Source organism: Meles meles, chromosome 5 (assembly GCF_922984935.1).
Source record: "Meles meles chromosome 5, mMelMel3.1 paternal haplotype, whole genome shotgun sequence".
Lineage (NCBI taxonomy): Eukaryota > Metazoa > Chordata > Mammalia > Carnivora > Mustelidae > Meles > Meles meles.
Window position 1 is genome coordinate 130,945,527 of NC_060070.1, and position 72,089 is coordinate 131,017,615.

Genomic DNA, 72,089 nt, shown 5'->3' on the forward strand with positions numbered 1-72,089 from the left:
ATGAAATATCATAATTATGGCCTACTTCTGATTTCAGTCATTAAACCAGATGAGTAGAAACACTCCATCAGTTGCTATGTAGAGCCATGATTAAGAACATATGGTGGGGATGAAGGGTACAGTATAGGGAATATAGTCAATGGAATTTTAATAGCATTATATAAATATATCTTCATCAATTTATATTGATATATAAATTTATATATAGCATTATATATAATAGCATTATATATATGTATCAAATACTTTATATTGATATATCAGTTTATATATAAATACATATATAAATTTACACGCAGTATAAAGAATAATTTTAATGTATCACTTCCTTGGCCTGTTGAATGGCTTAAAACATGGTCTGTTCTTTTCGGTTTATATAAATATTTAGAGTAATACACTCAAGTTTGCTTAGAAGAAAGAAGTCTCCATCTATCAAAATATTCTACCCCTCCTCACTTCCACCCATTCCCTTCTCTTCCCAAAAACACCTGTGACATTATAAGAATCACATTCCATTGAAGCGGTTCTGATTCTATAACATATTTTAAGTATATTTAAAATAAACTTCTTTGTGTATGTTTAAAAGTTTTAATTTTTAAGTTTGCAAATGGAAAATGAACCCGAAAGTTAAGAAGTGAAAGTTGGTATCTTCTGCTCTGGGCACTAACATATCCTACGATATAATCCTGGAGTTTTGTTTTTTTTTTTCAAGATTCTTATTTATTTATTTGACAGACAGAGATCACAAGCAGGCGGAGAGGCAGGCAGAGAGAAAGGGGGAAGCAGGCTCCCCGCTGAGCAGGGAGCCCAATGCGGAGCTCGATCCCAGGACCCTGGGATCATGACATGAGCCGAAGGCAGAGGCTCAACCCACTGAGCCACCCAGGTGCCCCAATCCTGGAGTTTTTATAGTCTTGGCCAAGGGGTTTTACGTTTGGTAAAAAGCTGGCCAACTCTCCCAGCCCTTGCCCTCTGCATGCCTGGCCCCCATGGCTCTCCCCGTATCTGATCACTTTGCGATTCCCAGCCAGTTCATGGGACAGAGCAATGGCAGTGAGCCCGGACCCCTGGGTGGAGCATGCTGAGATCAAGCCGTAGCTAGAATCACCCTTAGTATTTGCATGTTTGCCCCAAATCTGGGAGGAGCCCGTGGCACCTTCTGTCTTGCTCTGGGCTGTGCCATCGAGTGTGGGAGCTTAAGAGGATTTAGTACTTCTGTCCGGGGTCCACAGTGAAGCATGGCTTCTGCCAGTCAAGCTAGAATTGAGCATTTGGTTTCCTCTCTTCAGTTTGGAGAAGAGAATAAGCAGCAGGTGGGCTCCTTACCTGTGTTAATCTGGACATTTCCTCAGTTTGGGACGATGGAGCCCGTTCCTCAGTTCTGCTAGGGAACTGAGTTGATGTCAGTGCTCTCCCTCAGGGCCCGTCTGTCTGTGGAGTCGTAATTAAGCACACGCAGGCGGCATGGCCCCGGCGGAGCCCCAGCGGGAGAAACGGCACTGGACGCGGGCACCCTGGCCTCCCCTCATCCCTTCGGGAAAGCGCGCTGTTTTCCTCAGGTATTGCTCATGTTCAGACAGGAAACCGGAGTTTCTGCCTGAAATCCCTGTAAGACTTGGCAAGGTGTTTTTGACTGGCCGATTTCCTCTGGTTTGAAGATAGGAGGAGCACTCAGGGTTCCAGGCCAAGGTCCGGGCCATTGTGACTCTCAGAACGCGAAGCGATCAGAGACCAGAAAAGGGATTCCATAGCATCTCCTCAGAGATGGAGAAAAGTGTGGAGAAGGAACAACGACAAGGGGTCCCACCTTTTCAATCCTCTGTTTGTTCTTGTCTCGAACTCAGTGGGTCATCATGGGGACAGCCAAGAACAACCACTTCCCACTGAAACTTCCTCTCCTAGACAAACCCAAGACCCCGAAAAACTACGCGCAGCCCGAGGTTCTGTGTCACACCTTCGAGACTCTGTCCAGCCTTCACAGACTGCTGCCTAACCATCTGATGGAGAAACTTTATTCCTACAAGAGTGAAGAGGACAAACAAAACTGTACGTGGGTAGAGGGCGCTGTGAGCTCTTTTAACAAGCACACACCTTACATTGGCACAAACTCCTGCTTCTTTTAGCCACAAGAACTGTTTTGTTTTTGTTTTGTTTGAGAGAGAGAGAGAGAGAACCCCAAGCATACTCCCCGCAGAGCGCCAAGCCCCACAGGGGACTCGATCTCATGACCTTGAGATCATGACCTGAGCTGAAATCAAAAGTTGGATGCTCAACCGATAGCCACCAAGGTGCCCCAAGAACTGACTCTCTACATGGCAGGTGTGGTCCGTCCTGGAGACCCATGGCCCCATGGAGACCCATGGCCTGCCCAGCGATGGACTCCACCATCACTCCTTCACATTTCCTTTCTTTCACTGGTCTTTTATGAGCAGGGATAGGTCTGTTACTCTTCTCTCAGCAAAGCTTACCTATGGAATCATGGAAAGTGGACTAAGTGGGAAATAACCACTAAATTTTAAGGTATAGATGTGATTTTGAGATGAGTGAGAGAACTTCAAGTTGAAGGTCAGGCCTTTGCTCTCTTTCCTGCTGCTTCTTCCTCCATTTGTACCTCCCCAGAGAGAAGCCGGATATTCCCCCCCAGCCCCCGAGGCCTACAAATGACCTTCCCTTTCTGGAGTTTGGAGTGGCCCACCATTACTGGAATTCCATCAGGACAGTTGATAACTGGACTGATTTGCAGAATTGAGTGGAGTTTGGCTCCCGAATTGTTCATGTTTCAATGAAGGGCAAAGGTAGCTGGTAGCCACTTGCTCCCATGAACTTTAGAAAGCGAAGTAGCAGCTGCCACAGTGATTACAACACAAGTCAGGGGTAGGAAGGTTTGATGGCAAATTTGTCCATTTGTATTCTGGTTAGTCCTTGGTCCCTGAAAACACAGTTTTATGAATTGACCCCAACATCTAGATTACACTAACAATTACATAAAAATAATCAATATAAGGAACCTACTAGAAGTGATACATGTCATAGGCAAGTCACAAGACGAAATGCAAATTATCGATAAGTACGAAAAATGTTCAAACACTCTGGTAATGGAGGAAGTAGAAAAAAAATCAAGGTGGTACTTTTTATGCCATCATACTGCTCAAATCTTGAAAGATCAATTGTGATGAACATGTGGGGAAATTAATACCCTCACAATTAGTATTAGCATACTTATTGATTCAGACTTGTTTTGAAGATAATTTGAAAGTCTTTGTCAAAATTTAAAATGTATGTTGCTGACTTATTAAATGAGTTGAACTTGGCAAAGAGTAAGCAGAAAATCATTTTCATTTTTCTCACAATTTCCCCCTTTGGCCCATTCTCTTGCTCTTTGCTCATCACCTTTGGGTGAAATTACAAGCAGACCTTACAGCTTTCCTGGTCGTGTTCATTCAGATAACAAAAAGTCCACTCTAGTGTCCAAATTCCAAACACCTCAACCAGACTAAAAACCTCCCTGCTCCCCACTCCTGTGATGTGATGGGGTTTTTTTTTGTTGTTTTTTTTTTTTCTATTGCTCCTTCCCTGCTCCCTGGCTGATATTGGGTCAACAAGGGTGAGGGTAGGAAGAACTGAAAAGACTTCCTTGACTGTGAAATATCAAATTGTCACCAGTCATTCATACCTTCTAGGGATGGCTGCTTTCCAAAGCTGGCTTCTTTTTTCCTGGGCATTTGGTGGGTTCTCTTGCTGGAGCTCTCTCATTCACTCCTCCTGCTGACATTTCCCCTCTCCCATCCCCACCCCTGCCCCAGCTTCTGTGGGCTGTGCTCCCAACGTATTTCAGTGGAGATTGCCTCACTGGTTGACAGAAGCCCTCTTGAGAGCCTATTCAAGATAACTCAAAACTAACCCATTTCGAGGGAGTTTGCATATAACATGTAGAAAACTTGACCCCCTGTCCTTCACACCTTCACCCAGCTGGTGAAAATGCAACCGCCTCCCAACACGGATCTTTTGTCTCTGTGGCCACAGGCAGTGGTGCTCCTAGCCAATTATCTTATACTCTGAGGTGTTAGGGTTGAACTGCATCCCCCAAAATGATATGTTGAAGTCTTAACCCCTCAGTATCCCAGGGTGTGAATTTATTTGGAAATAGGGTCTTGAGAGAGGTGCAGATTTAGTTAAGATGAGATCAGACGGGAGTGGGGTAGGTTTCTAGTCCAACACGACTCTCCTTGTAAGAGGACAGAGATACAGAGGGAGGAGATGGCCCTATGGCAACAGAGGCAAAGACTTGACAGATGCTTCTGCAAGTCAGGATAGCACCAGGAACTGCAGCAAATACTAAAACCTAAGAAGAGGCAAGGAAGAATTCTCTTCTAGAGGTTTCAGAGGGAACAGGGCTTGGTTTCGGACTTCCAGCCTCCAGAACTGGGAGAGAATACATTTTTGGTTTTAAGCAACCCAGATAGTGACACTTCATTATGGCAGTCCTAGGAAATGAACACATCAGCCCAGCTCCCCAACTGGTTCTTTTATTTTTTACTTGTTTGCTTATTTATTATTTTTTTTTTTAGTTTAAAGTTAGGTCACATATAGTGTAAGATTGGTTTTGGGAGTAGAATTTAGTGAATCATCATTTACATGTAACACCCAGTGCTCAACACAAGTGTCTTCTTTAATGCCCATCCCCCATCTAGCCCACCCCCCCACCTCCCCTTTAGCAACCCTCTTAATTATGGTCTCTTATGTTTTGCCCCCTTTTTTTTAAAGATTTTATTTATTTGTTTTATTTTATAGAGAGAGATTGAGAATAAGCAAGTGAGTGGAGGGGCAAAGAGGGAGAGACAGGGACGAGCAGACTCAGCGCTGAGTAGGGAGCTTGACACGAGGCTTAATCTGGAGACCCTGAGATCCCGACCTGAGCTAAAATCAAGAGTCCAGTGGTCAACCAACTGAGCCACCCAGGCACCCCTTCCTCTCTGTTTTTATCTTATTTTATTTTTCCTTCCCTTCCCCTATGTGCATCTGTTTTGTTTCTGAAATTCCACATATGCGTGAAATCATATGATTTTCGTCTTTCTCTGAAAGACTTATTTTGTTTAGCCTAATACACTCTAGATCCATCCACATTGTTGCAAATGGCAAGATTTCATTCTTTTTCCATTGTATATGTATGCTACACCTTCTTTATCCAATGTCGGTAGAGCTGCTGTAGACATTGGGGTGCAGGTGCCCTTTCAAATCAGCACTTTCGTATCCCTTGAGTAACTGTCTACTAGTGCAATTGCTGACTTGTAGAGTAGTTCTACTTGTAACTTTCTGAGGAACTGCCATACTGTTTTCCGGAGGGGCTGCACCAGTTTGCATTCCCACCAACCTTTTCTCCACAGCCTCGCCAACATTTGTTGTTCCCTGTCTTGTTAGTTTTAGCATTCTAATTGGTATAACTGGTATAACTGGTATTGATTTGTATTTCTCTGATGCCAAGTGATGTGGAGCTCTTCTTCATGTATCTGTTGGCCATTTGTGTGTCTACTTTGGAGAAATGTCTATTCATGTCTTCTGCCCATTTCTTGACTGGATTTTTGTTTTTTGGGTGCTGATTTTGATGAATTCTTTGTAGATTATGGTTACTAGTCCTATATCCAATGTACCATTTGCAAGTATCTTCTCCCATTCCATAGATTGCATTTTGGTTTTATTGATTGTTTCCTTCACTGTGCAAAAAAAGTCTTTTATCTTGATGAAGTCCCAATAGTTCATTTTTGCTTTTATTTCCCTTGCTTCCAGTGATGTGTCTAGTAAAAGTTGCTATGGCCAACATCAAAGAGGTTGCTGCTTCTTTTTCACCTCTAGGATTTTGATGGGTTCCTGTCTCACAGTTAGGCTTTTTATCCATTTTGAATTTATTTTGTGTGTGGTGTAAGGAAGTGTTCCAGTTTCATTCTTCTGCATGTGGCTGTCCAATTTTCCCAACACCATTAGTTGAAGAGACTGTCTTTTCCTTGGATATTCTTTCCTGCTTTGCCAAAGATTAGTTGACTGTAGAGTTGTGGGTCGCAGGTCGTTCTCTTAAAGTACCTTCATCTGCCAGGTGGAGGAGAGGTGCTACGGTGCACAGCATTACAACTCAGCCTAAAGAAATCCTCACATGCCTTAAAGAATGTTTAGCTTTTTCTTGTTTGTTTGTTTGTTTTTGAAGATTTTATTTATCTGTCAGAGAGACAGCACAAGCAGGGGAAGCAGCAGGCAGAGGGAGAAGCAGGCTCCTAGCTAAGCAAGGAGCCCAATGTGGGGCTCGATCCTAGGACCTTGGGATCATGATCTGAGTCGAAGGCAAACACTTAACAGACTGAGCCACCCCAGCATCCCATGTTTAGCTTTTTTTAAAATAAATATGTATGCTGTATATAGGTAAGAAACTCCCATCTACCAGATTTTCCTCAGACTGTGTAGCCTTAGGACAAAACTGAGACAACAGAAAACTCACATTTTAACCTCCCATTACATACCCATGCCCTTTGACTTAGCAGTTCCCCTTCCAGTTAGTGTCCTAGAGAAATTATTGCACCTGTGCACACAGATGTAGGAAGGAGTGTGTGTGCTGAAGCATTGTTTATCATGGTGACAGATTATAAATAGCTTCATGTCATTCAATGGCAGAACAATTAAAAAATGGATGCATCCTTATTGAGGAATACTATTAAAAAGGAAGCTGATGTTTAAATATTTACAAAACACACTGTAGAATATTAATAAATAAGCTGCAAAATAAGAAACACTGATTCCATTTATATGAAAAGAAGACTATATACCTGCACTACAAACATGTGTGTACACACAGAGGGAAGAGCTCTGGAAGGAGATGTATCACATTCCAGCCCTTGGCTACCTCTGGAGAAAGAGGAATGACATGTTCCCTTTAACTATGTATACTACTTTAAGTGGTCTGACTTTATTCCAATGGAAATTTATCCTGTACTTTTGCAATTAAAATGCAATTTTACCATTGAATATGCATTCAGTGTTTATGTGAGGTTGCAGAATCAGGTTTTGACTCTCTCGTGATATTTCAGTTATATGTTGATTTCAGTTGTGTTCCCTTAGCTCGCCAATGAAGACACTGATAGGTATTGATACACCTGTAGCCACTGAGAGTGTTCCTGCCAGGTAAAACCGCCGCTCATGAGCACTGAGTTCGCTTTGTTTCAGAGGGGTTGGGCTGCTTGGACTCCTCACTGTGGTTGGAAGTCAGTTGAAAGTGAGGTGAGGTGAGGTGCTAGGTGAGCAGAGGTGAACGGCGTTCTCAGGGAGAAATGTTTCCTCAGAGTCCCGTGTCCTTGAAGGACCTGGGCCTGAGGCAGAATCCAGTCATTGAGGGGACATTAGCCTCCGAGACCTTGAATTCTTCACTCAAAGGCTGTTTCATTTCCAGACTGCCATTTCCAGTGATTGCCTTGATCTGCAAGAGATGACCCCATTTCTCACACTTTCATCCGTCAGATCATGAATTCAATAATGGATACCAATGACTCCCTGCTACATGTCTAAAGCCTCTGTCTAGCCGAAATTTCACCTGGCCTTACAATGGGTTTTATTTCTTCTCATGCCAGCCCCATCTGCACCTGCCGGGGAGCTTTGCCTGCATTAGACTGTATTTATTACCCAGAGCCATCAGAAATAAAAAAGAAGAAAAAAGAACTAAAAATTTATAGTTAGAAACACAGGGTCTTTTTTTTCCCCCTGAATTTTAAATAATAGGAAGTTAAATCATATGAAAAACATAAAATGAGGAATGAGGATCCATGATATTATATACATTTAGATCTAACGTGCTCAGATAACTGTCCCCCAAACATCACAAGCCTCTGTGAGCCACCGTCTTCCTCCTCTACTCCACTCCCAGCACAGCAGCATAAGGAGCTATCCTGCGATCATGTTAGTATTGGTTCTATGATGTTTTTTAAAGATGGTCCAAACTAGTGTTTCAATGACTGGCACCAAACCAAAAACTAGAAAGTGGGAAGAAGTTTAAGGCTTTTGTATGTTGTTTTTAATGCTTAAAAAGAGGACTCTCTTGGTTAATTCACTGCTTCCCACACCCCCGACACCAGATACTTCAGGAGGCTGCGTAACTGGATACAGGGAAGGACGAGTAGTTTCCAAAAGAGTGAGCGGGCTGGGGAAGGAGACTAGTGGGGCAGCTCTCGAAGCAGTGTGTGCATGTATGTGTGTGGTGCATGTGTGTGTGTATGTGCTGTTCACGGGCTGGCCGACCACCGATGGCCCCCAAATCCAAGACTTCCGTGTGTAGACTGAAGAAGACAATTATGATGTGTGAAAGCAACAAATCATTTTAAAGCCTGAAGTTCTAAGTTACCTACTTTTACTGCCTCTGGTAAACACACACACACACTGGCTTGTGTACTTGGTTCAGGTACTTGTGTACCTAATCTATGCTGATTTGTCTTGTGATTACTAATTCCTCCACCCATTCTTCTGTCCATCCATTCGCCCATCTCACATGCATTGCCCTCCACACATTAAAATAAGAAATACAAAACCATCCAAGTAGCTCATAGTCCAATATACCTAAAATGTCATCTATAAATTGATATTCAATATTATTATACTTCCAATAATTTCTTTTTAAATTAAGTTTTATTAAAGTGATCTCTACACCCAACACAGGGCTCAAACTTTCGACCCCGAGACCAAGAGTCACATGCTCTTCTGACTGAGCCGCCTCGTCCAATAATTTCTTGAGGCATCAAATACCTGAGCTGGGTTAATTAGTTCAGTTTAATATTAACGTCAGCTTTGAAATTCTGACAACCAAAGCAGACCATGTGCTCTTCCTATGATTCCAATGCCTGGGAGAGCTTCTGGGTGCCCCGCTGAGGGATCCTGAACTAATACACTGCTTGTAAGAGCAGTAGGTAGAAGCTGTCTGGGCCAGGCCTGGGACCACTGGGCAGGAGCCCCAGATTCCAGCCCTGTTTTTGACTCACTTGGAAGGATTTTTAGGCCTCTAAGGATCAATCTATTAATCATGACATCATTTAGTCAGATTGCCCAGCTATGGCCCCTTGGTTCAATTCTTGGTTCATTGGCGTCTGTGCCAATTACCCTGTCGGGTAGAGACCCATCAGTGGTTCAGTCTGAGAGACAAGGGAGGCTGGACGAGTTCTGATCTAATTTCTGATCTAATTTCTATTGTAATTAAAATGCAACTTTACCATTGAAAATGCATTCAGTGTTTCCTGAATCCCCGGCGCTCAACTCCTCTTCCTGCATTAGGTTGATGACAGCGTCTTAATTTCTCATACACCACGGACAAAGCAGCCTGAACACTGACTGTTGATCTTCTGATCATTACCAGTTGGCAAAGAAAAAGCTTACACTACAGTGTAAGTCAGTTATGTCACTAAATCCATAGTGTAGTTCTACTGACTCCTTTCCCTTCCTTTACTTTTGGTAGCAGGGCTGTCTTGATGAAGGATGCAGGGTATTGAATCACATTCTGGCACCAGCTCTTGGTCCCATGAGAGGAGCATTTGGCTAGGGGCCAAATGAGGTCAACGCGAAGCCACGCATGTGATGTAAATGCAGAGTGTGGTTAACATCTCTGAAGATAGAAATAATTATGCAGTCAATTGTCATTAATTTGAGAATCAGGCACAAATTGCTTAAATAGACTTCAGTATTCGTGGTGGTGCCAGCACGTTGGTTTGTATGTTCATTCACTCATTCACTTGCTCTGCAGTCTAGTAGATGTCTGGGACCAGGCTCGGGTCTAAGTGGAGCTCAGGAATGTTTTTGCAGTGAAGGCATGGCAGCTCAATAGCAATTATGAAGTAGCATAAATACTCTTTCTCAAATGAGTGCCATGTTACTCTTGCTATGCAAACATGGAAAGGCACGCTGAATCACAGTAAATGTTTCTTCTATTACTAGGTCAGAATTCTGAATTCTCTGGCTTAGAAAGGATCTTAGCAAGACATCAGTTCCCAAAAGAGATTAATGTGACCCCGAAGCCAAGTAGCATGCCCCTGTGGAAAAGAAAATCCATCAACAACTCAAATGGTGGGTGGAAGAAATGCTACTTATGGAATAAAAACTTGGAGGTACCTCCAATGTCAACCATAGCTGTCAGGTAGGTGTCTAATTTTTGTCTGCTGCCAACATATTTGGAGATATGCAGGATGACCACAGACTCTCTTTATGCCTTAGCTAAAAAAATGACTTAATGTGGTCTTTGAGATACATGGTGGGCTTGAGAACAAGTATGGCCCTTTAAGCACATAAGCCCCATTTTCACCCAGCCAAGTGCCTGGAGCAGTCCTCAATGAGAGAAAACTCAGGGACACAGGAGTGGGTGTGTGTGTCCCCCAAGAGCCATTGCATTGCAGATTGGTGAGCAGAGATCTAGCAGGGCTGGAATGGGATTCTTGGAGAGGGACCCAATACTGAGCTATGGCCCTTTTATGCTGCATGAGTCAGGAAGCAGCAGCTCATCCCCAGCATGACCAAGGGCCCAGGATCCAATAGCTTAAATAGTAGAAACTTGGCTTGATCTGTCCTCTGCCAGATTTTACATGGACAGAAATGGGAGCCATCTCAGGGTCTTCAAAAGAGGGATGATGGGATCCGATCCAAAAACTCCCTGCCTGTTGGGGAGCGAGGGTGGTGGCAGTGGAGGGGTGGTGAGCCTCAGACCAGATGGTAACAGCGGGGACGTGGATTGCCTGGATTCTGACACTCGAAGTTATAAGCTTTGGGGGACCTGGTTGGCTGAACCAACATTCAGCATCTGACTCTTGGGTTTGGCTGGGGTCATAGTCTTGGGGCCCTGGGATCGAGCACCATGTCTGGCTCTGTGTTGGCTGTGGAGCCTGCTTGGGATTCTTGCTCTCCCTTTCCCTATTGCTCTCCCCCTTCCCGCACATGCACTCTCTCTAAGAAGAAAAAAGCAAGTTATAAGCTTTGGTTCCTTGGCAAATTATCTTTGTTGGTCTGCTTCCTTCCCTAATTATGCCAGACAGATGATGTCTCCATATTTGTTTCTTTAGTATTGCTGTATGTGTTGCTGTACAATACCTAATAGAGGATTTCTAGTTAGTACTTAGTGGGCATTCAAAACATGTTGCCAGGCTGACAGGAGAAATATGTAATTTGCTATAAAGAGAGTTCTCGGGGCACTTGGGTAGCTCAGTGAGTTAAAGCCTCTGCCTCGGCTCAGGTCATGATCTCAGGGTCCTGGGATCGAGCCCCGCGTTGGGCTCTCTGCTCAGCAGGGAGTCTGCTTCCTCCTCTCTCTTTTTGCCTCTCTGCCTACTTGTGATCTCTATCTGTCAAATAAATAAACAAAATCTTAAAAAAAAAAAAGACAGAGTTCTCTCTGCTTTGAGGGTAACAGACCCAGGCAGAGACGTCCAGCTCATGAATTTGCCTGTAATAGACACTCTCACTGTGATCATTGTTCTTTGGAAATAATTTCCTTGTCTACTTTTTTACCCCATTATCCTCAGTGGCATAACTTGACAATTTGACTTAAAAATTCATTTTCGAAGAAGGCAAATATATGTTATAAAAGAATTAGAACAGTGGTATTTTCTCCTTGAACAATACAAGGCACTAAATTTGTATCTAGATTAAGAGTATAAGTTATTTTAAGTGATGATTCCTGATGACTTAAGATTATTTAACCATACTTTGGAGGCCTATAAAAAAAGAGAAAAAAAGCAATTTCACAATCATGGAAAGTTTATACACCTCAATTCAGGCCATAATGTCTTGACATGAACTAATATATTTTAATTTACATCCTAGTTTGTTTGGTTTCTGAAAAAATAGCTCGATTGTTAGAACATAAGAAATGACATACTTATTCACCTTTTCTTCTATGAATATTCATTGGCTTTCCTTAAAAGCTAGGACTCATAAAAGCAGGCATCCTTTACTTTACATCCTTTACTCTTCACATTAGGGGAAAATAATTCAGTATTTTGTTGGCTGTTGGTTTTTGCAGGTTACTTTTATCAGTTTGAAGAAGTTCGTGATTGTGGCTGGTTTGCTTAGCTTTTATCATAATGGATACAAATGCTTTCTCTCTATCCATCAAGTTGATAGTATTTATCTTTACTGTTAATGGTGAATTGTATTGTTTTTAAAAATATTTTTATCACAGTAGAATATACACAACCTAAAACTTCCTATTTTCCCCATTTTTAAAATGTGTACAGTTCAGTGGCATTAAGTACATGCACATTGTTGTGTAAACCATCATCATTGTCCATTTCCAGAAATTTTTCATGTTCCCAGACTGAAACTCTGTCCCCACCAAACATTCACTCCCTATTCTCTCATCCCTCCCGTATCTGGCTTTTTGTCTCTATGGATTTGCCTAATCTAGACCCCTCAAGTAAGCAAAACCATACAGCATTTGTCCTTTTGTGTCTGGCTTATTTCACTGGCATGTTTTCAAGGTTCATCCATATTGTAGCCTATGTCAGAAGTTCCTTCCTTTTAAAGGCTGTATATTCCATTGTCTGTATATAACACAGTTTTTTTAAAGAATTTATTTATTTATTTGACAGACAGAAATCACAAGTAGGCAGAGAGGCAGGCAGAGAGAGAGGGGGAAGCAGGCTCCCCGCTGAGCAGAGAGCCCGATGCGGGGCTCGATCCCAGGAACCTGAGATCATGACCTGAGCTGAAGGCAGAGGCTTAAACCACTGAGCCACCCAGGCGCCCCTATAACACATTGTTTTATCCAAACAAAAAACCCCCACCACTTACTGAAAATGTCATCCTTTCCCTGTTGAATGGTCTTGGCACCCTTGTCAAATCATTTGATCATCAAAAACAACAATATTTGAAAAAAAAAAACAACAAAAAATGACATTTGATCACATATGCAAAGGTTTATTCTGATTCTCTATTCTAGTCCATTGTTTATATATAGGTCTGTCCTTACACCATGCCACACATTGTGTGTGTGTGTGTGTGTGTGTATGTGTGTGTGTGTGTGTGTGTATATATATACATATATATATATATGTTATATATTATTATTCCATATTGGAGGTCCAATATTTGACATGTGTTTATGATTGTTATATTTTCTTGCTGTATTGACCGTTTTACTATCATGTCTTTATCTCTTATTTATAAGTTTTTTAGACTCCTTTGTCTGATATTAGTATAACCATCCCTATTCTCCTTTGCTTACTATTTGCAAAGAATATTTTTTTCATCCTTTCATTTCTAAACCATGCATGTCCCTAAATCTAAAGTGAGACTCTTGGGGCACCTGGGTGGCTCAGTGGGTTAAGCCTCTGCTTCAGCTCAGGTCATGGTCTCAGGGTCCTGGGACTGAGCCCTGAGGGCCCCCTCCACGCCCCCCCCCCCCCGCATCGCTCAGCAGGGAGCCTGCTCCCCCCCATCCCTGCCGCCTGCCTCTTTGCCTACTTGTGATCTCTGTGTCAAATAAAATCTTAAAAAAACAAAAAAATAAACAAAGTGAGACTCTTATAGGCAGTATATTAACTGAATCCTGACTGGTTTTATTATCCATTCTATCAGTCTATGGTTTTTGGAGAGTTCAATCCATTTACATTTGAAGTAATTATTCATAGGGAAGCACTTACTTTTGCCATGTTGTTTTCTGTATGTTTTACATAGTTCCCTCATTTCCTGCATTACTGCTTCCCCTTGTGTTTAGTTAATTTCTTATACTCACACATTTTGATTCTCTTTTCATTTCTGTTTATCTTCTATGGGTATTTGTGTGTGTGTCTGTGGTTACCATGGGCATTACATAATAACATCCTAAAGTTGTAACAATCTGTATTATAGATGATTAACTATATCTTCTATGTAGTTGTAACAATCTATAACAATGTATCTTTGTTACCAACTGAACTCAATTGCTGCTCCACCTCTCACTTATGTTATTTATGTTACATATTCCTTTTATATGTTGCATATCCATTGACATATATATATTACATCTTATGCATTTGTCTTCTAAATCCTATAGAAAAAGTAGATTTGCAAACCAAAATTATAAAAATACTATATTTATATTTGTGCATGTATTTACCTTCACTGGAGAACTCATTTATTTATGTGGCTTTGAGTTACTATCCTTTCATTTCAACTTGGACATCATTTAGTATTTCTGGTGGGGGCAGATCTAGTGGTAATGAACATCCCCAGTTTTCATGCAGGAATGTCTTAAATTTCTTCCTTCTCTTTGAAGATGTAGAGTTTGCCAGATGTAGGTTATCTCAGCATTTTAAATATGTCATCCTAACTGCCTTCTGAACTGTAAGGTTTCTGGTGAGAAATCTAATAAACTTATTGGAGATCACTTTATGTGATGAGTTGCTTTTCTTTTGCTGCTTTCAAGATCCACTCTTTGTCTTTGACAGATCTGATTATAACATGCCTCACTGTAGGTCTGTGGATCCTACTTAAAGTTCATTGAACTTCTTGGATTAGTATATTCACATCTTTCTTCAAATTTAGCCATTCTTTTTTTCAAATAACCACCCTGTCCCTTTCTCTCCTCCTCTCCTACCTCACTCCTTCTCTGCCTAGGACTCCCATTGTGTGTACATTGTTTGGCTTGGTGGAGTCTGTCCCATAAACCTTTTAGACTCTATCCACTTTTCTTCATTCTTTCTTCTTTTAGCTCCTTGAACTTGATCATTTCATATGACTTCTCTTTAAGTTTGCTGATTTTTCTTCTACTTGTTTGAGTTTGATGTTGAACCCCCTCTAGTGAATTCTTCCATTCAGTAATTATAATTCCCAGCCCAGGATTTGGTTTAAAAAAATAATAATGTGCACCTCCTTTGTCAATACTTGTATTTTCTTCACGTGCTGCTTTCCCGATGCCCTTTAGTTCTTTGTCCATGTTTGCCTTTAGCTCTTTTGAGGTATTCAACATTTTGAAGTCCTTTTCTAGTAAACCTGATCACTTTTTTTGGCGGGGGGGGGGGGAATATTTCCGGGATTTTTTCCTCCTTCGAGTGGGTTGTTTTTGTTTCTTTGCACACCTTATAATCCTTTGTTGAAAATTGGGCATTTTTGCAAAAACAAGTTCCTCTTTCACTGATGGGTAGACCTTCTCTCATGAGTGGGCCTGTGAGTCTTCAGATTAGCCCAGGACTTCTCAGGTGTTTTCTGGGCATGCTTCCTGTCTAGGCCTGTATGTTTGTTTTTGTTTTGTTTGTTTGTTTTTAATTTTCCCTCAGCTGCTTTCAATGTCTAGAGTCTCCAGCTTCTTGTCAGGGCCTTAAGAGCTCTATATGATTCCTTTTCTATGATCTCCTTCCCTGCATTGGAGGGTCTGCAGTCAGCTTGTATCTTTCATGTGTTTCATTGTGTGCCACTGCTTCTCGTGGTTTCTTGACTCACATCCAGACTACGCCAACCTTTTCCTCCTAAACTGTGAGTCAGGCAAGACAGCAACCAGTCCCTCAGGCAGCCCACACACAGCCCAGAAGGTTGCAAACAAAGTTCACTCTGTTCCTTCCATCTCAAGGCAGGAAGCTAGGAATTAGGTGCATTTCTTCCACCACACCATGCAGGGTAGCGGGTGGGGCAAGGGCAAGTAAGAACATCACCTACAAGTGTCCTACAATTTTCAATGTATATTTTCTTTGTTGGACATTGACTGGTTTGCTGTAGATGTTTGGCTTCTGTAGTTTATTTGATGTTTCTGCAGAGAAATGAGGGTATTTAGGAGAGCAAAACATTTCATGCCAGTTTGGCAGTCACTGGAATTACACCCTCGTCCTCAATAGATATGACACTAATTGAAACAGGAAGTTACAAGGATGGTTAAGGGAGTTTGCAGGTATGCCTTTTATAATATACTACATTGGACAAGAATGAAGACTATGTCATACATAATTATATAATAGCTGATCCAGATCACTGCTTTTATTTCCAGTGAAATAGCCCCATCTTCCCTTCTTGCCTTTTTATTAAATTATGGGGAAAAACATGGAACTAAGATTGTCATTTCTTTTCTTTTTGTGTGTGTTTCTTTTCTAATACTGCTACTGCTCCATTTGCTCCCTTGCTAGATGGTTGAAGAAGAACATGCAACCCACGGAAGACCTTCAGTCAGTGATCCAGAGGCTGCTGGTGTTTGGGCCAATTACGTCCGTCACCCTCTGTGGTCGGCAAAGTGCTATCGTGGTGTTCAAAGACATGACTTCAGCTTGCAATGCTGTGAATGCTTTTCAAAGCAGGACCCCAGGCACCATGTTTCAGTGCTCCTGGCATCACAGATTCATGTCGAAAGACGTAAGACTCCCTATGACCCAAATCTTAACGTAAATTCTTAAAGCTTGTGGTACGGAACTGGTTTGTCATCGGGGCTCTAGTGAACTATGACAATCATAAATGATATGTTAGCGCTGAGAAAAGGCACAGTTTATTAGTTCAAGAATTGAAAATCAGAAATGACAGCACATCCCTTCCTCTGAAATGCGTAACACTGCTGTAACAGGCGTTACAGCTTGGCTTTTCGGGAAAAGAAGTTCATGATGGCATTCATGCATTCGCTGGACAGCCACCTTTCCTGGAGGATGCTGCTTTCTTCAGCGTTAATAGCGTGCAGCTTTTCTTTCTCCTGACTTCTGATGATCTGTTTTGAAATACGAACGGCCTGAAAACACAAAACCAGCAGTAAGGTTAAGGGGCGTTCTAGAGGGAGTGGGGTTTATTCTAGAGTGCTGAATTTTGTTTCTCCATGGTTCACAGAGTCCTGTCCCGCCTTCAGACGTATGTGTAACATAGGACAGTGCTTCTCAAACTGTAATGTGTGTGCGAACTGTCTTGGTAGACGTGGGAGAGGACCTGGGATCACACATTTCTAAAAAGCCTCAGAGAGACACTAAAGATTCTGATTCCAGGACCACATTTTCAGCAGAATGAATATAAGAGCAGTCAGTCATGAGTCATCACATATAAAAACCAAAGTGCTACACAGGAAGAATCTCCTAAAAGTCAACCTGATCTGGCTTCGCAACTGGATTCAAGAATAAAAGTGCTTGGCAAATACCGCCTATCATCCTCCTCAAAGTTATCCCCAGAAAGAACTGTCCCTCTGCCTTCATATATATCATGACACTAAAATGCCTCCTTGAGAAGTTCTTTAAAAAAAATCAGCATTTCTAACATTATTATGGTTATTTTAAATCTCAAATTTAGATGTGCTTAAAGCCAACCAAGGTATATCTTGTTTTTTAAATGCTTATTCTCTTAAGGCAAATAAACTATTTCCTTGGTTTCTACTAGGAGAAAAAATGAAAAACCGAAAGACAACACTAACATTCTGGGGGAGCTTTGAATATGCTTTCAGCCTGGTCCAAACTTCTTTCTGAAAGGTGCTATCAGGAAAAACTTCAGTAACAAGTCCTTGAGCACAGGCTTCTCCAGCAGTTAACTTTTTCCCAAAAATGAGCATCTCTGCTGCCTGAAACGAAAGCAAGATTAAGACATTAACTTAATGAAACACAGGTCAGTTAACCTCAGAACTAACCTCTGAACTAACCACTTTGAGGAGACAGAGGGCAGTTCCTTTATAGTCCTTTGAGGCTGCCAGTATTTCTTGTTAAGGGGGAAACTGAAGACCTCGATAGGCAATGCTTGACAAACTGTGCTGAGAGCATCTCAGGCTCTCTGGAAGGTTTGCAAGTATTTTTGCTTCTGTATGTGTCTGTGCCAAGAAGGCAAGAGCAGGGAGCCCAGGGCAGAAAGGACCTGAAGTAGATGCTGATCCTTTAACCCACACAGCTAGAATTTTCCGTTTTATACACTACAAACAATTATAAAAGAAAAAAGAACTTAAAAAAAAAAAAAAGGAAAATCCAGGTCACAGTGAATGCCAACCAAACTTGAGGCACCCAAATTTTCAAACTTCCCTTCCTTGGAATCGCTATGCAAGTGGTCCAGCTCTGACACTTTTCTTTACCTGCACAGGTACTACTAATTAGTTCACCTGACCAAAGAAAAGGGAAGAAGGACTAATACAGTTTCTAACAAAACAGAGGTCACCAGGCAGATATCCTCTGTATTTCCAGTAGTGCTTCCAGAAAAATATTACTTCATAGTCAAATGCCCTAAGCCTTGGAGTTAGCTCTGCCCAACATTTCAAAGTTAAAATCTGTCATAAAGACTCAGGACATGTGATGGAATAATGAGCTTTAGAAAACTATGTATTTGCCCCGAAAACCTGGCAGTCAATGAAAACAGGCTCCATTCCAACCCCACCCCATTCAGGGCTCCAAGAATTGGTTAAGCCTTCCCTTTCCTTGGCTCTTTGCTGTTGGGTCTCATCATGCAGAGCCTGGCACCTGGGCTTCCACAGACATGGGGACAGACCTGGGCAGCCACGGAACCCTTCTGGGAGCCTGAACACATAGCTAAACCTACTGACATGGAGGCTGCTATGACTGGGAGCAACTCTGGAAGGCGTTAAGCCCCCATGAGGACGGCTTCCAGGGGACGCCGCTCATCTACACAGATATTAAGTGTGATCCTGAGCTGGCACAGCCCTGGTCCTCTAACGACTGATGCCACACAGCAGTGGAGGACGAGGCACTAGGCACCCAGTGGCAAAAGCAGATCCTAGTCCTGGGAGTCAGGGAGAGTTTCTAATTTTCCCTCATATCAGACATTTCCCATAGCCTAGCTCTTCTGTATTTGAAACTTTTAGAGTTGAGGAGCAAATAACTCACTTTTCTTCTGTCTCTATTATCAAGGGAAAGAAAAGAGTATAGAATTACTTTTTGAACAGAGGTTACTTTTTTTTTTAAGATTTATTTATTTGAGAGAGAGAGAGAGAGAGAGTGTAAGTGGGGGTGGGGCAGAGGGAGAGAGAGAATCCTCAAGCAGATGCCCGCTGAGCACGGAGCCTGACACGGTACTTCATCCCAGGACGCCGAGATCATGACCTGAGCCAAAATTAAGAGTCAGATGCTTAACCAACTGAACCACCCAGGCGCCCTTACACTTATTACAACTTATTTTGAAGGTTTCCAAGAGTTACCTTGGCTGGGCCCATTATCTTCGGAAAAGTGTAAGAGGAACAACCTTCTGGAGTTTGGCCAAGGTGACTAAAAGGAGTATGAAATGTTGCCTATTTGGAGAAAAAAGAAAAGAAAGACAATTATTTTTTGTATGTGATTTTTAAAAATCACTATTTGTATATATCCTCACGATACTAAATTGAGGAAGTTTTGTTTTGTTTAAATTAGGATTGCTGTGGTATTATCGAACACAAAGTTCACTCTTAGATATACGCAGCTTGGTGAGTTTTAAGGAAGGTACATGGTGACGTAGCCACCACCACGTCAAGATGTAGAATTATCTCCTTCTCCCCAAAGGGCCTCTGGAGTCAATCCATTCCTGACACCCTCAAACCACCACTGCATCTGTTTTCTGTCCCTTGTTTTGCCTTCTCTAGAATGTAATATAAATGGAATCATGCATTCTGTAGCCATTGGTCCTTAGCATAAGACTTTTTGAGAGTCACCACGCTACTGTACTGGTGGCTTGTTCCTTGTCATTTCTGAGTAGAATTCCATCGTATGGACACCGCAGTTCCTGTATCCACTCACCAGTTGAAGCCACTGGTGTTATTTCTAGTATTTTGGCTATGATGAATAAGACTGTTAATGAAAACTTGTACACAGGTCTCTGCATGAACGTGTTTTCAGTTCTCTTGGGTAAATACGTAGGGGTGGAACTGCTAGGGATGTGTGGTAAACTGTGGTCTAAGACCAACAAAAGAATTCCAGCGTGGTGTTTCATGTTCCGCCGCCCCCGCAGTGAATGATTCCAGTTGCTCCACATCCTTGCTAAACTTTGTTATTGTCAGTTGTCTTAACCTCAACTGTCCTGGTAGGTGTGTTAATAGTGGCTTGTGGTTTTAAATTACATTTCTGTAATGACTAATGATGGTGAGCATCTTTTCATGTGCTTATTAGCTCTTTTTATATCTTCTTTGGTGATGTAACCCTCATAATACTTTGCCCACTATTTTTAAGTTAATAAGTTGTCTTTCTATTAGCGAATTGTGGTTCTTTACGTATTCTGATTGAAATAGGGTCTTAATAGGGTCTTCTTCCTATGTTTGAAGGAGCCATTTGTACTTTATTTTTTGTGAGCTATGTATCCCTCTCCATCGCCCATTTTTACATCAAGTTGTTGATCTATCACTTTATAAAATGTATTTTAAAAAATATATTAGAGAGATTAGCCTTGATAATATCACCTGGAAAATTGTCTTCTCAGTCTGTCATCTGTCTTGATTTTGCCTCAGAGAGGTTTTATTGAATTGCTTTAAACACAAGAATCTATTTCAATACTGGTTATTTAGACCATAGAGTCATCTTAGGTTTTGTTTTTGTTTTAAAGTAGACCGCAAGCCCAGCATGGAGCCCAGTGTAGGGCTTGAACTTGTAACCCTGAGATTAAGACATAAGCTGAGATCAAGAGTTGCATAATTAGCTGACTGAGCTACCCGGCGCCCCTTGTTTTTCTTTTTTTAAAGATTTATTCACCTATTTTGGGGAGAGGAGGGGCAGAGGGAGAGAGATTCTCAAGCAGACTCCCTGTGAGTGCAGAGCCTGATGCAGGGATGGATCTCATGACCCCGAGATCATAACCTAAGCTGAAACCAAGAGTCAGAAGCTCAACCAACTGTACCACCTAGATGCCCCCCCTTTTTAAAAATATTTTATTTATTTGACAGAGAGAAATCACAACTAGGCAGAGAGACAGGCAGAGAGAGAAGAGGAAGCAGGCTCCCTGTGGAACAGAGAGCCCGATGCAGGGCTCGATCCCAGGACCCTGGGATCAATGACCTGAGCTGAAGGCAGAGGCTTTAACCCACTGAGCCACCCAGGCGCCCCTTCGCCCCTTTTTTTTTGATTTAAGGAATATTTTTGTGTATTTCTTGATGAATGAGAAGTCCTTATGAAAGGAAATTAATTTATAATTGACAATATGTATGCAGAACATTTAGACTTCACATCCCATAATCAGATATGGTGCTCTTTCTTAATGAATATTGTTAGAAGACATAAATATATAATATACACAGCATATAAGTAAAAATGAAAATATTAAAACGTTAGTAACGTCACTTATCACTCCCTCCCCCCAAAAACAAGCTTATTCAAGAAGATGTACTGAGAAGTCACAGCCTAAGGAGTATAAGAGGAAAGTGAAAGAAAACGTCAACCGTAGCTAAAGGGTCACAAACAGGTATGTGCAGAACTGAGAGTAAGCAGCATTTAACTTCTTTTCAGAAATAGAGCAGTAAATGTAATTAAGGGTCGGGCTCTGGCATCTGACTGCTTGGTGACTCTAGAAGCTTCTTAGCCTCTTCGTGCCACAGTAGACTTCATTGTAAAATGGAGACGAAGTACCTATCTCATAGGGTGCTGTGAGCGTAAGTGAGTATGTATCATGTGTATCAACAAAGGGCCCAGGACGTGGTGGGCACCCAAATACTATTTTTATGATTTCTACACTTTTATTACCTCATAGGGGAAATGTATGATTCGCTAACAAAGAAGCTAATGGGCACTGTTAACTCTTGCCTCTTGCCCATAATAAAGAATAATCTGGTTGTAAGAGTGTTAAACCCACATTTACTATGGTATTTGTTTAAGAAGCCAATAATGGTAAATCCTATAAAATGCATTCCTCTTCACAGGTTCTTTCTTCTGTGTCTCTGATTTTAAATTGAACCTTCTTTTAATTCAGTTGGTCAGCAGTGATCACTATTTGTCAAATATTTTACTCTGGGCCAAATGTTTTAGCACTGAAAGGATCTACATATGTTTTCTTTCTATTTCAGTTCCATTTTGTATCGTAGGACTGAAGTCCTAGAAATCTTGAAAAGATGATGGATGTGACAGTCATTTTAAATTCTGAGGGAGAATCTGGAGAATATTCAAATAGGATGATGTATCTGCCTTCTAAGTACTGAAGAATGAAATCCTTAAGTTCAGGTTAGGACCTCCTGACCCCACCCTTGGACAAGACCAGGTGATCAATCTTCCTCTAACATATATGATGTGACCACAGGCTATTGATTTCTGCCTTTCAGCAAAAGCTTCTACCTATGAAGGTTAGGCAGCCTGGCACCTAGAATCTCACTTGTTATTTTCAGGGGACAATTATTAAAAACAATTAGGTCTGACAAGATACCCAATCCAATCAAACTGAGACCAATTTAAAAAAAAAAAGATGAACTCAAGAGATAAAGATTTTAAAATATGGTGATGTCTATCAGAGAAAACACCTTCAGACAAAACTAGGCATCTCTTCAGCAGTAAAAACCAAATGTTTCCCATAAGGTTGTAGAGCAGGAAACTGTACCACTGCATAAGCAAAAAGTACTCTAAGAATCGATAACCCTAAAAGCGGTTATTAGTTCTACAGTAAAAGTTCTAAGATACATGGTCATCACATCTTTGTTTATAATGACAGAATTGGAGAGAGCCTAAGGTTCAGCAGCAGGGACTGGTTATGTCTAAGTGGTAAGATAAGAAGTGATTTTTAACTTAGCCCTTCGTGCTTTTCCAGATTTTTTCAAAATTTTATCTTCTACTATGATATACATTAATACTATAGTAAGAACAGAAATTAAAATCAATGCAATTCAATGGTGAACACAACACTAAAGAGTTTAGGTAAGTAACTTGAGCTTTCATTTACTTATCTGCAAGAAGGGAGTGAGGGTAGATGGTCCTTTAAAACCCCTTCTTATTCAAAAATTCTAATATCCGAAAATTCTAAACTCCAGAATTTGTTTACAAGGAAAAAGGTATCAAATTATCCACTTGCAGAACATGCAAAAATACTGTCTCCCTCCACCACCCCACCAATAGCCAGCTTTCAAGAGCTCCTATTTTAAATTAATTGGAAAATCAAAAGTTGAGGAACTGTTGCATAATCTGATTAGAATATAGAACCAAAATAGTTGGAACAATGTTCACAATAATACTGGTGTTTAGGAAAACCAAAGTTAATAATGAAGGACAAATAAAACAATCCAAATTAAACTAATTCTTTGGGAAAAAGCAAAATTTAGTCCACTCTACTGTAAATCATGCAATACATTTACGAACAGCCAACAATAAAAGAGAATTCAGAAGACCTCATTTTTACTCCATGACTTTCTATGTTGCTGGGAGCTCGCTCACCCTGTCGGTTGCGTACACAAGATCAAACAGCCCGAGAATGGTGACAGAGATTCCCACAGCTGGCCCGTTGACCACGGCAATCAGAGGCTTAGGAAAATCTATGAAAGAGCCTACAAAATCCCTAAAGAAATGGAAATACAAAAGCATAGTTAAATGAGCTGGAGGGGATTATGCTAAGTGAAATAAGTCAAGCAATGAAAGACAATTATCATATGGTTTCACTCATATGTGGAACATAAGGAATAGAGCAGAGGACTATATGCTGGCTAGTTGAACACAGTAATAATAATAAACAACGTCCCAATGCAGCATCACTGAAGTACAGCAAGGAAGACAGCATGAGTCTGAAATGAACTCTGGCCAGCCTGGATACCCACCTAGATGGCATTTAATGGAAACTCATAGACTGAGTCCTCTATGCTTGACCTTGGTTCAACCTCAGCCAGGTCAGGGCTGTAGGTCAGCTGCAGACTTGGGGAGATTGGGATGGCTGGCTGAGCATATATTGCAATATTATAGCTCACGGGAATCAGGAACCGGGTAGGGATACATGAGTTAAGAAGAGAGAGGCCTTCATGTCCTCTGTGCTGAGAGTACTTCACATGTCCCATCACCAGCAATCATGGAAATCATGCATTTTTCTAGCTGGATGAGAATTTGCTAAATCTTTCTGCTCCAGTATGAGAGAAATTTTTTTTACAACTGTAGTTGACTTTTCTGCTTTCTAACTGAACCTCACGTAGAGCAGCAGGATGAACGGGAAACAACAGTTAAAGTGATAGAATAAGTGCCCACAAACTGACAGAGGCGGTCTGGAGAAATGCGCTTGTCCAAGTCGCATTAATGACACTGACACAAAGAAGCATTTATCTTACTTCTGCTGGCCTAAATGCCACTTTGATGAATATGAACAAGTCCGCTGGGATCAGACAAATGTCACTCTTACCTCAGTAAAATGGCACTATTTTTAGCTTTCACCTCTACTCCATCAGGAGGAACATTAGTGAAATTCGTCAGGTCATTTCCACTAGAGTAATAATCTCCATTTCCTGTAAATGAAATCCACAGATTCACCATTCATTCATTCTGTAATTACTGAGTATCTGCCATGTGCCAGGCTCTATAGCAAGTACTGCAAATACACTGGTGAACCAGCCATGGCTCTTGCCCTAATTTAAAGACAGGTAAGTAAGCTGGACATTGATCTAGAAACATACAAACAAATGTAGATAATACAACTCTGATATAAAGGAAAAGTACTCAATGAAGGTATGAGAGTCTCTAACAGAGGATCTGTTTTAACCTGAAGGTTTAAGGAGGGATGTTTCTAAGTAAGGAAGGAAAAACTGAACTGAGATCTGAAGGACAGGCAAGGGTAGCTAGAAGAAGGAGGGTAGGAAGAATTCATGCAGAGGGAACACCATGTGCAAAGGTCCTGTGAAAAGGGCTAACTCTGGCCACTGTGCCAGAGCAGAAAAAGCCAGAGGGGAAGCTGGTGTAGGAGGAGGACAGGCAGTATGGACCATTCGGGGCTTTGCTGATCCATTAAGAATTTTTGACTTTTAGGGGCGCCTGGGTGGCTCAGTGGGTTAAAGCCTCTGCCTTCGGCTCAGATCATGATCCCAGGGTCCTGGGATCAAGGCCCACATCGGGCTCTCTGCTCTGCGGGGAGCCCGCTTCCTCCTCTCTCTCTACCTGCCTCTCTGCCTAGTTTGATTTCTCTCTGTCAAATAAATTAAAAAAAAAAAAATTAAAAAAAGAAAAGAATTTTTGACTTTTATTCTAAGAGCCACTGAAGGTGTTTTGTGTTAAAGCATAATTTACAGACAAGAACACCAATTTTAAACATTCAGTTCAATGATTTTTGATGATAGCAAGTACCTGCGCGATCGCCATCTGAGACAAGATATAAGACCTTCCCACCATCCCAGAAAGTTCCCTTAAGCTCCTTTCCAGCCATCCCACCCCACTCTGCCCTGACACAACCACTTTCTGACTTCAATCACCATAGAATACTTTTGCCTATTTTAGAAATTTTATAAGAGGAATTCTGCATGTACTCTTGCATCTGTGTTCTCTTTGCTGAACTGTGTCTTAAAGATTCACCTATGTTCTCGAATCAGTTCTCCATTCCTTTATATTGCTGAGTAGTAGTCCACTGTATGTCCAGTCAACACTTTGTTCATTCATCTGTTGGTGGACATGAGTTGTTTTTGGCTCCTATGAACTAGATTATAAATCATTCAGTGGATACCTGCTCAATTTAGCTGAACTAATTGCTTAGGAGTGGACTGATATGTCACTGAGCTGGTAGAGGTTTTACTCCATAAAAAGCTGCCAGTTTTCTGAAGCAATCTCATCTTAGAAATGTGGAGAGGTCCCAGTTGCTCTAAATCATCACCAACATTTCATGCTTGTTTATCTTTTGGATTTTAGTCATTCTACTGGGTGAAATATCTCACTGATTTTAATTTCCATTTCTCTGAAGGCTAATGATATTGAGCACCTTTTCATGTACTTATTGGAAATCTGTGTTACCTTCTTTTATGAGGTGTCCAAGTCCTTTATCTCATTTTTAAATCTGGTTGTTAATTGTTAATTTCTAACGAGCTCTTTATATATTCTGGGTAATAATCCTTAATCCAGTTTATGTAGAACAAATAGTCCCCTAACCCAGCCTTTAGTACCTGTATATTCATTTTCTTACTTTTGTCTTTGATAAGCAGATATTTTAAATTCTGATGAAGTCCACGTTGTAAATAGTTTCTTTTATGGCTGATGCTTTTTGCATCCTGTCCAAGAAATCTCTGCCTACCTCAAGGTCACAAAGAGATTGTTTTCTTCTAGAAGTTTTGTGTTTCTGGGTTTTATGCTTATAGAACTTTTAAATTAGATTTTGTACAGGGTGTAAGATGGGGTTGAAGTTCATTTCCCCCCATATGGGTATTTATTGCTCTGGCATCATTTGTCAAAAGATTTTTCTCTTTCCACTGAATTGTCTTGGTACCACTGAAGTTTTAACTGGGGGAAGAATAAAATTTTATTTGGAAAAAGATTCTATTGGGTCTGTGAGACAGGACAAGGCAAGGGAGAGAGGAGGACAAAAGGCAATCATAAAGATGAGATAGGGACTGTTTCAGTTCAGACAAGAGTCCATGGTAGCTTGGACTAGTGCACAGGACAGAGAACAATGGGCTTCTGATGAAAGGAAATGGGATTAGAGTGGACGTAGGAGGTGAGAGAAGGACAAGGTCAATCATGAATGTTAAGATTCTGGTCTATGTAACAGGGCAAATGTGGAGCCACCCACCGTGATTTGGAACACTGAGAAAGCTCCAGAGACAAAGATGTGGGGGGCGACACCTATGAAGAAATTCCAGGTAGATATACTAGACGGGAGCCCTGGGGAATGTCTTGACCCAAGAGATACCAAGGGGAGAAGCACCAGCATATGGACTTTTGTTGGAGAAAGGGCATGGATGCAAGGTCCAGGGAGAACAAGAAGTGAGAACAGTGCTTAGAACTAAGCTTTCAGGAACCCTCCCTTCTGATGACCACACAGAGGGATGAACCTGCAAAGGAGATCAGAGACAGCAGATTGGAGGGCAGACCTAGGGAAGCCTAGGGAAGACAGAGGTTTAAGAAGGGGGAGAAGACAGATGAAGGCTGAAAAATGTCCCTGGATTTAATGATACAAAGGCCAGAGTGGGAATCTAAGCAAAAGGCAGAAACCACACTAAAATGGGCTCAAGGGCAAGTTTCAAAAGAAAAATTCAGAACACATATTTGTTTTGTAGTAGGGTTTCAGTTATATCTGGGGAACTGAGAAACAAAGAGCTATATTTGTTATTGGCAGTATTTTTACATAACAGATTTGTTCTTTAGTCTTTTTCTTACATTACTATCAGGAGCAAATTGTGTCACAAACAATATTTTCAATAATTTTATGAGTAATAAAGCTTCTTTTCCAAACACATTGTTATGCTGGTCTCCAATGTATATATAAAAAATTACCAGCTGAACTTTTCTGTGGACTCAAAACTGAAGTGACAGACAAGAGAAAGAAAAGAAAAATGCCTAGGAGAATTCAGGAAGAAAGATAGAAAATCACAACCACTAAAGAATGATGGCATTAGAGGCCGTAAAAAGGACAGGCATTGCTAAAGATGCAATCAGAGTACAGAATTGAGAATAGTGAGCAAAACAACAGAAGACAAGAGTTAAGAATTCAGAGATAATAAAAGAGAAGAGTCCCAGCAGACCAGACATTTCTTCTATAACTAGAATTTCTTTCAAAAAGGACAGATCAACTGAAACAAAAACATTCAGAGATACTATCAAAGAAAACTTAAAAAAAGGCCTTACTAATGAGTTTTAACAGGATACATATGTTCTATGAAAAAGTGATAAAGAATGGGAAAGTAACCCCTGGTCTTCTAGGAGGAATAAAAAGATCTTATAAAAACAAAATTAATGGTAGCCTCAAACTTCTCCAGGGCAACATTCTATGCAAGAAGATAATGGAACACTACTTAACAGACCATATACCCAGAAGAGAGGCCTGGGGAGCACTGGGAAATGCATGCTCCCTTCCTCGCCTCTCATAGGGGCAGCCAAGAGACACCGTCCAAGGGGAGTCAGACGAGCTGGAGATATTGATGGGTACCATGCAATGCTATAACAGCAATTACTAAAAGCAGGAAAAAATCTTTCAATCCATGAGAAGTAAAGCACACACCAAGTCCAAACCAGATCACAAAGTAAAAAATAACAGTCAAAGGAAACATAAGTAATAAGTGTATGTAAGATGCAGAACTAAAAAGTAACAGATCTGTCATATACATAAATCAAAACAGGTAAAGGGGCCTTTACCCCCCCCCCCCAAAAAAAATTAAATTCAGACTGGATCAAAGAGGGAAAAAAAATCTAACAATGTGTTCTATGAGACGCAGACTGTAAAAAGTAATTCAGAAAGACAGAAAGCTAAAAGGATGGGTAAAGGTTTGCCAGGCAAGTGCAAATAATATCAAGGCAGGTGTTAAGGCATTAATATTTGGCAAGATTGATTTCAAGGCAGGAAGCCTTAAGTGAGATAATAGATGACCATTTTATAATAAAGGATAACTATTCACAAGTCTTTTAGTGTCAATAAGATAAAAACTTGCTTTAAAGCAGTTTTTTTTTATATGAAGGAGAAAGTGAAAGAAACATAATAGCAATAAATGCCTTCACTTTTTTCAGTCTAAGATTAATTAGAAGACAAAACCATAAATGGGGGAATCTAACATAAATTAGAAAGGTCAGTCTAACTGATATATTTTTAACTTTGTATCTTCAAAGAATGAACTTATTTTTGAATAGTTCCTGGATAATATAAAAAGTTGGCCATTTTCCAGTTCTTTATCTTCAAGGTAGAGTTTAATATGGAGCTATATACACAAAGCTTAATAGATTTTTTTTTAAAGATTTTATTTATTTATTTGACAGAGAGAGAGATCACAAGTAGGCAGAGAGGCAGGCAGAGAGAGAGGGGGAAGCAGGCTCCCTGCTGAACAGAGAGCCCGATGCATGCGAGGCTCCATCCCAGGACCCTGAGATCATGACCTGAGCAGAAGGCAGAGGCTTTAACCCACTGAGCCACCCAGGTGCCCCAACCTTAATAGATTTTTAAAAAGTAAATCTAGTGGGGCACCTGAGTGGCTCAGTCAGTTAAGCGTCCAACTCTTGATTTCAGCTCAGGTCTCAGGGTCATGAGATTGAGCCCTGTGTCAAGCTCTGTACTGTGTATGGAACCTGTTTAAGATTCAGTCTTTCCCTCCTCCCCTGCCTACCCCTCCATTCCAAAATAAATAAATAAATAGTAAATCTTGTAAAACTGATCATCTGATTATAATTAAGTGAAACCAGGAATCAATAACAGAAATGGAAAACCAAAAACCAACCATCAAAAAAAACAACAACAACAACAAAGCCTTTCTGGAACTCTAAGAAATTAACATTATGTAATGCTTGGATCAAAGAGGAAATAGAAACCAAAAGTGGAGAATATATAGAAAATAACTATAGTAAAAGTGCTATTTATCAAAACTTAAGTTTTCAGTGTTCTCACCTATAAAATAAGTAATCAGAGGGCCTAACTTCATTGGGTGTGTTGCAAGAATGCTTAGAAGAAATTAAAAACTAAAAACAAACAAACAAACAAAAAGCAACTTTAAAAAGAACAGAGTATCTCAGGGTGCCTGGGTGGCTCAGTGGGTTAAGCCTCTGCCTTCGGCTCAGGTCATGATCTCAGGGTCCTGGGATGGAGGCCCGCATCGGGCTCTCTGCTCAGCAGAAAGTCTGCCTCCTCCTCTTCTCTCTGCCTGCCTCTCTGCCTACTTGTGATCTCTTTCTCTGTGTCAAATAAATAAATAAAATCTTAAAAAAAAAAAATCTCAGTACTAGAAAAGACCTCAGAACTATTTGCTCAATTTCCTATCTGGTTGGAAATCCTCCAAAGTAAATTTAATTATTAAGAAAATGTCTTACCTGTTAAAACAGTTATGGTAGAGTCATCCTTGCTTGCGGCTTCAAGTGCAAGTATGATTTCTTGATACATCTATGTGAAAGGGGGAGACAAGAAAAAGAAAGGAACTCTGAAAATGACAACCACCATGTGGGATTCACTAAAAGTCAGTCTGTAAGCCTGTCTTCTGCAAAGCGCCAACTGTGATGCTGGTTGTATTTACATAACTAAAAAGGCGGCCCAATACAGTTGAAAGGATTTTCAATCCTTTTACAATTACTTGGTGTGTGTTACGTACCATGTGCTCTTGTGGACACTGGGGAATATATCCACCTTTTCCCAAAAGTTAACGAATAAGACCTAGTCCTTGAGCTTTTGGAATTAATAGAGAGGGGGAGCTCTAAACTGGGTGGAAAGTACATCATGGCAGACAGCTTGGAGGAAGCACTGATGTCTAGCACGGGTGGGATGGGAGGTTGCCAGGGGAAGCTTTCCCATGAAGCAGTTTGTCAGCTGGGACCTCAAAAAAGAGCATGCATGTCCCAGGCAGTCTGGAAAGTGTTAAAGGCTGGGATTTCAAGACATGTAATGGTAGCCAACGACAACGGGTCCAATATTTTAAATTAGCAATGTCTGTGAAAATCTTAGAGGTGCCGTTGTTACAGTTTTTAATGCACTGGTGTCATTTCTACCTCAGATAAGACATCAGTGTGGGAGAGAATGATGAAGAGGGTTGGTATTTATGGATACACAGACACAGAAAAAAAAGTATGGACTTGACATAATAGACAAGTAAAGGTGAAGTTGTATTCACTGAGGGAGGAAATGAGGAAATAACTCCATTATTTTTATTATGGTTATGATGACACAGCATGACTGGGTAACTGGCCAGAGCTGGGATTATGACATGGATATATTAGGGTTTTAACTTAGGTTTTCCAGCTTATTAGTTATGGGAATTTGAGCACATTCCTACTTATTTTATCGTTAAATAGTATCAGAAGTAGGCTCCTTGTGGGAATTAAAGAAATCTCTGTGTGGAAAGTACTGACACACACTAGGCACTCTGCAAAGAGCAGCTGCTATTATTATCACCACCACCATCACTATCATCACCATCATCACCACCATCACCACCACCAGGATCATGCATCACCATTATCATCACCACTATCATCACCACCATCACCATCATTCACCACCATCATTACCATCATCATCACCATCATCCCCATCATCCCCATCAACATCACCATCATCATCACCATCAACACCATCATCATCATGATCACACAGAAATGAGGCAATGGCAATGAAGTTTTGAGGATCAAATGTTTTACCAAGTCAATGGCACATACCCAACTTCATGAAATTCTTATTTAACACTATTTTAAGTGAGCAGACTCCTTCTGCTACAATATAGATGACAAACCCAATGAAAAGGATTATAGCCACGCAATTTTACTTGCAGTTCAGCACCAGGCATCCGATTAATTCGCTACATATTTTTCAAGGAAAAGGGGTAGAAGTGGTTATTTTTATTATCATTGTAGTTTGATGAAAGACTCAAAGATCAAAGGAGCTCTTGTGAGCAGCTCATCTCAAGCAGAGTTGGGTTATGCTATATTTAAAATGAAGGTCTTCTTTCCTTTCTCCCTCTACTAGTATAAATAAAGGCCCATGCAACTTGAACAGTAGTCACTCTCAAGTCTAAATGAAAGGAGCAGAGTCTGGGGACAGTCTGTGTCAACCTTAGAGAACCTCTACACCTACTCTCTTATATCAATGTATGTTTCATTTCTATTAATTTAATTTATTTGTGCTTTCATCATTAGGAGAGTTGCAGTGCCCTTTTTGGACACATAGAACCTACCCAAAGCCAACAAATTCTAAATAACAAATGCCCAACTTGGTTGTATGAAGAAGTAGCCACCATTACTAATCTTCCTACACAAATCAAACAAGAGATCACAAAAATAGCAACGATGCTGAAACATTCTAGTTGTTGAGTAAAACAGACAGAGGGAGGAAAGAAAAGTAGGACAAACTCTCAGGGCAAGTCACGTTACCTTTTCGGTCAATGCATTCTTTTTGGCAGGCCGGTTCAACATGATCTTTGTGATGCCGTCTTCAGAGGTCATCACCACTGTTTCGTATCCAGCTTGTTTCCTGTCTGTTTCAGGCTTCGCTTGGCTAGAGGAGTCAAACGAAGAACTCAAACCAGACACCAAATCCACATAGTTCTGCCTAGCAGTTTCCTGAGGAGAAGATGACAAATAACCTCACTCCACGGTCAATAAGTAAACACTGTGAGAAACTTACCATGCTAAGAAACAGCACTTTGCAATGAAGAAAGAAGAGAGGTCTGATTCAACAGAAATCAACCAGATCTCGCAGGTTCTACCTATAATGGTTTAAAAATGAGAAGCACCCAACTTCCTTCAGGAATATAGCAAGTAAAATAAAAGCAAAGTAGCAAGTAAATGTACCTTGGGCAGACTGCCAAGAGAATTCCATGACTCCCATTTGGCCTTATTGATCAAGTCAAACACACCTGGTTTAGGTGTATTACAAGGTCCTTCAGTGGCCTGGGAAAAGGAGAGGGGCAATTATCAGTTACGTGTCCATGCAAATTAGAGTGTCAGATATTTAAGATTTAAAATGTACAAATAGCAAGAATGCGCCGTCCCCTCCCAAACACTTTTAGAAGATACAGGAATTCATCTTGATCTTCCCCTTGCACTGTCTTCGATGCTGCTGCTAAAAATATACAACAGAGGGGGCACCTGGGTGGCTCAGTGGGTTAAAGCCTCTGCCTTCAGCTCAGGTCATGATCCCAGGATCCTGGGTTCGAGCCCCACATCGGGCTCTCTGCTTGGCAGGGAGCCTACTTCCTCCTCTCTCTCTGTCTGCCTCTCTGCCTGCTTGTGATCTCTGTCTGTCAAATAAATAAATAAAATCTTAAAAAAAAAATAAATAAAAATATACAACAGAAAAAAGACCGGAGAGACAAAATGTGCCATCAGCTATCGGTCCCTAAAATAAGTTCTAAATGCCTGAATATGAAAACAAAGTCAGACAAGGGTTTTGGCAAAGTACTCTTTAAAAAACTCCTGGGGCGCCTGGGTGGCTCAGTGGGTTAAAGCCTCTGCCTTTCGCTCAGGTCATGATCCCAGGGTCCTGGGATCGAGCCCCGCATCGGGCTCTCTGCTTGGCAGGGAGCCTGCTTCCTCCTCTCTCTCTCTCTGCCTGCCTCTCTCCCTACTTGTGATCTCTATCTGTCAAATAAATAAATAAAATCTTTAAAAAATAAATAAATAAACAAACAAACCTCCTAATAGTTTGTTAGGAGTTTAAAAACTCCTTATAGTTACATAAAAATGTATCGAGGATCCCATTTTTCACACACAGTCAAAATATTCAAGCAAACTATCTTCAAACGTAACCAGCCAACAAACATTTGGAAACCTACCATATATTCTGAAAGCCCACTCAAAGGCACAAAAAAATTCCACGAATTCAGTGGTGAATTTCTGCCAACTGAACAGAGTCGAACCTGGGGTAGCAGGGATGGGAGAGTGCCAGAGCCACTGGCCCTATAGGAACTTAAATGAAGGCTATGCAAAGAGGAACCATAGAAAACTAAATTTTACTAATTGAGAGTAGGTGGACTGAATGTTTTGAGATGAATATCCCATGCCCCTTACGTAGCCACCTGTAAAAACTTTAAATTCCACCATTAGCTTAAAGTGGAAAGAAGAGGCTTTGAGAAACAAAGGCAGCGGAGGAGGCATAGATTTTCCAAAGACAAAGAGGCAAGGGTCACCCTGCAAAAGGGAGATATCTGGAGAGGGAGAGGCAACACCGTATGCAAGCCCCCCTCCCTGCACCCAGCCTGGAGTCAGGAAACAGTACTTCCCCCAGAACAGATGTGTGGTAACACACAGGGAGTACTGCCCACCAGGGAAGCTCACTTAAGCTCTGGTGTTCAGAGTTTTCATTTGAGGCTCCACGGCGTTGGCATGACTGAATACTTAGCCAGGAGCCCTCACTCTAAATCACAGTGTTAGACTCCGGCCGACTGAGACACTCCTTAGCAGGCCTGACCTTTTGACACTTAGTGATTACTTCCCAGAAGTTAAGAGCAAAGTCCTGGCCTCGTTCTGAGCAAAAAGTCAAATTCTTCAGTACATATATCCGTAGGACACTAAGAGAGGCTCATTCGGATCATGGGAAGAAGAACACAGATCACACACAGGAGCCCAAAACCAGCTGACTTCCCAAGGTTGTTCTTAGACATCACAACTTAAAAATTTTAGTTTGAAATTTTTGTTATACAAATTTTCAAACATATAGAAGAGCAGAATATTATAATGAATTCCAAATACTCGACCTAACTCAATAACCATAATTTCTGGCCATACTTGCTTTGTCCATCCTTTTCTTTCTTCTTTCTTTTCTTTCCTTCCTCCTTCCTTCTTTTCTTTTCTTTCTTTCTTTCCTCCCTTCCTTCTTTTTCCTTCTTTCTTTCTCTCATTTTAATGACTCTCAAAGTGCCATTCTTTTTTTTTTAAATTTTTTATTTCTTTTTTTTTTTTACAAACATATAATGTATTTTTATCCCCAGGGGTATAGGTCTGTGAGTCGCCAGGTTTACACACTTCATAGCACTCTCCATAGCACATACCCTCCCCAATGTCCATAACCCTCCTCCCCCTCTCCCAACCCCCCCCTCCCCCCAGCAACCCAGTTTGTTTTGTGAGATTAAGAGTCACTTATGGTTTGTCTCCCTCCCCATCCCATCTTGTTTCATTTCTTCTTGTCTCCCTCCCCATCCCATGTTGTTTCACTTCTTCTTCTCCTACCCCTCTAACCCCCCATGTTGCATTCAAAGTGCCATTCTATTTCACCCCTACATAGTGTGCATTCCTCAAGAACATCAACTGTTTCTTATATAACCATGGTGCCTTTAATAATAACTCCTAGGTATCACCTAATACTCAGTCCACAAATTTCCCCAGTGGTCTCAAAACAGTTTTTCAGTTGATTTTTTTCTAGTCAGAAGCCAAATAAGGTCTACACCTTCAGTGGTTATCTCTTTTAAGTCTGACTCCAGAGTGATCCTAGTGGGTTCCTTTTTGCTTTAACAGTACTGCAAAGACGAGTATACAAAAACTCCCATGTAGACACTCTTCAGAGGAAAGGAAGCAATACAAACCTTCATATAATACGAAAGCTGCATTTCAGATCTATCTGAGTAGCCATTGGCTCAAAATGTCTCTAGGTTACGTCAGACATTAGGCATTTACCTGCTTATAGAGTGCATAGAGTTTGAGCTTCACTTCATTTCCTGGGTCCTCCTTCAACAGTTTCAACTGATTCACTGCATTCTCAAAATCCTTCTGACTGGCTCCCATTGCTGTTTTGCTCACGTGCAGCTGAAGTGCCGGGACCTTCAGGGAGCTGCAGACAGGCAGACTGAGTTCTAATGGCTGCCAATCCGTACATACCAAACACTCTGTTTCTCCTGAAATATGTTCCCTATACCTGATCCTATACAACAAGATGGCTGCAAATGGTTACTGGTGTAAGGGCCACGGTTAGTGGTGTATGGGCCATGGGCAGGCCGTCCCAAGATGGACCCCTTGGGCATGAGCAATATTTTGAGTTAAAAGCAAGCAAAGCCCAGCAGAAGCAGGAAAAGCTCTCTGACTCCCCACCTACTGCCCAAGTTTACATCGGAAAGAAGAGCCTGTACCAGGAAGAGACCCATGAATAGAGATTCCTCTTTATCTAAGAAACTTATCTGTATAATGGGACAATCTTTGTTTTCTCAAGATCTCCTCTCACCTTCCTGCTAATGATCTTCCTGTTTTGTATCCTCAGACTCCTAACCCTTCTCCTTAGCTCTGAATATAAGCTTCAAAATATAAGTCATGTAAGCCTCATGCAGCCTATCTTTGGAATTTCAAGTCTATGTGGATTCCATGTGGGTATGAGACTAAATTTGATTTTCTCCCATTAATCTGTCTCTGTCAATTTGATTCTTAATCCAGCTAGAAGGACCTTAAGGGGCAGAATAAATTTCTTCCTTCCCAACAGTGGTTTTCAAAATGATCCCTAAAAAAAGAAATATAGAAGCTAACTGTAGCAATCTTAAAATAAAGGAAAAGGAAGCTACAATCCAGCACAGCAATTAGAGCATTCTAATTAGATACTGATAAAAGCCAGGAGATTGTGAATGGCCATGTAAATTCTGCCACAGGCAAGAAAGTAAATGAAAGGCACTGTAAGATGGAAGTGAGCAGGAGACTGAGACTGAAGAGGTCAAGTGCACAGAATTTGGTCTTTTGTGTCCTAAGGACCAGAAATCCTGTCTGCCCTTGTCGCTCTGTTGATTACGACACATCACCCTCACTGATTAACAAAGTATAAACAGGTCAATTCTTTCTGTTCAGCAAAATGTGTGTCCCAACCTACAGGTGGAAGTGATATTGGAAAGATGCTGGGGTTCAGAGCTGACCGCCAAGAAAGAATTGAGACGTCCTTGGTGCAAAAAAGGTGATTTTATTAAAGCACAGGGACAGGACCAATGGGCAGAAAGAGCTGCACCAGGGTCATGAGGAGTGGCCCATCACACACTCAAGTTGGAAAAGGGTTAGGGAAAGCCTAAGTCTCTAGCGAATTTTGGAACCAAGTTTTCCAGGACCTCAAAGGGACCAACTATTGTTAGGAAAAGGTCATTTATTACTGCCTAATGTAACCTTAGTCATGAGACCCTTCAGATGTGTATCTGTGGGTCATAAGCTTGGGGGATGATTGTCAAGATGTATCTTGGGGGGTAGAGATAAAGGACATTTCCAAAGGAATATGTTAATGTGGACTTACAGGAGCCTGGGGGCTGGGCTAAGATTGCTTTTTGCCCTCAGCAAAGCATTAACACTAAGGCAACTGAGTTCCCAGAGGAATGTCGCTTTACCTGTTTCTTTACCTGTTTCAAGGACTCGTCAATGGGTTGTTAAGTAGTAAGGAAACTTAATTTTTCTTTTGCTTTTGTTTCCCACATCAGAGGGAGGAGAGACTGGGTTAAGATACAAGAAGAGTTCAAAAAGATGAGCTGTTGTTGGCATTCCAGACAAAGAGCCACTTCTTACTAGGTGGGGGACCTACCTAGGGGAAATCTAACTGCTGTGGAAGCTAGTCTGTGAATCTGCGCTGATAACCCGTAACTACTCACCCTGAGAAGGTTAACCAGCGAGCTAGGAGCAGAGCAGAAACAGTGAGCACAACCAGGCAGAGTGTTTAGTAGGCAGAGGAAGAGAAAATTTCGGTGCACAGTATTGAGGCCGCAAGCAAAAAACTGATGTTGCCAATGAAGACCCTGGCATATAAAGTTAAAGTCAGTGGGATCCAGGATGATTAAAATAATACAGTTTTAATAACGCCCACACCCAATGTATAACTTCCTCTGCAATATGACTTTCAGAGCATAAAGAACCCCTAGGTTCAAACTCTGAAATACTAGTAATTCAGCAAATTAGTAATTTTCCAATTTCTAATTACTAACTGAAATTAGTAATTCAGTAGTCTTCAATAATTTTTACATTAAATAACTGAATTAGTTTCTCTCCAAAAAGGGAAAAACTCTGCATCCTACGTGATGTATGTTAAGCTCCAAACAGAAAACGAAGGAACAAAATGTCTATCACAAAGCCTAAATGTGCAAGCTCTCACAAAATACGCACAAACTCACTTATCTGAAAGTAAACTTTAAAAAATTACAAAGCACTGCCGTTTAATATATAAAATCGAGAAAATCATTTCTAATCCCACCACCTCAATTTTTACATAGTTTGTGTCCCCCGCGGGTTAACACTACAGAAGTGTTCCCCAGGAAGCAGTCTGACCCCACACGGAGGAGAACGGCCTGCGTTTCTACAGCATTCAGCAGAAAGGCCAAGCGTGCTGAGATGTTCTACCCCGTTTTAGCGAATTAGGTTGGCAACCTAGCAGTAGCCGGGGGGGGGGGGGGGGGGGGGGGGGGGGGGCGGAAACGGCGCGCGGGCCGAGGGCTGTGTGGCACGCACACCCGCCGGGCGTGTGGCCCGAGGGGAGGGCTGAGCGCGAACGCCTGGGGAGAAGAGTGGCAGCTCAGGCCTCCCCGCGCGTCCACCGGGACCTTCTGGGGGCCCAGCCAAAGAGGAAGGGCGCGCGTTTAAGGACACCTGCCATCACTCCCTCCCTGGAAAACCATAAAAGCATAGCCCTGCGGCTACCCGGACAACATAAGAGACAGGGCAGCTCCTGCGCGCGGCGACCGCCTCTGCGAGCCGGGATCCCACGGGCGACCCTGGATCCCTGGCCCAGCACTTACCTCCCGACCGCTCTCCGACACCAGCCCCGAATCAGTCGACCGGTGACCCCAGCCATGGCTACGCCGAACGGTGGGGCGTGGGCGGAATTCTGGGGTGGTATCTAGAACCTGGATGGCCCGGAGGCAAAGGGGCGGGGAGTGGAGCAGGACCCGATAGGCCAGGATAGGGGGCGGGGCGAGGCGGGGGCGGTTTCAGGGCCCGGGGTGACGCTGGGACCCGGAGACGGTGGGATAGGGAGGGGCAGGGGAAGAGGAAGGGGAAGGAGGAGCAGGAGACCGAGCGGTTAGCGTCGCGGGGATTAATTAAGATGGGCTGTGTGGACACGCGTCCCCTAGGGGGCGGGAACCGAAAAAACACAGCTTGGAGACGCGGGCCGTCCGAGCTCCTCGGGGTGCGTTCGGAAGAGCGAAGGTGTGTAATGGGGACACAGGAGCTGCCCCCTCTAGGGGCGGTCGCTTCCCTACGCACCTCGACGTGCCCTCAGCCCCCAGCCACCAGGAATGGGCTTTGCGTTAAGGGGGAAACAATAAGGGTGTGTTTAAAACACACACACACACACACACACACACACACACACACACACACTCACACACCCCACCTAATTTACCGCGGCCGAAGATGAAAGGTTTATAGAGCCGGTAGAGCACTTGGGGATCAGAAATGGTCTGCTGAATGAATAGTTTTAAACCCGTCTTTTCGTGTCAGTAACTGTGGATATATTCGAGTTCGGACAAAGCATTCAAGAAAGTATTTTCTTTGGGAAAGAATCCTTAACAGTTGGAAGGGTCTTTGGCTGTCACCTCCCCCAGTTCAAGAACAATACAAATCACTGCTTTAAACTGGGCTGGAAAGAAAACCACAGGTGCAAAATAGAGTCACTTATGGTAAGGCTGCAGGGTTAGCAAACTAAGACTTAATACATAAACAAATTTCGGTTTCATATCCATCCACCCCACCCATATAAACCTTTAACCAGTCAACAGGAAATTTATGGATAAACCCCTTATGTTCTCTTAGAAGGGTGACCTTGCCAAAAACCAATGCGTTCTTTGCTCATAATTTCCTCCCTCTCGCTTCTGCGTTTAAAAACATTTCCTTTTCTGCAACCCAACAGAGCTCTTTTCTATATGTTAGATGGCTTGCTACCTGATTCATGGATCATTTAATAAAGTCAGTTAGTTCTTCAAATTTACTCATTTTAAATTTTTGTGATTTATAGTGCTCAGGGTGCAATATCCAAGTAGGCCCGAGGCCAGTCAGATTTTGAAACCAACACTGGATTACTTATGGGCCAGGCGAACTGTAATTCTTTCCATAATCCTGTAGGAAAAATGGTGTTGTCCCATTTTGCTCTTGTGGAAACAGGGGTCAAGAAAGATTAATTAGGTGGCTTGCACAAAGACCAGAGACTTGGCAGTGGTCAGAACCCTGTTTCAACTCAGAGCTCAGAGCTGAAGTCCCTAGTAATTTTATTTCATGCTGATGGCCCATTACTATTTGTGCCTCATCAGGCAGATCTGGGTAATAGTGCAGGTGGGGGCAAGACGGAAGGCCAGGGTAGAACAATTTGGAATTATTCTAAAACTTAAGGTAGTACAAGGTCGTGACTGGTAGGCTGAGCTGTCTCTCAAAGACCTGGGTCCTGTCCTGGGCTGAGTTAGGTGACCCTGAAAGGTGATGGAAATACACGAGTCAGAAACTGCAGAAATACTGGGCAATTCTCTGGACTCCAGAAGATGAAACACCTCTTAAAGAAATATTGATATTTTTAAGAAGTCCCTTAATGCTGAGCATATTTGGGTTGGGAAATATTTCATAATACAGGCGAACTCTTCTCATGCTTATTCTACTATATTTCACACAGAAAAGTGGAGTTGGGAAATTAGCTATCTTTGCCAAAGTGTAACTTAAGCAAAGTAGAAGGAACATTTTTCCAAGGTTCGCTCAACTCATTAATTAGGGAACCAACAGTTCAAATTTCAAAAAGCCAACAGTTCAAATTTCAAAAAAAATTTGAAAAGCTGGTTTATATAGTCTGTATGAGAAAAAATGCTGGAATAGATTGCAAGGTTATATACAAAATTTGTTAATGTCTACAGAGCAATAAAACCATAAACTCTAGGGTGATTTTTTTTTTCTATTGGACAAATTATTGGCATCTCTGCTGGTTGTATTTACGAAAGACCTTTAAATGCCAGTGAATGAGCAAGGGGAGATGATTGAGGAGGTGGCCATTTCTGACAGAGAGTTCATCTTGGCAGCTTTGGTCTATTAAGTTGTTACCAGAAGTTCAGGCCATGTCATCTAAACATGATGACGATGGCCCTGTGGGTAAAGAGAACAGTTCTCAGCTAAAGGGAACCATTGCTTAGATGCTCCATCTGAGTGTGAAGATCACTGAATACACACCAAGTTGTCTGGGTTTTGTGTTGCGAACAGGGGCAAGCCATTGAAGTTATAACTGGTATGTGTGGTTATCTAGTTCTTAGTACAATCACATATTCCCACTCTAGGCTCAGGGTGTAATGTTTCTAGATAGGAGTAAGAAATGCAGAAGCCCAGTCAAGACCTCATCCACTGTGTTATATGATCAGGTTCTCCTAGTGCTTATGAAGAAGGCCTTGGAAGGGGAATGTCCTATCTGATCAGATCTGATTTTAGAGCATTGATTGCAGGGGAGGGAGTCTGCCTAGAAGGGAATTTGGTGCTGTTCTGTGTACAGAGAACCCCCAGCTCCCCTGGAGGTCACAGGTGCCCAGGAGGACACCTATGTCCTTCTATAAAGAAGTTTAGGAGCCAAGATATCCACTGCCCAGTGTTGTGCTCAGTGGTGGGGCATTTTTATCTTAAACATGTTTGTTTTTTTGAGATCACAGAGTACAATCTACTGTTTGTGAGTCTTCTGTCAGTCATAATTATTATTTTTATTTCTGATTTTGAGGACATCAGGTACTGGGTGACATACAACAAGGCTGCCACATTCAGTCATGAGAAATGATTTTTGGTACCACTGTCCCATTAACTGCATGTTAGGGACCTGGATACCTCCCAGAATCCCTCTGTCCCTCTGACACCTCACTTCTCCAGTTGCCAAGCCCTGGTGACTGTGACTCCTCAATATTTCTTCACTTCTTTCCCTTTCACTTCTATCTGTGTCTTAGCCCGGGTCCTCACATGTTCTAAACACGTGTTCCAATCCAAACATGGATTGCCATTATTTAGATTATCATTGCTAAAGTTACCATCACAGCCACTTACCAGTTTTGCTGACTTTAGCACAACATCGGCAGCCCATTGCCAATCTGCACCTTCCCTGGTCTCCCTAAATTATAAACTTGACACTACACTCGTAATTCTCCCCAACCTCCCCTCATGATTACGTATCTTGTGGTGGGTCATCTTGGTCTTCTGAAAAAATTCAAACTTCTTTGCCTGATCTAAAGGCCCGCAAGATTTGGACCTTGCCTCCCAGTCCAGTTTATCTCCCACCAACCCCACACTTGAAACTTCCATTTCAGATGAACTTGGAATGCCCTGTTTCTCTGAATCTTCATATTACCATCCTATCCAGAAAAGTTGCCTCTGACCCTCCCCTGGGTATATTCTCTCCTTCCGAGCGCCTACAACGTCCCTACTTCTCTTTCTCATAGCACCTGTGTGCCTGGTTAGTAATTTGTCTCATTAGTCACCCAATGGCTCACACTAAGAAGAATTCCACATACATTAAACCCCAGATCCTGTTTTCTGACACGCTGCTTGATACAACATAGTCTGTAAATTGTGTGTTGAATGATGGATGAGTCATTGAAAATGTCTCTCTAGGCCATGTTTTTCCACTTTTGATAATAAGTTGTAAGTCAAATTTCAGTGTTTTTATTAAGTTGCCAGAAGGAATTAATATCAATGTTTTTGTGCTTTGAACTATTTTAGTGAGTGGTAGCTCAAGGAGAGGAAATTTGACTATTGCCAGGTTCCTGCGTTAAAACAAACTAGAAAATATGGGATCAAGGAAACTATGGTATTATATAAATCTCTAAATTTCTGTTGGGGGGAAGGCACAGAAATACATTTTCTTCAATTAGTCATTAAAGATCATTAGTCCACGTTCTGTGCTCCACACCATAACTATTTCTTGCTTGAGTTCTGCGACATTGCTTGCGATCCGTTAAACCTCTATTATGTTTTCTTTACCAAATTAATCCTCCTTTTTTCTGTGTAGGTTTTATATCATCCTTTTATACAGTGATGTTAAAATAGTATTCTGGGATCTTCTATGCTTTTGCACATTGTCTTTTTCAATTATTACAATTTAGAGAAGAAAGACATTTCAGAAGTCAACATTTGACTTACTGTAACACCTCTGCCCGAGTTCCCTATGCCTGAATAATTTATTCATTCACCCACATCTATTTTATCCACATCGTATGTGTGCATGTTGCACAAACATTAAGCCAGTCTTGTGCTGATTACTTTTCAACCTTTTTCTCACGCAAAGAAATCTCCCTCAGGAATTCTGCTCTGAGAATGATTGGGACTGATAGATATTAGCGTGTAGGAAATGGCTGCTGTTTCCAGAGTAATTCCCAGCTTTTGTTGTTCACATCAAAGTTTAACATACAACCTGTCCAGATGCATAGAAAAGAGCAAGAACAATGGCTATGATGAAAAATGAACCAAGGGGAGTCACAAAAAGAATTTAAATGCATCAGCGAAGTATTCAGCACAACGTTAAATAATTTATGTTGATTCCAGGGCTCAGAAAGAGGTCAGAGAAAGGGATCCCTGGTTGGGGGAGAAGGTGACATCCTTATAGACTAGCAGATGTTGATCTGGCCTCTCTTTTCTGTGTAAGAAAGGAGTAAATTAAAAGTTCTTTCCATAAACCACCAAATTGAGGCTCTAAGAAAACAGAGTCAATCCTTATTATTCTCACACTCTGTACTTGAGAATTCACTTGCTAAAATTTATTTGTGACCTCAAAAGCAATACTCCTGGGCTTTTCAAGTTATTCACAGATATGTGCAGAGCCTCAAAATATTGGAGTTGCCCTACACGCATGTTCCCAGCTGAGGAGGAATAAGGTGACACTCTGCCTTCTTCTTCCAGCTTTCACACTATAAACAAGTGTCTGTAAACAAGTGCCCTTTTCATGGTCTATTTAGTGTCATGTTTTCCACATTTGTGTGTGTGTGTGTGTGTGTGTGTTTATTGGTAGTGGTGATGTTGATTTGCCGTTTAAAATGGACTCCAAGTGTAGTGTGTTGAAGGGCTGTCTAGCATATCTAAGTGCTAGAAGGCTGTGATGTGTCTTTTGGGGAATTTGGTGCTAGATAAGCTTCATTGAAACATGAATAATAGTGCTGCTGACTTGAATTCCATCTTGAAGAAATTTTCAGTGTATATTAAATAAGTTGTCTTGAGGGCGCCTGGGTGGCTCAGTGGATTAAAACCTCTGCCTTTGGCTCAGATCATGATCCCAGAGTCCTGGGATCGAGCCCCACATTGGGCTCTCTGCTCCGCGGGGAGCCTGCTTCCTCCTCTCTCTCTCTGCCTGCCTCTCTGCCTACTTGTGATCTCCGCCCATCAAATAAATAAACAAAATCTTTAAAAGAAAAAAAAGAGTTCTTATCTTAAAAAAAATAAGTTGTCTTTAAACAGAAACATGCATAAAACAAAGTTATATATTGATGAGTTGATGAAAATGTCATGACCAGAGGCTCACAGGAACCTAACTGTATTTTCCCTTGGAGCAATGTGGCTCAGTATTTGCTAATTCATTGTTTACAGTAAATTTAGAAACACTCACCTCTACAAATAATGAGAGTTGACTGTATATGCAGCTGTCTTAGCTTGGGCTTCCAGAAGCAGACCTCCAGAAAGGAGTGAATTTGGAAATGATCCCAGGAAACATTGGTATGGGGTTAGGGAAGTGAGAGAAAAGCAAAAGCAACCAATAAAGGGTGAGTTAATAAAGCAAATGACTTCTGTGGGCAGCTGAAACTCAGCCCAGGCACTCTGAGAGCCAATGAAGAACACATACCGTAGAGTTTAATTCCATTATGGTCCAAGTTCATGTTTTGTATGAATTCAATTCTTCTAAATTCATTTTAAATAAATTTGTCTTAAGGCCCAACATATGGTCTATCTTAGTGAATGTTTCACGTGTATTAGAAAAGAGTGCGTATTCTATGGTTTTCTGGTAGATACTCTTTAAGGACACTGATTTTCTGTCTACTTGTTCTGTAGATTACTAAGAAAGGAATGTTGATGTAACAAAGTATATTTGTGAACTTGTCTGTCCACTTAGTCCTATCAGTTTTTGCTTCATGTTTTGTTGTTAGTTGCATCCAAATTGATGATTGTATGTCTCCTTGATGATTTGACCATCATTATGTATTGTCCCTTTTTATCCCTGATAAGTAATTTGATATTAATTTAGACAATACAGCTTTCTTTTGATTGCGGGCTCTGTGGTTTATTTTCGTCCTTTTAGTATATGTATATCATCATAGTTAAAGTAGATTTCTTGTAAGTAGAACATAGTTGTTGGTAGTTTTTTTTTTAATATAGTTGTTTTTTATTTAAGTCCAATCTGACAATCTTTTTTTTAACGGTGTTCTAAAAATCATTTATAACTAATATGATAGCTAATACGGTTGACCCTACCATTTTGTTATTTTTCTATGTCTCCCGTGTTTATCATTCTTCTGTCACCGATTCCTGTCTTCCTTTGAATATTTTTTGGTATTCCATTCTAATTTATTTGCTAGCTTTTTTGGCTGTATCTGTTTGTGTTTTTTTCCAGTGGTTGCTGTACAGATTAAAATATACATGACTATGTTTTCAGTCTACTTAGAGATCATATTTTATAGCTTCGGGTACAATATAGGACGTATAAGCATATAGGTCACTTTGTCTGCTCCCCTTTATCTTATGGCTGTTAGATGTATCACATTTACACCTTCCCAGACAAGGCTAATTTTTTGCTTCCAAACTTTATACATACTTTCGGGAACTTAAAAAAGAAAAATATCACTTTTTAAAGACATTTATCACTTCTATTGTTTTTCTTTTATTCCTGAAGTTCCAAGTTTCCCTCTGGGAACATTTTCCTTCAGCCTTAATTCCTTTAGCAATTTCTCTGATAGCAGATATATTGGCAATGAATTCTCTGTTTTTCTTCATCAAGAATAACCTTATGTTACTTTCGTTCCTGGAGGGCATTTTCACAGATTATAGAATTTTGGGTTGATGTTTCTTTTGGCACTTTTAAGATGTTGCTCCACTGCCTTTATAATTTCCGTCATCGTCATGGAATCCTTAGTATTCTCTAGTGAGTGTAGTGTTAGAATTGTTGTTCCTCTTTATGTAATGCATCATTTTGTTATGACTGCTTTCAAGACTTTTCTTTATCTTTGTCTTTCAGCGTGGCTTTGATGTGTATAAGCATGTTGTTCTTTGAGTTTATTTTGTTTGGGGCTAACTAAACTTTTTGAATTTATAAATTTATGTCTTTACCAAAGTTGAGGAGTTTTTAGTCATTATTTCTTCAGATACTTTGTCATGATGTCTCTCTCTTCTTAATGACTCCAGTGATACCGATATTATCCCATAGGTCCCTGTGACTGCTTATTTTTTTTTTATATTTATTTTTATTTGTTTATTTACAGCATAACAGTGTTCATTGTTTTGGCATCACACCCAGTGCTCCATGCAGTACGTGCCCTCCCTATTACCCACCACCTGGTTCCTCAACCTCCCACCCCCCCCCACCCCCCTGCCGCCCCTTCATAACCCTCTGGTTGTTTTTCAGAGTCCATAGTCTCTCATGGTTCATCTCCCCTTCCAGTTTCCCTCAACTCCCTCTCCTCTCCATCTCCCCATGTCCTCCATGTTATTTGTTATGCTCCACAAATAAGTGAGACCATATGATACTTGACTCTCTCTGCTTGACTTATTTCGCTCAGCATAATCTCTTCCAGTCCCGTCCATGTTGCTACAAAAGTTGGGTATTCATCCTTTCTGATGGAGGCATAATACTCCATTGTGTATATGGACCACATCTTCCTTATCCATTCATCCGTTGAAGGGCATCTTGGTTCTTTCCACAGTTTGGCGACCGTAGCCATTGCTGCAATAAACATTGGGGTACAAATGGCCCTTCTTTTCACTACATCTGTATCTTTGGGGTAAATACCCAGCAGTGCAATTGCAGGGTCATAGGGAAGCTCTATTTTTAATTTCTTCAGGAATCTCCACCCTGTTCTCCAAAGTGGCTGCACTAACTTGCATTCCCACCAACAGTGTAAGAGGGTTCCCCTTTCTCCACATCCTCTCCAACACATGTTGTTTCCTGTCTTGCTAATTTTGGCCATTCTAACTGGTGTTAGGTGGTATCTCAATGTTGTTTTAATTTGAATCTCCCTGATGGCTAGTGATGATGAACATTTTTTCATGTGTCTGATAGCCATTTGTATGTCTTCATTGGAGAAGTGTCTGTTCATATCTTCTGCCCATTTTTTGATATGATTATCTGTTTTGTGTGTGTTGAGTTTGAGAAGTTCTTTATAGATCCTGGATATCAACCTTTTGTCTGTACTGTCATTTGCAAATATCTTCTCCCATTCCGTGGGTTGCCTCTTTGTTTTGTTGACTGTTTCCTTTGCTGTGCAGAAGCTTTAGATCTTGATGAAGTCCCAAAAGTTCATTTTTGCTTTTGTTTCCTTGGTCTTTGGAGACATATCTTGAAAGAAGTTGCTGTGGCTGATATCGAAGAGGTTACTGCCTATGTTCTCCTCTAGGATTCTGATAGATTCCTGTCTCACATTGAGGTCTTCTATCCATTTCGAGTTTATCTTTGTGTACGGTGTAAGAGAATGGTCGAGTTTCATTCTTCTACATATCGCTGTCCAGTTTTCCCAGCACCATTTATTGAAGAGACTGTCTTTTTTCCATTGAATATTTTTTCCTGTTTTGTCGAAGATTATTTGACCATAGAGTTGAGGGTCCATATCTGGGCTCTCCACTCTGTTCCACTGGTCTATGTGTCTGTTTTTATGCCAGTGACTGCTTATTTTTAATCCTTTTTTTGGTCTGTTCTTCAGATTAGATCATCTCTATTTTTAAAAAAAGATTTATTTATTTATTTGAGAGAGAGAGAGAGAGAGAGATGGCACACACAAGAGGGGGCAAGAGCAGAGAGAGAAAATCTTCAGGCAGACTCATCACTGAGCATGGAGCCCAATTTGGGGCTTGATCCCACAATCCATGAGATCATGACTTTAGCCAAAACCAAGAGTCAGACATTGAACCAACTGAGCCACCCAGGTGTCCCTGGATCATTTCTGTTGATCTATTTTCAAATTTTCTGATTCTTCTCTCTGTCATTTTCACTGTTATTGAGCCTACCTAGTAAGTTTTTTTTTTATTTTCAGACATTCTATTTTTTCCCCAAAATTTATTTATTTATTTGAGAGAGAGAGTGCATGAGTGGGGGATGGGGGTAGACTCCCTGATGAGTGCAGAACCCCATGCAGGGCTCTATCCCAGGACCTTGAGATCATGACCTGAGCCAAAACCAAGTGTTGGACTCTCAACCAACTGAGCCACCCAGGTGCCCCAGACATTCTATTTTTTCATCCTCAAATTTCTTTTTGGCTCATTTGTCTAGTTTCTCTTTCTCTACTGACAACACGTATCTTTATTTTCATTTTAAAAGTGTTCACATTTGGGGCGTCTGGGTGGCTCAGTGGGTTAAGCCGCTGCCTTGGCTCAGGTCATGATCTCAGGGTCCTGGGATCGAGCCCCGCATCGGGCTCTCTGCTCGGCAGGAAGCCTGCTTCCTCCTCTCTCTCTCTGCCTGCCTCTCTGCCTGCTTGTGATCTCTCTCTGTGTGTCAAATAAATAAATAAAATCTTTTTAAAAAAAAAGGGTTCACATTTACCTCATGGAGGAATGTTGTAGTGACTGCTTTAAATGATTGATTCCTATTGGTTTTATTCCACACCGCCTTATGGGTTTGGTCTCTTGCATTTGACCTCTTGGATTTTCTCTCTCACACCTTGCCACTCCTGCTTGTCTGATGGGCAACTCCACCCTCATGGCTCAGTCCTGCATTGGGCAGTCCAGCATTTGATGGTGCCACATCAAAAGTATGTTTTGGGCCCTCAGCTAGCCTATTAGATCTTTGATGATTAGATTAGGACAGTTAGTTCTTCCTTCAAGAGTGTCTTCAATCATGCTGGACAATTTGACTTAAATTAAAGTAAGTGGATTCATTGACAGAAAAGCCACAGGTCCAAGCCAGCCAGTGTAATACTTCATTACAATGTGATTATTTTCTTGAATAACTCTCTTCATTCCAAGTATCTGTGGAATTTCATGCACCAGAAATGTAGTGCACATTCCACACTTCTCAACATTTTCAGCCCAATTATAATTGCAGGCAACCCTCATAAATCTAATTCTATATTTTACAGAGACTTCGTAGGTACCCAGGCCAGATGGAATTCATGTCTTAGGGTATCGCTGTCAATCACAGCAAGTTCAAACCAAGCATCCGTTAACATAACCTGCCATTCTTCTGTCATGCTCACCTGCTTCATTAGGGTATTGGCAGCATTTAGCAAGGCTGGAAAGTTGATTGATTCATTCATTCATTCACTCATTCTTCAAGCCTTCCCTTAGCAGACTTTTATTATGCATCTGGCAGTAGCAGAGGACACCGTTGCAGTGTGTTTGAGGCTTTCATGTTGAGCCCTGGGTACCTGTGGGGTGACAAGTTTGTGAGAAGAAGCTAGGTAATGATGGATCTCTACTCTCTCTGCTGATACAGAGAAGGGAGAGTGAGTCTGCAGCAGAACAAATCCAGGAAGTCACACACCAGGGAGGAAGAATGTCAGGGGCCCATCTGCTATACCAACAATAACAACATCAAGAAGAGTTCAATAACTCTGAAGTTCGACGATGTTAATAAGCCACAATGTACCACATGTATTATCTGAAATTACTTTAGGGATAGGCACAATTATTCTTGTTATTTTACAGATAAAGAATTTGAAGCACAGAGTCTAACTAACTTGCCCCAAATCTGAGTCAGTAAGCAGCTTTCTGATCCGGAAGCTCGAACTTTGATCCATGGTGCTCACTCCCACAGTGATCAGAGAGCCAAGAAAATGATTATTGTGAAAACATACAGAGTTTCTGCTGAGCAATACTTTTCTAAAAAACCAGAAAATACAAATATTATGTAAAAAGATCAAATACCTTATTATTTATTCCAATGAATTTAATCTATGCTAAATTGAATTTAAATAAGTGAATTGATATGAATGGAAAGAGATTACAAATTAGAGGGGTGTGAGGAAAACTCTTGGGAAAATACATTTAAGGGTCTAAGACCATCTGACACTAATATGTGCAGATTTTTATTTTCTTAAAGGAAACAGGTGAAATTAATGGATTGCAATTTTTATTGATTGTTTTTTAAGATTATGGTGAAACATATAACATAAAATTTATCTTAACCATTTTGGGTGTACAGTTCAATATTGTTAAGTACATTTACATTATTGTGTATCCAATCTCCAAAACCCTTTTCATCCAGCAAAACTGAAACTCTGTACCCATTAAGAATAACTTCCCATTTCTTCCCCCTCTTCTACTTTTCGTTTCTAACTTTGACTACTCTAGGGACCTCATATAGTGGAATCATATAGTGCTTGTCTTTTTGAAAAAGGATTAATTCACTCAGCATCATGTCTTCAAGGCTCACCCACGTTGTGGCCTGTGTCAGAGCTTCCTTCCTTTTTAAGGCTGAGTAACAGCCCATCGTGTATGTACACCACATTTTGGTTATTCATTCCTCTGTTGATGGACACCTGGGTTGCTTCCACCTTTTGGCTATTGTGAATAATGTTGTTATGAACACAGATGTACTCTTCATTCTTTTGGGTATATACCCAGTTGTTGATTATTTTTAACCAAGGATCTCTAAATATTTTGTGACTCTCTTTCCTATAAGTTCTATGTTGTAGTAAGTGAGGAGAATAGGTAATTTCTGCGAATTTTCTGGGAAAAAAAAGCTCTTGGTTTATAAAGTATATGAGTCAGCTTTCCATTTTCTACAGAAAAATAAGACCAGAAAGCAACTATACTTTGTTGAACCAATTGAGTTAAGAGAGGTTTGTTCGAACCAACTGAGTTATGATAATGATCACCACCAGCCTATAAGTTATGCCCCAGAGCAAGTCAAAAGACTATGAGTAACTCCCTGCTTTGGAGGATGTCCCAAGAGAGTAAAGACATTCAGCTGGAAAACATGGGGTTCCATGGTCACCAACCTTCAGGTAAATGAGGAGCACTATCCAGACAACTGAAGGAGCAGTTCAGGCAATATCTGAATTTTTCCCAGTACTGCATCTTTTTGGGAATGAAGGGACCATAACAACCCTTTGGGCCAGTCCCTGACCATGGAAATCCTGCGATTTCCAACTCTTTTTCAATGAAAAAAATAAAAGTTTGGTTGGAGAGGAGAGAATATCTGCTTGTTTTACAGGTGTGAGGAGACTTGAAGAATCTTGTTTTTCTTCTCTTAAGAAGAAGATCAAGGTCCATATTAACCCACATGGCACATTTTTATTTGAAATAGAAAGGATAAATCAGGTGGACATATGCAGCCCCATAAACACATGGTTTAGGCAGCACCTGGCTTGTGAAATTGAAACCCCTATTTGTCTTTGCTCTGGCAGTAACCATTCTTGCACAACTGTGCTTATTCCAATATCATTCTGGTGGCCCCATTTTCCAGTTACACCATGAAACTGAGTAAATATTTGTTTACCCAGTGTGTTTGTTGGCTCAGTAAGCCATTAGGATTTGAACCTGCAGACTCAGAAGAGTCGGAGGTGGGAGTGGCCCCTGTGGGCGTGGCCAGGGAAGGCCTTCAGAATGAGGAAAAGAATGTGGATACTGAGGAACTGGGGAAAGATGGTCTATCTTCAGAGAATTTTCTCTCCTTTCTTGTTGGAGTCAAAGCCCACACTACATGGTAAATGCAGGCTTTCGGATCTGTAGTATGCACTGTTGTAGGATATACAACAATCTTCTTTAATACAATCTTCTTTAAAAACTCCATAAAGGTAGAGACTTCTAAAGTTAAGCATCTTTCAGGGAATTCTATCATGTGATACATTCAAAGGAATAAGGACTCTCTCAGTAAAAAGGTATATTTTTAAAGAAATAGTAACTAAGATAGCTGTTTTCTATTGCTGATGCTGGGTATTTAATGGCAATAAATTGCTTCTTAACTCAAAGTAATGACAGATAAACCAAAGGCCACAAATCTTTTTAATTGTAGCTTTTTAATTTGTTTAATTTTGGATTTCAAGGAAATAATTTCTTACTTTGTACTTACCTTTATGAATTTTCAGAAGCCAGGATCAACTTGTCTCTGACTACTATACTTTTTTGATTTCATATTAAATACTTAAAAAAAAAGATTTTATTTATTTATTTGACAGAGAGAGACACAGTGAGAGAGGGAACACAAGCAGAGGCAGAGGGAGAAGCAGACTTTCGCCAAGCAGGAAGCCAGATGCGGGACTCAATCCCAGGACCCTGGGATAATGACCTGAGCTGAAGGCAGACACTTAATGACTGAACCACCCAGGAGCACCCTGTTAAATACTTTAAAAAATATATTTTATTTATTCATTTGATTTAGAAAGTGAGAGAGCATGAGCAGGGGGAGCAGCAGGCAGAGGGAGAGGGAGAATCAGGCTCCCTACGGAACAGGGAACCCAATGTGGGACTCGATTCCAAAACCGTGACCTGAGCAGATGTTTAACCAGCTGAGCCACCAGGTGTCCCGAATTCATATTAATTTCTAATTGCTGATATCAAGCATGTTTAAAAACATATATTCTGGATATATTCCAGATATTCTGGATAATTTAATTCCCTTTTATTGAAGATTTCCACAGAAACAGGTTAACTTTTTTTGATAAATCACAGATATTGAAAATTGGAGTTTATTCCTTTTTTTTTTAAGATTTTATTTATTTATTTGACAGAGATCACAGGTAGACAGAGAGGCAGGCAGAGAGAGAGGAAAGGAAGCAGGCTCCCCACTGAGCAGAGAGCCCGATGCGGGGCTTGATCCCAGGATCCTGAGATCATGACCTGAGCTGAAGGCAGAGGCTTTAACCCATTGAGCCACCCAGGCGCCCCGGAGTTTATTCCTTTATGCCTTCAAGAGATGCTTAATGAAGAATTATCATGTACTAGGCCTGTCCTAGGCACCATGGAGATAGTGGTAAACCAGATAGAGTCTTACTTTCATAGAGTTCATATTCTAGTGGAGGGAAGCAAATGATAACAGGCAGAAAAATAAAATAATTTCAGGTATTGTATAGGAAATAAAACAGGGTGCTGATTTTATTTTTTTAAAATAATCTCTAGGCCCAACATGAGGCTCAAACTCATCAACCCCGAGATCAAGAGTCACATGTTTAACTGACTAACCTAGCTAGGTACCTCAAACAAGGTACTGATTTTTAAAGGTGCTAGGAAGGAGTTTGCCAAGAAAGACTTCTCAGAGGAGGTTGGGTTTGAGTTTAAACCCTGGCAAGAAGCTACACATGTGCATATCTGAGGAAGAACGCTCCAAGCAGAGGAAACAACTGACAAGGCCCTGAGGCAGGAAGAAACTCGGGAAATTCAAGGAACAGAGGAAAGACTCATGTGGCGTGAATCTGCCAAGTGATTGAGAACAGACGAAGTTAAGAAGGAAGAGTAGGAAATGCCCAGAGCATTTAGGACCTTGTGAGTTATGTTCAGAGTTTGGATTTTATCCTAAAATTCAAGAGAAGTTATCGGAAAACTTTAAGTAGGAAGATGTTTTATAAAGACCAGTCCAGCTGTAGTATTGGAAATGGGATCGAGGAGGGAAAGAGTAATTAGGGGGTCAATGTTGTAGTCGGATAAGAGAAAAACCTGAACCAAATGGAGATGTTAGGTTGCAGTTAAGGTAATTAGATTCAACCACTGTTCTTGAGCACCTGTTTGTGGGTGGGTCTAAGAGAGACCAAAGAGAATAACACAGTACATCTACCCTCAGCAGCTTCCCATCTGCTGTGAGATTCAGACAACTAGGTAAGTCCATTTGGAGAGTTAACTTGGTAATCATAGATTTAACTACTAGCAAACAGCCCTGAAAGCCCCATGTCTTGGAGGCATGGGCCAGAGAGGTAACGTCTCCTTTCTAGAGCTGCTATGAAGACATAGAGCTGTGGCTGACTCGGGTCGCAGGGGCTGCAGGACTGGGTTGTGGCAGGGAGTCCCTCACATTGGCTTTGCCAGGGAACCAGCTGCTTCAGACCTCATCTGTATCTCAGCAGTGTTTCTGGTTTTAAGGTTCCTTCTGAGGTCAGGTGTGTTTCTATCTAAGGTCCAGGCAGTTTTTTATGCTATCATTGTGATGCAGTCAAGGAGACAGTGGGAAAGAGACAGAGAATCCCCTCAGAACTGAGGAGTGGTTCTGATAAGCTCCAAGAGCAGATCAGTTAAGCAGACTTTCACAGGTGGAGATGGGTAAGGTGCAGGTGCGCTGGAGGTCAAGGTGTAACCAAACTTCCGGTTGAGGGAGGGTAGGGTGTCATCCAGGATGGTATGGTTTTGGTTGAATTAGAAGAAAACATTATTACTGCAAATATAATCTGAGGGCAAAGCTGTTAGCCTTTGAATCAGCTTTTTGCAAAATATTCAAGTGACTTTTAAAATTATCATCCTATCAGAGAAGTTGTGTGGAGAGAATGGGTGAGATCAACCTAATCAAGATGGAAGTCTTCAGGAAGGACATGGGCAGTCTATCACCCTGCGCAGTGCAATGCCTACAGTTTTTGGAAAACCCAGATACAACTAACATTTGTTTTCAAATCTCCTGGTCATCTTGCTTAAGGACAGATGACTTAAGCTGACTACTATTTTCTAACTAATTATTGTAGCTGGAGAGCATAAAGCATGAGTCACCTGGTCCACTGCAGTTGTCCTCTGTCTTGTCACCCCCTCTCCTGGAAATCGTGTCTTTGAAGACCTTTGTTGGCCAGACTACAGACTGTGTTTCCCTCTTATGAATAAATGGCATGCAGATAAACCACATCTCTAAACTTTTCCTTGGCACCTGACAGGCCCCTTGGATTGCAGCAGACTGGAATCCAGTGCATTTTAGTGTCAACATGCAGACATTCTGGTCTGGTGAGGGGTAGTGCGGTGACAAAAATAGCCTGAATCCTTCCTTCAGATATTCTAGAAAGCACCCCAAACAAGAGTTTTAGATATTTTCTCTAGGAAAAAGGGTAGCATTTGATCAATTTTTTAAAATCATAAATCTTCCTGGGGCACCTGGGTGGCTCAGTGGGTTAAAGCCTCTGCCTTCGGCTCAGGTCATGATCTCAGGGTCCTGGGATCGAGCCCCACATCGGGCTCTCTGCTCGGCGGGGAGCCTGCTTCCTCCTCTCTCTGTGCCTGCCTCTCTGTCTCCTTGTGATTTCTGTCTGTCAAATAAATAAATAAAATCTTTAAAAAAATCATAAATCTTCCTGTTTCTTCATTTATTTAATGAATGAGAACACCCTGATTTACTTCATGTTTTATAAGAATCACTCTGGTATGGAGGATGGGTGGGAGAGGTCTTTCTATCCACAGAGGTGGAGAGCCAATGTGGCCATAATTTGGTGTTTATGGAGATGGTGGCACCTGGCTAGTAGAATAGTGGAGTGGAGCAAAGAGAGCAGATTTAGGGGTATATTTTGGGAGTAAAATGTTCCTGATGGACTACTGGGAGAAGTCAAGAAAGGGGAAGAGTTAGTGTTGGCTTCAAGTTTTTCTGGACTGAGGAAGACAAAGGACTGGGTCGAACATTCTGAGAGAATGGAAACATGTTTGGTGGATTATATATCAAAAGTTTAATTTTGAATGTAGTAAGTGTAAAGGGATTATAGGAAATACAAACTAGTATATTAAGTAGGGAGTTGGAAAAATAGGGTTGGAGTTCAAAATCAGATCTGACTTAGAGCTGTTTTCTGATATTCAGGAAAGGCAGCAATATTTGTGCGTAATGACCCCTGTTTTAATATATATATTTTTTTAAGAGTTTATTTATTCATTCATTTATTTATTTATTTAGAGAGACTGCACAAGTTGGGGGAGGGGAAAAGGTAGAGGGAGAGAGAGGATCTCAGGCAGACTCCACACTGAGTACAGAGCAAGATGCAGGGCTTGATCTCAGAACCAGAGGTCGTGACCTGAGCTGAAATCCAGAGTTAGACACTTAACCAGTTGAGCCACCTGGGTGGCTTGTTTTAATTTTTATGTAAATTTGAAGCATCAAAAATTATGTTATAAAACTATTTCAGAGAGAAAAACACCAGAGCAGAAAGTTTCTGACATGCAATATCATTTTTTTTCTGGTGGCCATCTCTATGAAGTTCATACTGGAAAATCGTATTCCCTAATGATAAATCACATGTCCTTACCCATAAAAACTTAAATAGAAAAGTCCAATTTGTCTTGTATCCAGATCTCTTTCTGATATTTAACAAATATGTAATAGTTCTTACTCTTCTGTTGCTGAAAAATTCTATCCTAAAGCCATTAGGCTGGTAGAGCAAGGTCAATGTCTACGTAATGGGGAAGGATAGGTTTATGCAGTTATATTGTTTTTATGTTGGGGAATGTCCTTGTTTATAAGAAATATTTGCCAGTGTTTTTAGAGGTGAGGATTGTTATAACTGCGACTCTTCTCAAATGCCTTAGGAAAAAAGTTTTTTGCATAGTACTTGCTGCCTTTTCATAAGTTTGATATTATTTCAGAATTTAAAAAAGAAATGAATATTTTTCAAATGATCGTCAAATGATTCACTTAAACTTTCTAGTTGACAAAGTAAAACATTTTCTGATGCAATAGAAAATAGAAATAGCGGGGCGCCTGGGTGGCTCAGTGGGTTAAAGCCTCTGTCTTCAGCTCAGGTCATGATCCCAGGGTCCTGGGATCGAGCCCCACATCGGGCTCTCTGCTCCGCAGGGAGCCTGCTTCCTCCTCTCTCTCTGCCTGCCTCTCTGCCTAGTTGTGATTTCTCTCTGTCAAATAAATAAAAAAAAAAAAAAGAAAATAGAAATAGCATTTGAATTAGCGTAAACAAAAGGAAAATGTATTATAAGGATTTAAGAATGCTTCCTGGAATCCAAGAACAGAAGAGAGTCTCAGGTATGCATGGGAACTGGGAACTGAAGGTGATCAGAATACTCTGTCTTCACTTCTGTCAATGTGTCTTCTGGGTTCTTCTCTCTGCAGACCATTCTTTCCTGCTTCTCAGTCGAGTATGGCTACCACCAATTCAGGATTTCACATACCACAGTTTAGGTATTTAGAGAAAGACAAAGGCAAGGTCCGGTCCAAACACTGGGGGAAGGAGTCTGCTTAGCCCAGCTCAGGATAAGGGTTTCCCTCTATCAGTCAGCTGTTGCCAGATGGTGGAGTCCCATTGTACATTCTTTAAATGACCACAGGGACAAGATGGTAGGGCACAGGGCCAGTTTCCAGAAAAGGGGAGAAGCTTCCAAAAATGAATAGAACTCTACAGAGTTCTAAAATAGACCTTTAGTTTATTTTATATTGTATATTTATATACAATATTTATTTATATTCAATATAAATATAAAGATATTTATGTATCTTTTCATATATTTATGTTTAATATATATTATTATATATAAATACATTATATATTAGCTAAATATCTAATATATAAGATATTTAATATATATTAAATATAAAGATAAAAAATATAAAAATATAAATTTTAAATATAAATATAAATATATTATATAAAATATAAATACAAAGTTCTAAAATGAACTTTTAGTTTATTTTATATTGTCTACTTACACACAATATATACAATTATTATATTTATAAAATAAAAATTATTTTATAATTATATTTTATATAAACATTATTTTATATATGTTTTATATATATATTTATATATATATTTATATATATATTTATATATATATTTATATATATTTTTATATATATTTTTATATATTTATATATATAAACATATATTTATATGTTTACATATATATTTACATATATAAACATATATTTATATGTTTATATATATATTATATATATGTGGACAATATAACTATTGTCCACATATCATGACATGTTTTCTTTTCCCTCCTACTAATATAATTCTTATTTCTGTTTCATCTTCCTTTTTGAATTTGCTGCCATTTCCAGATATTATAAAAAGGTAATTGTTGTAGAGGCCGCACGTGAGGGTTTTATGTATGAAGTTGACTTTTGGTTTAGGAAAGGGAATCTTTCTCACATTAATGAATTATCATTCCGGATCTAGTTTCTGAAGAGTTTTCAACAGAAATGGATGATGGATTTTATTGAAGATATTCTTGGTATTAATGAAAGAATTCTCTTTTTTCCTGAGGCCTTGTATAGAACTAATATATTCTTAATATTCAACCGATCTCGAATTTATAGGTCAAACCAGGGGTGGCAAACTGTGGCTACTGGCCCACTCCGGCAGGCCTGTGTTTGTAGTGTCCTGGAGCTAAGCATGGTTTTTCACATTTTTAAAGGGTTTTTTAAGGGAAGAAGGAAGGAGAGGAAAGAAAAGAAAAAAAAAGAAAAGAAAGGAAGGATAGAAGGAAGGAAGGAAGGAAGGGGAAAAGGAAAGGGAAGGGAAGGGAAGGAAAAGAAGGGAAAAGAAGGGAAAGCAAAGCAAAGCAAAGAAAAGAGAAACAAAAATATGTGACAGAAAACTTACATTTTTATTCACATTTTCCCCCTCATTTTAGCTTTTTCTTTATTTTCCTCTTACAACACAAATAACTAGAACATACTTAGATTTTTTGGTCAGTTCTATAAACGTTCTGCTTTCTCATTCATTAACTGCAACTTTTGCCTTTTTGGTTTTTTTTTTTTTCTTTTACTTTTCTCGAAGATCCTTTTGGTGTTTTCCTTTTGTTTTTCTTGCCTTTTCGAGTTATTATTTATTTTCTTCCTTTTAAACTAATTGAAAGTAATTAAGTGTAAGACTTCCCTTTTGAGTGCAGTTTTGATCGTATTCCATATGTTTTGAATGTAGTTTGTAAATAGTAATTTTAAATTCCTTTTTGTCCCAAGAGGGGAGTTCTTTTAATCTCCATGTGGTTGTTTTCCTGTGTGTTTAAGCATGGCCTGTCTCCTTTCCTTTGTTCTCTTCCCTCAGTCCCTCCCTGCCTTCCTCCTGTCCTTTTCTTTTATATGCGCACTATGTTTTGTTTTTTTGTCTTTTCATCTTGCATGCTGTTTTCAACCAAAATGTTTAATTTTGTTTGTTAAATTTATACTTAAACATGCATCTCTTGATTTATAAAAATCAACAAACCACACTTTAAAGTCATCTCCATGCATAGAAACACATTTATCACGCTTTTATTTCTCTAATCCTTTCTTTTTCAACTTCTTGTCTTTTAAAACATATTCAGTGCCTGCAAATGCAGGTTTCTCTTTCTGTCTGGATGTATAGTTTTTTTTAAAAGGCATTTTTTGGGGGTTGAAATACACCATAATTACAGAACAGCACAACCTGTCCAATATTTATTACTAATTACTAATTTTTCATTATTAAAATATTTTTTAAGAATAGTTTTGTGCTTTGTGGTCAATTTACTTTCCTCTCTATGATGACTATTTTAACTTAATGTTACATTTTAAATTAGTTTTAATGCTCAGTGCAATTATTTTTATATTATGCCAGTAATTCTCAATCTATGTAGAGTAATGGAATGAAGACCTAGTAAAATCGTTAAGACTTTGATACATCTTCCAAAGATAATGTAAGCATTCACATGTACAGTTGGCCTACACTTTTCACGGGATTTAAGGGTACCGTTCAGCACAGTGAGGAATAGGGGACTTTGGTCTCTTTTGTTTATTGAGTTCCTATTTTTCATTTTTCTCAGTCTGTTGGAGTATCGATAAAGCCATGTAAAACTACACTCGTGGTGAAATTCAGGGTCTTGGATCCCCTTTGTGATAAGTTAGCACAGAAAAAGAAGTTTGATGATTTAGCTGGAACTTTTATTCATCTTTTTTTTTTTTTTTTTGCTTGAATTAGGGAGAAAATTTCGAATGTTCATTTCTTATTCATGTGTGTGTATAAATAAATATCTATATAACCTTGTGAAATTGTTCTTATTAGATAAATTCTGGTTAACAGTGTACTTTCAGTAAATAACTTTGTGGCATAGGCTAGGACAGATCGCTGATACTCCTGCTGATTTTAACTGAGAAGAAAAAAGCCTATACATTTAGAGAGAGAAGCTCAGTGAACCAGAAAAGCAGTAAGAAAGAAAAGTACACAATGCAGGCAACTGAAATTGGTGATTATGGTTTTTTCCTCTTGAAGGGGTGTGTGTGCAAATTATAACAAGTAGAGATTAATTTAGGGAGAAGAAATTTAATGTTCTAAAGAATGAGTGAGGCTGAATGAGGTAAATTTTTAACTGAAATATGACTGACTTTAATATTACGGTTGAGCAGAACATGGGGAAAATGCGAAGGCTGAAAATGGAAACGGGATTTATAAATGTAACAGCAAGAGTGGGGATAAGCAGATGTAAATTATAAGGAGAACAAAGGCTAGTATTTCATGTGAAATTGATGATTTTCATGAACCAGTTGCATGGGCCGGCTTGTTGTTAAAGCTGTCCAGACTTTCTCTTCTTTCTTCCTCTCCCTTCCACCTTCCCTTTCCTGTTAGTGAATCCTTAAATTTGGCCACCAGAGTATTCCCCAATGGGTATTAATGGCTTATGTTTAGTAAGACTTTTATTTTATTTTTTTTTAAGGATTTTATTTATTTGACAGGGAGAGAGAGAGCACAAGCAGGGGGAGCAGCAGAGGGAGAGGCTCCCCACCGAGCAAGGAGCGGAAAGCGGAACTCCATCCCAGGACCCTGGGATCATGACCTAAACCAAAGGCAGACACTTAACTGACTAAACCACCCAGGTGCCCCACTGAACAAGGGTTTTAAATAGAAAACATGTAATAGGAAATATCTAATAAATCTAATAAAAGAACTGATAATGTTGTGAGATTAAGATATTTTATATTGCTGTAGTTCTATTATGTATGGCTTAATAACATAGGCTATTAGTCAATATCCGGCAATATAGAAAGTTAGCTAATCAGCACAGACTCTCAAAATCATTGACTAGCTAGGGGCGCCTGGGTGGCTCAGTGGGTTAAAGCCTCTGCCTTCAGCTCAGGTCATGATCTCAGGGTCCTGGGATCGAGCCCCGCATCGGGCTCTCTGCTCCGCAGGGAGCCTGCTTCCTCCTCTCTCTCTGCCTGCCTCTCTGCCTGCTTGTGATTACTGTCTGTCAAATCAATAAAATATTAAAAAAAAATCATTGACTAGCTAAATTATTAAGGCTTCACGCTGGAATTTTAATATATGTAAAAACTGTATTCAAGTTGAGCCCTCATAAAAGATATAAATGAGAGCAAACCATACATGGTTGGCCTCTCATTGGAAGTTGCCCGTGTCAACCTCACAGCAAGAATCCCACCACAGGAATCTATTCCACAAAATATTCATGAGAAATGTACATATACTGATCATTTCTTTGGAGTGGGAGATGAGGTTCACCTTAACATTATAAAGCGGGCAAATAATAAAAATCCTCAGAACTTTTAAAATTCTAAGTTTTTATTCAAGTTACACTTACACTCATACGATTTTATTTATTTATTTTTTTAAAAGATTTTATTTATTTATTTGACACAGAGAGATCACAAGTAGGCAGAGAGGCAGGCAGAGAGAGAGAGGAGGAAGCAGGGTCCCTGCGGAGCAGAGAGCCCGATGTGGGGCTCCATCCCAGGACCCTGAGATCATGACCTGAGCCGAAAGCAGCAGCTTAATCCACTGAGCCACCCAGGCGCCCCCGATTTATTTATTTTTTAAAAAGATTTTATTTATTTATTTGACAGAGAAATCACAAGTAGACTGAGAGGCAGGCAGAGAGAGAGAAGGGGAAGCAGGCTCCCTGCAGAGCAGAGAGCCCCATGTGGGGCTGAATCTCAGGACCCTGAGATCATGACCTGAGCCGAAGGCAATGGCTTAACCCACTGAGCCACTCAGGCGCCCCACATTCATACGATTTAAAGAGCCCACTGAAATTCTAAGATTTGTGAAGGCAAAGAGGAATCTTCAACATGTCTCCCCTGCCATGTCGGGTACTTTCAACTCTTTTAGCTGATTTTGGTATGCCTTCCATATTTCTAAATGGTACACTTACTTTTGTTTTTTAATTTTTGAGTTTTAGATGTTTGCCTATTGACTTCCCACTCTTGAAGATGAAGATTTATCTTACTTCCTCCCCCCTGCCTTCCCCTCCATCCAACTTATCTTGTCCCTTCATCCTGATATATTCATACTGTAATTCTAATTAGATTAATATAATTATTCTGACTCTTTATGCGATTATGAGCCAGACTATGTAGTAACTGATTACTTTTCTGTCCTGGATAGCTTTTTGTTTTTCCTAGAGATTATGAGGTTCTGGTTGTTTATTTGACAAGCTTTCCATTTATTTATTACTAACTCAACCCTAAATTCTTCACCATTGGTCTAAATCTCCTCTCAATACATTCATCTGCATGAAGCAGTTTATCATTTTTTTCTTCCAAAAGAAGTCTCTCAAACTTTTTACCTGTTTTAGACCCAATCTCTTGCCTTCTGTTGATGCCAGATGTCATACAAATTCGTCCTTCTCCATTGTGGTAAATACTCCCTTTGCCTCTGTCTCGTGTTGGAAGTCTTGTTTCCTATGTTACGCATCATTATCTTTCTTGTTTTATTTACTTGTTTTTGTAAGGCATATCATCCAGTGGCTTTTGGAACACTGTATATAGAAAAGCAAATTTTGAGATAGTATATATCTCAATTATCTTCTGGCTACCAGTGTTACTATTAAGAAAGCAAGGATATTCTGATAACTGACCTTTTCATATGGTACCTGTTTATTTTGTCTTGATTACGTTTCTGAAAGCTTGTAAGTCTCCTCTTTATGCCCAGTGTTCTGAAACTTCGCAATGAATCATCACTCTTATGCTGGGTAAATCTTTATCATTATTTTGGGCCTCCATAAAGGTCTACCCTTTGTGGAATAGATCAATTCCATGCATAATGCAATGTGCATAATAGAACATGCATGATGCAACCTATCCCAAAAGAAGTCATGAATGTCTTCTACCAGCTATATAATATATAAAAGAAAATTTCCTTAAACTCAAGCATTCGAAGGAAAATGAGAACAGCAGCTTGTGTGTATGTTGGCACCATTTAACATTTGTAAAATTGATTCCCAAGAAGTCATTCTGGTACTGCAATTGTTCTCAAAGTTTGCTATGCACTGGAATCGCCTTGGGATCTTTAAAATGTACTGATGCCTTGCTCCCACACGCCAACATCCTTATTTAATTGCTACGGTGCGAAATCTGGGCATTGGGATCATTTAAAACGCCCCAGGTGATTCTAATGTACAGCAAAGTTTGGAAGCCTATAAAGAGAACGGTTAGGTTGAGGAACCAGGTGGTGGGTAATAGGGAGGGCACGTACTGCATGGAGCACTGGGTGTGATGCCAAAACAATGAACACTGTTATGCTGTAAATAAACAAATAAACGAATAAAAAAAAAAAGAACGGCTAATTGGGAATCCTGGGTTGTGGTCTACATAGTTGTATGGGCAAACATCGCTAACTCAAGGTAGAGTTGAGGGAGGGTGATGAAATTTAAGTGCTTCAGAAGAAGGCAGAAGATCAGACTTGAAACCGGACAAGTGATGCCATCAAAGTGAACCTCACTGCTAGGCCAAACAAATCTTTTAATTCGTTTTTTTTTTATTCTTTTTGACATGTAATTTTGTGTTACTATGAATATGTATTAGGTAATGATTCTGCAAATAATGGCCTTCTGTGATCTCTTGCTGAAATCTTACAGAATACCTCGAAAACCTCAGAAACTATTGGTGACTTCAGTAGTTCTCAGGCATCAACCAGGTATCATATATGATGTGGACAAAATTGGTGTTCTCCATATCACTTTGCATAGTTTGCAGTGGAGACAAGGACCAGATGACTCCTGGAGCAGAGCTATTGCTGATCCCTGTGGCACTGAGAAGACTTTCCAGTCAGGAGAGTATTATTGAAGAAGACATTCCCCAAGTTCCAGTCTACAAAATGCTGTGATCAGCCAAGACTGGGCAGTTTCCTTTTTCAAAACGTTTATTTCTCTTACTTAAAATATTTATATTTTTTATTAAGGTAATGCACGAAGTTTAGAAAGTCAATAGTATGGCAAAGCCCAGACTAGCTGTCCCCTGATAATATCTCTCATCATACCTGAGGCTAATTTTTAAAGGCACTGCTTTTAATTCCTTGAGCCATTAATTAATTTCTTTCTAGATAATACTCTTATTTTTAAATTTCTTGATATCTGCATTTAGTAATTAGGAATTGATTTTGTATTGCAGAAAATGAAGATTTTTACCCTTTTCTCTCCTCTCCCTTCATTTGCTTTTCTCTTTTCTCCATTCTCCCAATGGAGTTTTACCACATTTTTGGTTAAATAGTCAGTCATTGTTGTAATTATATAATTACATGTCCACAGCTGAATCACCCTATATATTAGGATGATATTTCTGCATCTTTTTGACATGGAAACAATTTGGTAGGGAAGGAAAGGCCCCCACTTTGCACCACTGCAAACAGGGATGCTTTTTGTGATTGGTCTAAATGCGGGTTTGAGTGAGAAAAGAATCTCTTGAGAGGGGAAAAAAAAAACAACAACAAAACCTTTCCATTCCACAGTGATTAACCTCCTTTCAGGCATACCCTTCATGCATTTTTAACATTATTTTAGTTGCTCCTCAGTGATTAATAAAATATTGAATATTGATGACGGCTGCTTTCTCAGCTACTCTGGGGGAATATACTGATTGAAAAAAGGTACAAGTTATCCATTACAGCTATAGTTTTAAAAATGGGAATAAAAGTATATTATTTCGTTTCCAAATATTTGAGGATTTTTTTTTTTCAGAGATCTTTCTGCTGTTGATGCTTCACTGTGGTCAAAGAATGTACTTTGTATGACCTAAATCCTTCAGAATGTGTCGAAACCTGTTTTATGGCCCAGAATGTAGACTGTCTGGCAAATGTTATATGCACACTTGAAAAAACAAATGTGTATTTTACAATTGATGAATGAAGTGTTCTATAAATGAATTCAGTTATGTTGATTTGGCTGATAGTATTGTTTGGGTCTTCCCTGGACTTACTGATTTTCTGTTTATTTGTTCTAGCACTTACTGGCTAGGCAGTAAGTGGGAGAAGGATATTGACATCTCTCATCATTCCGGGGAATTTTTCTACTTATCTTTGTAGTTCTATCAGCTGCTGCTCACATGCATAAATTTCAGGATTCTTATATTCTTTTAATCATTACCTTGATCCCTTTATTATTATATGCTCTTTATCTCCTTCAATATTCATTGCTCTGAAATCTACCTCATCTGTTGTTAATATAAGCACTCCAGTTTTCTCTTGATTAGTGTTAGCATGATATATCATTTTTCTGTCCTTTTACTCATAACTTATTTGTGTCTCTTAGTGAGTTTCTTGAAAGCAGCGTACAGGTGGACATTATTCATCTTTAATCCAATCTCTCCCATTTAAAGTGATTATTGATATGTGTGGGCATAAATATCTCACCTAGCTATTTTTTCCCATCTGTTATTATCTATTTACCTTCTTCTTCTTTTTTTCCCTTCTTTTTGCAGTTATGACTATATTTTATCTCACCTCTTATTACATTGTCCCTTTTATTGGCTTATTGGCTTCTATCAGCTATAACTTCTCTGTTGTGTTACTTTAGTGCCTGCTTTACAGTTGATAGTATATATCTTTAGCTTTTATCATTCTCTGCATTCAATTGATATTGAACCACATCACATATAACATCAGAAACCCACAACTGTAGGGGCGCCTGGGTAGCTCAGTCAGTTAAAGTGTTCAACTCTTGTTTTCGACTCAGATCATGCTCTCAGGGTCCTGGGATCAAGCCCCACACTGGGCTCCCCACTCAGCAGAAAGTCTGCTTGTCTCCCTCTCTTTCTGCCCCTCACCCCACTATCTCTCCTCTCTCTCTTTAAAATAAATAAATAAATAATTTTTTTTTAAAGGGGGGTGTCTGGGTGGCTCAGATGGGTAAGCATCTGCCTTCAACTCAAGTCATGATCCCAGGGTCCTGGGATAGAGCCCCATGCAGGGAGCCTGCTTCTCCCCCTCCTTCACCTGCTGCTCCCCCTGCTTGTGTGTGTGCTCTCTCTCTCTCTGTTAAATAAATAAAATCTTAAAAAAAAAAAAAGAACCTTGCAACTGTATCTTTCCATTTCTCTTCCCCCTTCTGACTTTTGTGCTAATGTTGTTCTCTCTTTTATTTCTACATGTGTAACAAACTCAATAATACATTGTTATTGTTAATTACCCCTTAAAAAGATACAAATAATAGGAAAAGAGTCATGATATTTACTTACATACTTACCATTTCTGGTGCTTTAGTTCCTCTGTGTAGCCCCAGGTGTCCCTGTGGTATCAAGCTGCTCCTTGCTGAAAGACTTCCTTTAACACTTCTTGTAGTGCAGATCTGCTGGCAATGAGTTCTCAGCTTTTGTATGTTTGAAAAGTCTTCATTTCCCTTGAATTTTTAAATTTTAGAATAATTTTAGATTTACAGAAGTTATAAAAATAGCAGAGAGAGCTCCTTTATGCCCCTTACAGTTCACCCTGATGTTCCTATCTTATACTGTCATAGTATCTTGGCAAACAAAGGAACTAACGTCCACATATTACTAATAACTAAACTTGAGATTTTATCCAGATTTTACTTTTTTCCCCCCACTAACAGTTTTTTTCCTATTCCAGGACCCTATCCTGGATACTACATAGAACTTAGTCCTCGTGTATCCTTAGTCTTTCCTGGTCAGTGACAGTTTGAAATTGCCTGATTTTTTTTTTCCTTCATGACAAGACCAAGAATACCACAGAGGAAGTGCCCTTCTTAACACCATATCAGGGGTATATCCATGAATTCTCACTGGGGATGTTAATGCTGGTTACTATCGAATTAGTCTTTGTTGCCAGGTTTCAGGACTGTAAAGTTACTATTTTTCACTTTTCATACTATTTCCTTTGAAGCAAGTCACTAAGTCCAACCCACATTCAAGAAAGCAGAACATTATCAAGATAATGTGGCTCAGTCATTTAAGCATGTCTGCCCTTGGCTCAGGTCATGATCTCAGGGTCATAGGATCAAGCCCCGTGTTGGATTTCTTGCTCAGTAGGGAGTCTGTTTCTCCCTCTCCCTCTGCACATACCCCGCCTCTCAGGTCGTGTGCTTGCTCTCTCTCTCTCTCTCTATCTCAAATAAACAAATAAAACCTGAAAGGAAAAAAAGAAAGAAAGAAAATAGGAGGTTATGGTCCACATCCTGGAGAAGGAGTATCTACTTAAATTCCTTGGAATTCTTCAGTAAGGAATATTTGTCTATTCTCCCCAACTTAAAAATTTATGCAGTATTTATTCATATCAGTGTGTAGGCTGAAAGCAGCCTCCCAAAGATGTCCACATCCTAACCCCTAAATCCTGTAACTAGGTTACCTTTTGTGGCAAAAGGGATTTTGCAGATGTGACTTGGGGACCTTGAAATGAAAGATTATCCTGGATTATCTGGGTGGGCCCAATGTCATCATAAGCATCCCTTTAAGAGAGAGGCAGAAGGGTTAGAGTCAGAAAAAGAGATGATGGAAGCTATGACTGGAGTAGTACAGATAGCTTCTAGAAACTGACAAAGCCAAGGATTTTCCCCTATTTTCCAGATGGAACACAGCACTATCAACACCTTGATTTAAGCCCAGTTAGAGTGGTTTTAAAGACTACCAAAATGGGGTGCCTGGGTGGCTCAGTGGGTTAAAGCCTCTGTCTTAGGTCATGCTCCCAGGGTCCCAGGATTGAGCCCTGCATGGGGCTCTCTGCTCAGCAGGGAGCCTGCTTCCCTTCCTCTCTCTCTCTCTCTGCCTATTTGTGATGTCAAGTAAATAAGTAAATAAGTAAATAAATAAAAACTTAAAAAAAAAAGACTATCAACATCCAGAAATTTAAGATAATGAATTTCTGTCATTTTAACTGCTAAATATATGGTAATTGTTAAAACACCAATGGGAAACAGATACAATTAGTCTGGACTTGTGTATACTTATTTTATACCTTGGGTCACTATTTTTGAAAAATATTTTTGTTGGGTAACGAATTATAGAGGGGGTGGGGTGTCTGGGTGGCTCAGTGAGTTAAGCCTCTGCCTTTGGCTCAGGTCATGATCTCAGGGTCCTGGAATTGAGTCCCGCATTGGGCTCCCTGCTGAACGGGGAGCCTGCTTCCCACTCTCCCTCTGCTGCTCCCCCTTCTTGTGCTCTCTCTCCTTCTCTGACTCTGTCAAATAAATAATTTTTTTTTTAAAAAAAGGAATTATAGAGGGGCACCTGGGTGACTCAGTTGGTTGAGCCTCTGACTCTTGATTTCAGCTCAGGTCACGATCTTTGGGTCGCGAGATTGAGTCCTAAATTGGGCTCTGTATTGGGCATGGAGGCTGCTTAGGATTCTTTCTCCCTCTCCCCCACTCCCTTGCTTGTGTGCACTTTCTCTCTCTCTAAAAAAAAAAAAAAAGAAAGAAAGAAAAAAGTTATAGATTGATAGCAACTTTTTCTTTCAGCAGCTTAAAGTTATCATTTCACTGTCTTCTAGCTTACAATGTTTCTGGAGAGAAGTCTGCCAACATCCTCCTCTTTGTTCTTCTGTATACAATGTATCTTTCTTTCCAGCTACTTTTAACATATTGAACTTATCCCTGGTATTAGGCAATCTGATTATGATGTACTGTGGTATAATTTTCTTCATATTTCTTATGCTCAAGTTTATTGAGCTTCTTGGATATATGGATTTATAGTTTTCAACATTTTTTTTAAACCTTCAAGTATTTGAAATTCTTTTCCTGTGACTCTCTCTTTTCTCCTTTGAAGACCACAATTTCATATACTTTAATCTCTTAAAGTTGTCCCATAACCCACTGGTACCCTGTAGAGTTTCTTCTGGCTCTTTCCTCTCTATGTGTTTTATTTTTGTTAGTTTATATTATTTTTTCTTTCAATTTCATTTATCTTTTCTTCTACAGTATCTAAATTGCTGTTAGTTCTATCCAGTGAGTCTTTCATCTCAGACATGTATTTTTATCTGTAGAAGTTTGATTTGGGTCTTACCATGTTTGGCCTTTTCTCTAGTCCCATGAGCATATGGAATACAGTAATAATTATTGTTTTAGTATCTTTGCTATTAAGTTCATTGTATGTGTCTTTTCTGGATCACTGTGGATCGGTTGCTTTTTTCTTCATAATGAGTTATGTTTTCTTGCTTCTTTGCATGCCTGGTAATTATTAATTGGGTGCTAGACCTTGTGAATTTTATCTTGATGGGTGCTAGATATTTTTATATTCCATAAATATTCTAGTTTTGTTCTCAAATATGGTTAAATTATCAAAGAAATAGTCTGCTTCTTTTGGGTGTTGTTTCCAGGCTTTGTTGGGGTTGATCAGAACAGGGTTTAGTCTAGCATTGATTTTCCCCACTATTAAGGCAAAACCCTTCTGAGTATCATACCTATTTTCTGTGAATTATAATGTTCTCCACTCTGACTACGGGGAGCACACAGTGTTCCTGACCCAGTGTATCACTGGTGATTATTTCTTCTCACACTTTTGGGGAGTTTACTCCTTGTTCTTGGGTAATTTTCTCATGATCACATACCTGGGGAGGACCATCTTCATGTCTCTGGAATTGTATCATTGTTCAGCTCTCTCCTTTGATACTCAGTCCTGTGAACTTTAGCTGTTTTGACCTCCCTGGATTCACCTGTCTGTCCCCTTAACTCAGTGAGATCAGTGGTCCTCCTTTCTGTGCCGTAATCTGGAATATTTTTCCAGGCAGTAAGTTGAAGGTAACTGTAGGCATCACTTTATTTGTTTCTCTTCTCTCCAGGATGACTAGCTTGTGCTATTGAAAACCATTGTCTGAAAACCATTGTTGCACGTATTTTGTTCACTTTTTCTGGTCACTTCAGGTGAAAGAGTAAATCTAGTCTCCTTTACTCCATCTTGCATGAAAGTAGAAGACTCTAAATCTTCCCACAAATCATTTTTTAATTGGATGACTGAACTGTAATTTATTTAAGAGACTTTTGTTGTTTATTTATAATTACTAAATAATATTTTATTGTACTGATATGCTATCACCAGTCATTCAATAAGGAAACTTTTATTTGACATTTGTGGTAGGATTTAGTTTTCATTTTTATAAACAACCACATATTTGTGACTTGCATAGTTTGTTTCCCGACAATATATTTCTAGGTATGGAAGACTGACTGTATGGTAAGGGCCAGAAGGCTGATTTGCCCCAAATGCCCCTAGTAATTGTTATCTTGAGAGTATATAGACCCTGTCCTCTGCCTGTCATTTCCCACAAGCAAGATATGCAGAAATGTTCAGCTTTCCAGGTCAGAGGTTTCCAGAGGTGGCCAAGCTGGGCCATCTCCTTAGTAAAGCAGGAGGTCAAGGCTTTGATCTCTTTGGAATGTTGGCCACCCAAGGAAGGGCAGAGCTACAGATAGCTGCTGGGCTAGTTGCTATACTATACAAACTTCCTGCATACAGATTCCAGCAGTGGGTGCTTTGTCTAGTCTGTTGCTCCTGGAATCCCTATATATAAGTCCCCCCAACAAGCCCATGTTTTGATTTCTGGCTTTGGGTTGTTTCTTGGGTCTCGCTGGGTCATCACCCTCCCTTGGCTTAGAGTCAGCTTGGATGTGGCTACACACTGGGTCACTGGTTCACATCTCAGTCAGTCATCATGTGCTGTTAGGTTGGGCTCCAGAGAGATGGAGCTGAATTACATGTTGCCTGCATGTGACTTTTGGATGTCAAATCTTCCTCAAAATCATCTATTCTCTTGATTCTTTTATGTCATCTTCGGTACATATCTCCTCCTTTTGATGGGACCCTCTGTCATTCCAAGTTCCAGAATTACCAGCACATCTGAAAAGACTAACATTTAGATCATTCTGTGGGCCAGACTAGTCTTAATTAATATGGTCTTAGCATTTCCCATACTATGCTGCTTAATAACATTATTCTTCCTCAATTAATTGGGTTTATATGACTCGTATTCTCACATACAGCAAAATATTTATTTTTCTACTGTAAAACACAGAGCTTTGCATTAGTCTTGCCTATAGTAATCATAGCACTCAGAAATCACCTTTAGCTCAGTTCTACCATGAGTGGATCTGGAGAAAGATGTAGCAACAGACAAAAACATTATACCTGACTAATGAGGCATTTTTATTGGACTAAGATTTGCTTTAGGATGAATTCTTTCTCTCCAGCCTCCTTAGTCTGGATGGACCTGTTTCATTAGTACTTCTCAGTAGAATTAATCCAAGCTGGGACTCATGACAACATGCACAGCATAATCTTTCATAAGAGAAAACTTGTACTCAGTGGCATTTACACAGAAGTCTAGCATGAGGGGCCACAATGAATGAGGCAGAAGGAATTTTCTTCATTATGTTTTTAACTATGGAAACTCCAGATTTGAGATAAGATTTATCGTTAGAACAGTGGAAATTGTTTTAGGACATTTCATTTTTTATTTTTCACTCATAAGATTATTTCTAGAGACAGACACACAATATAAAGAATCAGGTGGGAAAGTCCAGGAGCATCAGGGATCAGATGTGGTAGAGTCAGAGCCTTATAACAGGCCTTTCGACTCTTGATCTATTTCCACCATGAACTGGTTAGCCTGTTCAGAAGAATTAATGATAGCTCAAATGCCCAATTTTATTCTAAATCACTCTTTCTAAAATGCTTATTTACTTTACCTTGAATAAGTTGTCATTGTATGTACATGTACATATACATTGTATGTACATGTACATTACATCATCACAGTGATAGAAGAAATCTAAGTGAGCACTTAGTCCTTTTTTAGATGAGAAATTTAGAGCCAGAAGAGGAGGAGGAGCCTTGCCCAGAGACACACAGCCAGCCATGACTGAAGCAGGAACTCATTAGGTAGATTGAACACTTCCTCAGCACTGACATCAGGGGATTTTGGTTACATCCAGGCATCAATTGTCTCCCCACAGGGCTCAGTTCATTGTTAAGTGTTACCTCTTCTCTTCCTCAGCCTGGCCCCCAAGGCCAGTTATAGTAGGTCCCAGTCTTCTTCTGCAGGATTACTTCTTCCATGTCTGACCAGTACCAATACGAATGTTAGAAAGTTCTTTTAGGCTTTTTTTTAAAGATTTTATTTATTTGACAGAGATCACAAGTAGGCAGAGAGGCAGGGAGAGAGAGAGAGAGGAAGGGAAGCAGGCTCCCTGCTGAGTAGAGAGCCCGATGCGGGGCTCGATCCCAGAACCCTGAGATCATGACCTGAGCCGAAGGCAGAGGCTTTAACCCACTGAGCCACCCAGGCGCCCCTAGACTTTTTTTTTCTTAAGCAACAATTTATTAGGACCAGTACAAGAGTATGAAAAGAGAGAAAAGAGGAGGATGAAAGTGGGGAGAGAATGAGGCCTGAATTAGATGTTCACTGTGGAAACACAGCAATGCCTACATTGAAAATATACATTTAAAGGGTAAACACATGCACGCGCACACACGCACACACACAATTTATCCTTTAAAAAAAAAAAAAAACAGACATGTTTGGAAGAAATAAA

At 40.2% G+C, this 72,089-nt stretch overlaps 2 protein-coding genes across 3 annotated transcripts; one reads left to right on the forward strand and one right to left on the reverse strand.

Annotated features, from left to right (window-relative positions):
• Window positions 1–1,853: 1,853 nt before the first annotated feature.
• On the forward strand, window positions 1,854–16,356 carry LOC123941860 (uncharacterized protein C6orf201 homolog). Its single transcript, XM_046005643.1, has 3 exons — window positions 1,854–2,046; window positions 9,952–10,150; window positions 16,098–16,356. The coding sequence occupies exons 1-3, from the start codon at window positions 1,854–1,856 to the stop codon at window positions 16,351–16,353; spliced, it is 648 nt and encodes a 215-aa protein (XP_045861599.1). The 3' UTR covers window positions 16,354–16,356.
• A 67-nt stretch (window positions 16,357–16,423) lies between these two features.
• Window positions 16,424–38,256, reverse strand: ECI2 (enoyl-CoA delta isomerase 2). Of its 2 annotated transcripts, XM_046005642.1 has the most exons (11): window positions 38,120–38,207; window positions 36,983–37,126; window positions 35,055–35,208; window positions 32,235–32,333; window positions 31,815–32,003; window positions 29,769–29,838; window positions 24,187–24,289; window positions 23,241–23,361; window positions 19,070–19,159; window positions 17,351–17,494; window positions 16,424–16,684 (listed from the first exon to the last, which is right to left on the reverse strand). In XM_046005642.1, exons 3-11 carry the CDS (start codon window positions 35,160–35,162, stop codon window positions 16,529–16,531), a joined length of 1,080 nt encoding a protein of 359 aa, XP_045861598.1. In that variant the 5' UTR covers window positions 35,163–35,208; window positions 36,983–37,126; window positions 38,120–38,207; the 3' UTR covers window positions 16,424–16,528. The 2 variants fall into 2 exon arrangements, with proteins under 2 accessions (XP_045861598.1, XP_045861597.1); XM_046005641.1 differs by lacking the exon at window positions 36,983–37,126 and having other exon boundaries at window positions 38,120–38,256.
• Between the last annotated feature and the right edge of the window lie 33,833 nt (window positions 38,257–72,089).

Excerpts from the sequence above, each read along its gene's own strand:
- ECI2 (XM_046005641.1), bottom strand. The coding sequence starts at position 38,175 with ATGGCTGGGGTCACCGGTCGACTGATTCGGGGCTGGTGTCGGAGAGCG. Across the intron at positions 17,495-19,069 it reads AGATAATGGGCCCAGCCAAG|GCAGCAGAGATGCTCATTTT; the intron begins GTAACTCTTGGA and ends CTTTCGTTTCAG. Across the intron at positions 16,685-17,350 it reads ATTCAAAGCTCCCCCAGAAT|GCCGTTCGTATTTCAAAACA; the intron begins GTTAGTGTTGTC and ends TTGTGTTTTCAG.
- LOC123941860 (XM_046005643.1), top strand. The coding sequence starts at position 1,854 with ATGGGGACAGCCAAGAACAACCACTTCCCACTGAAACTTCCTCTCCTA. Across the intron at positions 2,047-9,951 it reads TGAAGAGGACAAACAAAACT|GTCAGAATTCTGAATTCTCT; the intron begins GTACGTGGGTAG and ends TTCTATTACTAG. Across the intron at positions 10,151-16,097 it reads ATGTCAACCATAGCTGTCAG|ATGGTTGAAGAAGAACATGC; the intron begins GTAGGTGTCTAA and ends CTCCCTTGCTAG.